This window comes from Hypanus sabinus, chromosome 14, assembly GCF_030144855.1.
Source record: "Hypanus sabinus isolate sHypSab1 chromosome 14, sHypSab1.hap1, whole genome shotgun sequence".
Lineage (NCBI taxonomy): Eukaryota > Metazoa > Chordata > Chondrichthyes > Myliobatiformes > Dasyatidae > Hypanus > Hypanus sabinus.
In genome coordinates, this window is record NC_082719.1 from 71,168,178 (window position 1) to 71,240,266 (window position 72,089).

The window sequence follows — 72,089 nt, forward strand, 5'->3', positions numbered from 1 at the left end:
TGCCAGCAGGATAGTCGGGAGTAAGGGTCTAAGGCCTCTGCGTTTCAATTGTACCTTCCCCACTTTCAATTTCTTAAAAGGGAATTGCACTTGTGACATGGGTCTGCCATCCAGAATCCCTTGATCTTGATGACCGATAGAGTTTTTAAAAGTCTTAAAATTATGTAGCTTACCAAAGTACCAAAGGTTTTGATTGTGGATTTCAGCTGTAGTAGTCCTAACAGGGATATTTGATGATTCCAATTGGAGCTGCACGCAAAGAGTCACCACTTACCGCCACCATTTTTGAAGATGACACCAAAAAGAGGCATCTTATAGCAGCTAACACTTACATAATAAGTGGCTTCTAATCTCAACTATATTACTTTATATGTTGTTGATAATTCAACATAATTAAAATGACAATTGTTTAAGATGTGATTTTTTTTTAAATTAGCAACACTTACCCTAACCAGCCCCCATCTATAAAGGTTACATTGTGTAAACTGTTTCTTTTGAGATTGCTAACCAGAATTTCAAAGGGAATGTTATTTGTGCTGCACTATTGGCATTCACTCTTTATGTGAGCAGTGCTCTGTCATTAACCTTGTGGTAGGATTGTTGTAAATTTAAGACTATTTAGTGCATTGTCTTATTTGTGCTGTTCTTTACCCTCTTTGTATAATTGCATTCTCCACACCTTCAGAAGATGGTAAGTTATTAACTTACTGAAGCAATTTCCTTGAGACCTAGACTTACAATCTAGACATTATAAATTCTATCATAGGAGTTCAATTTTACCAAAGTGAAAAAGAATCTTGTTCCAGTAAGATGCCAATGAACTGGATTGCTAATAAAATGCAAAATGTTTTATTAGTGTATTTCAGGGAAGATAATCTGTCATCCTTACCCAGTTGTGAGTTCAAAACCTCTGCAGAATTTTGACCATTATCTTTCTTTCCTTTCCTAATGGAAAAAAAATACCTTAACGCTGACATGGAGAAAATGTGAAGCATTGAGAATTCATCATTCTAATTGTTCTTCCAGTGCAAAGAGCTAATTCTTCACTACAATTAACAATACACTGTGTAAAGTGCTTTGAGAAAAGTACAATGTAAAATACTAGAAACAGTAAGTACCTTGGCAGAAAATGGACAAGGTTTCCATTTATTTATTTTATTTAGAGATACAGCACGGTAACAAGCCCTTCTGGCTTAATGAGCCTGCGTCATCCAACTGCACCCATGTTACCAATGAACCTACTAACCCATACAGTCTTTGGGATGCAGGAGGAAGCTGGAGCTCCCGGAGGAAACCCACACAATCATGGGGTTTGCTTTCCCAAGCCTAGCCACCATCAATAACGATCATTTCGAAAACAAATTAATGAACTGTTCTAACAATTGGAGTGTATCCAGCTTCTACGTGCCAATGAATGATCATGGAGAAAATTATACTTTTAAATAAATAGTCAGAGATGTCAACTAGAGCACAATTCTCAGAAATATATTGAAAGAATCTATTTTTTCAGCTTTGCAGATCATTCACAAGCTTATATCTATACACATGTGCATAGTGTTAATATTTCAATACCACTTTGGTATTAGGTTATGCATTAACTTGACATTCAATAGCCCTCTATATATTTATAGAACAGCTCTGACATCACAAGGAGCTGCTAAAGCAATAAACATTTCTCTTATACTTGTTACACCATTACCATTCAGTAAAAACATTGCTGATAAATTGAGATTATCCACATTTTCAAAGTATAGAGCAATCATTCCATCTAAATGCTTATAGCTGTACATGAATATCTCCCTAAACTTTGAAATGAGATGTGCTCGAGATTCATTCTCCAAAATACTGTTTATGATAACATAACCTTAATATAACAAATTATGTTGCAAATTACCTTTTTATTGTTTTTAATCATTATCAGTCGCTCTCTAAATGAGGCTACATAATTTGTCACAATATCTTATTATTACAATAGTATACTTACTAAACTTTTAAAATCTTATAAAATATATGAAATAATTGAACATGAACAACTTCCAAAACATTATAATCCTTCAGAAACTAAGATTTTGTTTCTACTACCAAAATGCCATCGTGACATAACATAGCAGAAAGATCTTTTGACTGCACACCATCGGGTAGCAGATACTGCCTTGTAAAACCCCTTGAAATAAAGCCATGTTCATCCATTCTTCGTCCATGCTGGGCCCTGATGATAAGCCACCCTTCAAACACTTGAATGATGATATCTTCAGGACGGAACTGAACGACATCCAACATGATTTGAAATATTCGTGCAGCCTCCGTGGATTCCGACTTCGGCTTTTCTTTGACAGAAAGTTCATTCTCTCTCCCAGTTCTTCTTGCTGGACCTGGTAGGGCAAATAGCCAGTGATCTAGTCTGCATTCTGTGAGATCTCGTCCTGTCAACTTGTGCTGGTAGCGAACAGGCGTAGCAGTCCAGTGCCTTACAATTCCCTCTTCCATTGTTCTAAATGTTACAAGAAAACTTTTAATTTTAGACTTTACCTTTTATTAAAACGCAAAGCGTGAGCTGAGCCAGCCTTTATGCAGCTGCTTCTATGCTCCAGCTTCTCATTTGAAGTAGTCAATCTTCCTTTTATAGAAAGGGTATTTTGGGCACTATCTCCAGACAAAATATTTCTGTACTTGAGACTCAAATTTCCTTTTAATACTCTGGAAAGAATGTAGGCCATTTCAAACATTTGGCTCCTATGGTCACTGGATTAGTAACTAATCTACAAATATGATTTGTCCTTCCTAAGCAAATAAATAACTCCTGCTGCAAACAAGTTGGAGGAGAAACTGTTCAGTGACTCCTTTAGTTACTGCTACAGTATTACTAATCTCTACCTATTGAAGTCTTCTTCATGCTGTGCCTCTGCCATACTTCATATCAACAGCTATTTTAACAAAATGAAGTGACCAATCCAGTTTCTCTAACCTTGAGGATCTGGAATCCGGCATTCTTCCTGAAAACATTTACAAATATGCTATTAACCTGTACTAGCTTCTCATTGGCCTCAGGATGCATTTACTTAGATCACATCCTATGGGAATTACATATGCAAATTTCTTAAATGATTGATGAAGTTAAACAGAAGTATTAACTTAGACCTGTAGATTATAGCTCCGATATTTATTGATGGGCTTGGAGTGGGGGAGAGGAGATGATGGCCTTGATATGTTTTTGTTATGCCATATTATTAGGATGCTATACACTTAGGGAATCTCTTTATCAACATGTATTTCTGGATCGAGTTTATTATAAATAAATAGTTATAATAAAACTCTTGATGCTCCTTCATGTCTATTGGTGGAAGCCTTCCTTGAAGAGGCAATCGGGTATCAGCAGTGGGTAGTGCAACTACAACCCAATGTACCTCTGTAGTTCTCGTTCCGATCAAGTTAAATATTTAGATTTACTGGACATATTATATTATATTATATTATATTATATGAAATTCTCTTAATAATTTGATAGCTCTCACAGTCTTTTCATTTTACTGTAGAAATAAAGGTAATGTGTTGAAATCTCCATATTCTAATACACATTGTATATTCTACAAGTTGTGGTTCTGGTATTTCAATCAAGCAAACATTATCTGAAGTTACTTCAAGCATTATAGCTGATGTTTTGAAAGAAGTCTAGATATTTCAGTAAAATTATTTTCCTCTTTCATCTTGGGCAATCTCTTATGATTGAGGTTGACCGATTTGTGTCATTTCTGTGGTTACAAGGTGAGTGATGTGGGACCATCAGGTGCATGTGACCACAAGGCGGTATGTAAGGAGCCTGAGAAGGCGCTCTCCTCCCTTTGTTCATGCTGTGCTTTTGTGTGTCCCTGATGCATGGGCTCAAAGTCTGCAATGCCATCCCACCTCCATTTTGAATAGTCATGGCCCAAGGATTCACACACACACTGCTTTTTGCTAGAAGGCCTTCAGAACATTGGTGAATCTTCCCACTCAGTGATTCTTTGTTTCGTCAGAGCTTGGAATAAAGTGTTTGGGATATCTGGTATTGGTCATGCATATTACTTAGCCTACCCATCAGGGGCAACAATTAATTCTGGGCTGGGAGAGGATGCTGATATTGACCTGCTTATTTTGCTAGTGCACTTGGAGAATTTTGCAGAGGCAATGGTAGACAACCCATGTCTCAAAAGCATCAAGGAGAGCAAGAGGCAAGTAAAATAAGCACTGACCTTATTTATGTAAGCAAAAGAGTATTTAAAGATTAAGACCTCAAACAAATAAAATTACAGTAATGATCTCATGGAACAAGGACTGTATTGCCAGGTAGCACACAGCTGAGCACCAATCTTTGCCCCTGGCTGAGCTATGAAGTTCTGTTGATGGAGAATGCCCCTTCCCTACTGATCTTCGATATGACAAAGAAATTGTACACTTTCAAACACTTCACTTACACTTAGATGTTATGGTCAGCCACTGGAAAATATCTCAAGAATATAACCCTCCATGCCACAGTATTGAGTGAGAAACTGACATGAGAACATAGCAGTCACCACATTGTTGCCTCTTGAATATTAGATTTCCTAATTGTTATGAATGTACCACAGCTCTGAGGGGCCGAAGGGTGTGGGGTAGCCCCCTCCTTTGTGAGAATCGCCAGATCACTATTGAGTCAGTTCAGTGGACCCAGGAAATGAGAGAAAGACATGCAGAATCCACAAAGTGTTGGAATGTGTCCTGGCCTCCGAAAGGCGGACCCATTGATACCGGCTATTGTCTCTTGGAGCCGGACTTGTGTATTGCATCCTGTACGATGCATCGAAGCCCCCTGGCAATGAACCGACGGGGAGGTTGGTGGAGGGATTTCATCATCTCGACCTGATTGACATCTGAGACCCTGTGAGTCAGGATAAAAGAGGGTCTGTGGGAACAGCCCCTCAAACACATCAGAAGAAACGCTAGCGATCCTGTAATAGCAAAAGCCGGTGGGAAGGCCACGTGTGTCTGTTTCCATTTGCCCCGGAATTGGTGTGCCTTGACCATGGAAGAATGGTTTTTAGCTAACAACAGGGAAATCAACTCCCAACGACTCTCGAAGGATTGACATCATAAAAAAACTGGGCAAGTTTTAACCCGTCTTTCTCTCCAACCAAAACGCTGCAGCTTTAATGAACTAAAGTGATTTTTATATTTCCATCTGACAATACATTATCCCCTAGAGAACGATAGAGCTATTTCTTATTGATTATTATTAGACCCGTGCTTTTAGATTTAGTATTGACGACGTATATCATCTGTATGTTTGCATTGATATTATTTTGTGTATTTTTATCAATAAATACTGTTAAAAATAGTACCATCAGACTTCAATGGACCTCTCCATCTTTGCTGGTAAGTGACCCAGTTACGGGGTATGTAACAACTTGGGGTTCTCGTCTCAGGATTTGACACCAAATTGGAGGGGGGCCAGTGAATCGGGCTTGTAAGTCCAAACTTTGATCTGGTTACGCGGGTAGCCAGACAGGAAACCAGCAAAGATAGACGTGGGTGAATTTATAGAAAACCCGACTCTGGAGGCGCTAGAAGCGGACACCAAATCGGACTTGATAAATATGGCAAAGGAACTAAACCTCGCAGAGGTGAGGTTGTCAATGAAAAAGCAGGAGGTGCGAAGGGCCATAACTCAGTATTATATTGGGAAGAATGTGTTTACAGCTGAGGTATTGGAAAATATCCCTGAAAAGGTACCAGCTAGTGGGACGGCTCAGTTAGAGTTGGAGAAATTAAGGTTGGAACATGCAATTAAGGTAAAGCAGTTGGAAGCAGCTGAGAAGGAGAATGAAAGAGCTGAGAAACAAAGAGAGCATGAAATTCAGTTAAAACAGCTGGAAGCAGCTGAGAAAGAGAGAGAGAGAGCCGAGAAGGAGAGTGAGTATGGGGAGGCAGAAAAACAAAGGAAACATGACTTGGAGATGGAGAAGTTAAGACAAGGGCAAAGAGATCAAGGGTCAGACCGAGAGGAGCGGTTTAATGTTAGTCGGGAGTTGAGGTTAGTACCTCCGTTCGAGGAGACGGATGTTGATAGTTATTTCTTGCTTTTTGAAAAGGTGGCAGTGAATCAGAAGTGGCCCAGAGATCAGTGGGTGGTGTTGTTACAAAGTGTGTTAAAAGGGAAGGCACAGCGGGCATATATGGCATTGTCCGTGGAGGAGGAAGAGGAGGAGAGTTATGACAAAGTAAAGGCAGCCATTCTCCAGAGTTATGAGTTAGTACCTGAAGTGTATAGACAAAAGTTCAGAAATTTAAAGAAAGGGTGGAATCAGACGTGTACCGAGTTTGCCTATGAGAAGGGTGTGCTCTTGGACCGTTGGTGCACAGCAGAGATAGTGGAAGAGGATTATTGGCGTCTCAGGGAGTTAATTCTGATTGAGGAATTTAAAGGTTGTGTTTCAGAGGATATCCGGATGTATTTGAATGAGAAGCTGATTAAGTCCATCTCAGAATTTGCTAGGTTCGCAGATGAATATGCCCTAACCCACAAGACAAAGTTTTCCTCAAATAAAAGTTCCCAGAGAGACCATGGGAATGATCGAGAAAGCCCGCCGGCTGAGGCAGAGGTCCCGCCGGGAGCTAGTGGTAAGGTTGAGGGGGAAAGGCAAGACAGCCAGAGATTTCCGGGCTTAATTGTGGAAAGGAGGGGCATATTGCATCTAGGCACTTTGCTCCGAGGAAAGAGACAGGAAAAAGGTAAGCAGCAATCCCTATCGGATGTGCCGTGGTAATCAGTAAATCGACAAGAGAGCCCCGGGTAGACAGAGTACGAGAAGGGTCTGAGACTTGTACGTCAAACAGAACCGTGTCTGTGAGGGAGGGAGACCCACCAGTTCCAGTACGGATCTGGAGAGACACGGGGGCTGAGCTGTCGTTGATCAGCAGTAAGGTACTAGATTTTGGTCGCAAGACGGGAATGGTAGCTGTGAAAGGAATAGGAAAAGGGATGGAAATGGTGCCCTTACATAAGGTCATTATGGATTGTGAGCTAGTCTCTGGACCAGTTGAAATAGGGGTGCGATCAGAATTCCCGAGAACTGATGTGGACGTCCTTCTGGGTAACGATTTAGCCGGTGGTAAGGTTTGGGCAGCAATGATGCTGACGAGCCGGCCGGTGAGTGTTGCGGCCCCGCCCCTAGAGTCCCAGATCTATCCCGCATGCGCGATCACTCGCAGCATGTCGAGAAAGGCAGCTGAGAAAGGGAGCAGTTTAAATCCGGCCAGTTTTGATTTGGCTGAGACTTTTTTACCAATCCTGTACCACGAGGGTTTAGAGGGTGGTAAAACGAAGAGTAGTAAAGTGAAAGAGGGTAAGGGAGAGGAGGTAGCGAGGAGAAAAGTTCTAGAGGCAGAAAATAAAGATGAGAAACAGATAGAGCGGTTAAAAGGTCCAGAGTTGGACATGGATGATCTGTCTGGTTTGGCAGAACTGTTTGAAGAAGTTGAAAATTCTAAAGGTGTTTCCGATAATGAAATGAGGGCAGTCTTAGATGAAAAGGGTGCCCTTACCTGGAAGAAGTCTGCTGGGTTGGCAGATGAGGTTGTTTCAGCCCGCGGGGTTGAGTTTACTCCAGAAGGGAGTTGCCCAGAGAGTAGCTGGGAGGATCAGGGGAATTTAGAATTTGGACCGGGTACGGGTATTGAAAGCCTGGAAGAGGCAAATGTCCTGCTTGAGTGTGTCCAAGATGTGGATGCACGTGGTACTGAACCTAGTAATGGAGCTCAGAAAAAGTCTGAGGTATTTGATTCAGTTGAAAAGGAAGGCAGTCCTTGTGGGTCTGATAGACTTGGTTCAATGGAAAAAGGGTTAACCTTGGTAATAGTGGGAAGTGAGAGTTCCCAGGTGTTTGTGCTCGAAGGTGTGTTAAAAGTTAATGCAGAGATCAAAAGTGGGGAGTTGAATATTATTATTGTAGGAAACGGGAAATATGTAGTTTCCAAAGCGAATGAAGAAAATTTAAAGGCTGGATTAATATCAAAGGCAGCAACCAGGCTCCAGTCATTTCAATGGCGTGGTACCACAAAGCCTGGGGACCACTTACAGGTTGAGCCGGAAAATGACGGGGGGCCCCCATGCTATTGTTATTCCAGAGTGTGGTGTGAAAAGGCAGAATTTGAAATGCGGCTTGAACAAAGAGTTCGAACTGAAAACTAATAGCCTGAAGGGTCCTGAAGAGAAAACTAACAACTTGCGTAAAATTAAAGAATTGGGTGGAAATTCAGAAGATGGTCTAAGTTTGGGACGCAGTGTTGATAAAATAACTCCAATGGAAGAAGCGGGCGAACGCCTATTTCGCCAGGGTACCTAAGCTCCCCACGTGGGAATTAACTGGAAAAGAGGTGAGGGTTAATGGGGACGCCATTTTAAAATAGCAAAAGCCAGTTTTACGGGATTTCGACAAAGCATGTGAATAATAAAGGCCACCCCATGGAAGCCTGCCTGTTAAGTTTGAAAGCAACAGAAAGATTAGTATTTGCATGAACTTTTGTAGTATACACGTAAGCTAAGATCACAACTCTTTAGCTTTTGTTTGATGAAAGAAATAAAAATAGATGGTTATTAAATTGAAGTCTGATGCTACAAGACTTTAGTAAGGTACAAGATGTTAAAATACTAAAGGAAGTGACACTGTAATCATTAACTGTTTAGATGCTGAATTGAATGTATAACTGTATTACTCTGTAAAAAAAACTTTTGTATTGTGTTAGATTCTAAAATCCTGTAAGACTCTGTATTACTTCATTTTCACTGCTGGTGAAAACGCTTTGAAGAAAGGGGGTGTTATGAATGTACCACAGCTCTGAGGAGCCAAAGGGTGTGGGGTAGCCCCCTCCTTTGTGAGAATCGCAAGATCACTATTGAGTCAGTTCAGGAGACCCAGGAAATGAGAGAAAGACATGCAGAATCCACAAAGCATTGGAATGTGTCCTGGCCTCCGAAAGGCGGACCCATTGATACCGGCTATTGTCTCTTGGAGACGGACTTGTGTATTGCATCCTGTACGATGCATCGAAGCCCCCTGGCAATGAACCGACGGGGAGGTTGGTGGAGGGATTTCATCATCTCGACCTGATTGACATCTGAGACCCTGTGAGTCAGGATAAAAGAGGGTCTGTGGGAACAGCCCCTCAGACGCACCAGAAGAAACGCTAGCGATCCTGTAATAGCAAAAGCCGGTGGGAAGGCCACGTGTGTCTGTTTCCATTTGCCCCGGAATTGGTGTGCCTTGACCACAGAAGAACGGTTTTTAGCTAACAACGGGGAAATCAACTCCCAACGACTCTCGAAGGATTGACATCATAAAAGAACTGGGCAAGTTTTAACCCATCTTTCTCTCAAACCAAAACGCTGCAGCTTGAATGAACTAAAGTGACTTTCATATTTCCATCGGACAATACGTTATCCCCTAGACAATGATAGAGCTATTTCTTATTGATTATTATTAGACCCTCGCTTTTAGATTTAGTATTGACGACGTAGATTATCTGTATGTTTGCATTGATATTATTTTGTGTATTTTTATCAATAAATATTGTTAAAAATAGTACCACCAGACTTCAACGGACCTCTCTATCTTTGCTGGTAAGTGACCCAGTTACGGGGTACGTAACACTAATACATTTAATTCATTCTGAGAATTGAAAAGGAAGGCTGGAAGCACTCTGGCCTTTTACTTAATACTCCAGACAACCTTGCTAAATGATGACCCACAGTTGCTTCTGAGACAAATGATCTGCAGTCACAAGATTGGACTGTTCTATGAGCTTCCCCAACTGGAATTGTTTGACAGTGATCAGTTTTTCGTAGGTCACATGCAGAAATACAGGCACTAGCCTCCAGTAGGTAAGCTCTTCACATCTGTCTGTCAATACAGTCGGCCCTCCTTATCTGAGGGGGATTGGTCCCGGGTCCTCCCATGGATATCAAAAAACCCAGATGCTCAAGTCCCTTATTTAACTGTGTCCAATATGGTGGTCTTTAGGACCCAGCGGAACCCCGAACCTTATTTAACCTGTCTCAGTGTGGTGGACTTTAGGGCCCGGTGCAGCTCTGGATCTGCAGTGTTTCAGTTGACTTAAATAATCACGATCACGATTGAAAATAAAGTGGAAGTAATAAAGTGATTGGAAAGAGGTGAAATGCCACCGATCATTGGAAAAGCATCAGGCTACAGTCGGTCAACAATCGGAACAATTTTAATAGAGCACGTGAATGGTTCTGCCCCAATGAAAGCTGCAATTATTACTAAGCAACACAGTGGTTTAATTATTGAAATACACATATTTCTTAAATATTTTATATGCATAGAAAGGCAAAATATATTCTATGTACTAAGACAATCGTTTGACTAACTGACGCTAAATAATACGGATGTACTTGTTCCGATTGCAAATCTGACTTAAAGACGGACTCAGGAACTGAACTTGTTCAGAACCCGTAGACTGCCTGTACTTCTAAATCATCTCTAGATTACTTATAGTACCTAATACAATGTAAATGTTATGTAAATAGTTGTTACTGCTGTAGTGTTTAGGGAATAATGACAAGAAAAAAAGTCTGTACATGATCAAACAATGAATGCTGGAGAGTGAACTTCCGGGTTTTCCCAATCCGCAATTGGTTGCATCCGTGCATGCGGAACCCGCGGATAAGGAGGGCCGACTGTACTATCTTTTCCAATTTTTTATAGAATATGAACATTTAATTTCCAATTTCAGATAACCTATGCCCCTATGTTCTTTTCCCACTCCTACCAATCCTTGAAGATTCTCTCTTCCATGGGTCAACATTCCCATTTCTATCTGCCCACCACCCACACAACTATCTACCTGGATTCCTTCTCCTTTGGCTCAACATTACTAGCACTTCCACCACTGCCATTAAACCTCCCTTATCTGGTTCTACATCTTCATTTAGTCTCTGTCTCTATTTTACCTTTCCATTCCCTTACCCTCCCTCTGCTAACCTGGTACCATCTCTCACCTTATTGTCCGATTTCACCTATCAAACAGCAGCCCCTTTTTCTAAATTCGCTTCAAACCTTTCCACAAGTGGTTCTATCATTCCCCGTCTCCAGATTCCAGCATTAATAGTCTCGGGTCTCCATATTTAAAGAAAACCTATATCATCTCAGCAGTGCTCTCTCAAATATAGATGGATTGTTTAGTAGTTTCAATGGTCGATGATGCATTTAAACAATCACTGTGCTCCATTCATTAATATATATGGTCCAATCTTTCACAAACATCTGACTAAAGCTCCTTCTCAAGTTGCACATACTGCTTATGCCCTTAAAGTATTCATCACTGTCCATCCTGCCTCACCGTGGCTCCATCCAAAGGTACATCAATTTAAAGTTACCTCTGTCTTAAGGTTATAATATCTAAGAACTTGTGTGTTACTCAAGATGGTGCTAATCAGTGGCTCAGACTTTGTTATGTTTTTTTAGGTTCGTAGGGATAGCTTTTGGGGCAGTGGAAGGAGATATGGGTCAGGTTAATATTTAGGGACAGGAATGAAGTGGAGTTAGAGGTCAATGACAATTAATGAAGAGTCAGGGCAGAAGTCAATGATCAGAGTTGGTGGTCGAAGGCCAGCGATCCCCATGGATGGAAGACAGATCAGGAAGCACTGAGGATGAAGACTAACGATTCTTCATTGTCAATGAGCAAAGTCGGTGGGTCTTGAAAACGACTGTTGGTGAGCCCCCCTCCCCCCATCAGGTTGGTGAGTACTGGGTTTGAGGTCAATGCGGGCATGACACACAAGGGTCAGTAACTGCACACCCCCACCACACCAGTAAGTCCCAGGGTCAGATGTCTATACAAGTCCAAAGGTTGAGGCCCAGATGTCAAAGTCCCATGATTGGTGAGCCCTGGGGTTGATACCTAGAGGTCACTGAAGTCCGGAAACCATAAGACATTAAGACATAGGAGTAGAATTAGGCCATTCGGCCCATTGAGTCTGCTCTGCCATTTAATCATGCCTGATCCTTTTTTTCTGGTCAAGGCCAGAAGTTTAAGTCAAAGAACTGATGAGTCCAGAGGTCAGGGCCTGAGCTATGTCAAAAGGTTGGAGGTCTGTATTTCTGCAAGCCCTGGCCAGGGACTGGAAGTTGGAGCACAACGTCTGCGAATCTGAGAGGTCAGAAGCTAGGAGGTGGCTTATCCAAGGCTTGGAGGCCTATCTGTGTATGAGTGGGTGGGTGCATAGGAGGAAAGGAAAGGGCCTTGTTTTGCTGTTGTTGATTTGTTTGATTGTTGTGTTGTTATTTTTGTTGTTACTTGTGTTGTTCTGCTGCCCACTGTGGGTATGCTATGTTGGCAATGGAATGAGGGGCGACACTTGCAGCTGCCCCCCAGCACATCCTTAGGCTGTGTTGGTTGTTAACACAAACGCAGCATTTCCCCATATGTTTTGATATACTGTACATGTGATAAAAATAAACAAACAAACATGAACCTGAATCTGACACCACTTAAGCATTTTAAACATTATCTCTTGGGACTCTTCCCAAAACCATTATGCCATCCCTTGTTTAATCTGAGCAGCTTGGTCACATTTAATATATGAGGGAAAAACATCAAGATATTGGACATGTCCCAACAAACTCCGGACTTCTGCAGTTTCTTTCAGTTCAAGCATTTATAAGACTTCTTGAACTTTGGCTGGAGTCTTCACAAATTCCATGGTTGTAAACTGTCTAATCAAACTAAATTTGTTGTGTATTTAATATTCCAGTAACATTTGAGTAAAATTGTAAATATACAGCATTGATTGATCAAACATTGTTTATTGGTTTACATAAATCATTACGGGCTATACATAACAGCATACGTCATACTCTATGTGCATGCCTTACTACAGTAAAAACAAAGCAGGCAGTTTCATCACATGTTTTCCTTTCAATTAGTTTTAGATTAGATTAGATTAGATTTTATTGTCATTGTACAGATACAAAGACAATCAAATGCAATTAGCATCTAACCAGAAGCGCAAAAGAATAGTGTTATTTACAAAATAACTGCAAATAAAAAGTGTTACAGCATACAAATATAAAAGTACTGAGACAGTCCAATATGGATGCAATACTGTACTTAGCGCTGTGATGTGAGATTCAGCAGGGTCACAGCCTCAGGGAAGAAGCTCTTCCTGAGCCAGCTGGTGTGGAAATGGAGGCTTCTGTAGCCCCTACTGGATGGGTGGAGAGTAAAAAGTCCATGGTTAGCGTAGAATGCTTCCTTGATAATGCTTTTCACCCTGCCCAGGCAGCTTTTATGGTAGATGTTCTCAATGGTGGGCAATTGGGTGCCGATAATCTGCTGGGCAGTTTTCGCCACACGCTAGGGAGCTTTGCGATCCGACACGGGACAATTGCCATACCACATTGAGATGCAGTTTGGTGAGTATGTTCTCAATGGTACAGCGGTAAAAGTCCATCAGTATCCTGGGACAGAGGTAAGCTTTCTTGATGCTCCTCAGGAAATAAAGGAGCTGTTGCGCCTTTTTGATCAGGATGGAGGAGCTTAGGGACCAGGTGAGATCCTCAGAAATGTGGACACCAAGGAATTTGAAGCTTGATACACGCTCCACTACAGCTCCGTTGATGTAGATGGGGATGTGAGTGTGGCTCCTAGCATGCCTGAAGTCCACAGTGATCTCCTTGGTCTTCTGGGCGTTAAGTGCCAGGTTGTTGTCGGCACACCATGTGGCCAGGTGCTGGACCTTGACCCTGTAGGCCGTCTCGTCTTGCCCTCTGATCAGGCCAACCACTGTGGTGTCGTCTGCGAACTTCATTATGGAATTAGAACCATGTACAGGAACACAGTCATAGGTGAAAACAGGGTACAGAAGAGGGCTCAGTACACAGCTTTGAGGCACGCTGGTGTTCAGGGTGAGAATGGAGGAGGAGAGGTTGTCTACCTTAACAGATTGGGGTCTGTTAGTCAGAAAGTCCAAGGTCCAATTACAGAGGGATGAGCTGATACCAAACTGGTGAAGTTTGGCGATCAGCTTGAAGTGGATCACAGTATTGAATGCTGAACTAAAATCAGTGAACAGCATTCTGACGTAAGAGTTGAGGCTGTCCAGGTGGGTCAGGGCAGAATGAAGTGCCGTGGAGTTGACCTGTTGATGTGATAGGCAAATTGATGTGAGTCCAGGGTAGTGGACAGACAGGATTTCAGATGTGATAGAACCAGTCTCTCAGAGCACTTTGCAATGGTGGGGGTGAGTGCAACTGGGCGGAAGTCATTCAGCCTGTGGCAGTGGGATGCTTTGGCACAGGCATGATGGTGACAATCTAGAGTTATAAAACATAACAGTGGTGATGAGTAAGTTTTAAATGAACCCAAAATGACTACCTACCTGCAAAAAAAAGCTCAACATAGTTTTTTTTCACAAAAAGACAGTTGAGTTAAAAAGACAGAAAATAGACAAACTTCATAGATTTATAAACAGTGGGCATTATGTAATAATAATATATTTTTAAAAGAACAGAAATTGCTGGCCTCTTCAGAAAGATAGATGCTTTTGATTGCACGAGAGATAACTGGATATTGAATACGGAGCAAATTGAGCAGCTGAAGATGGCAGAAGTTGCAGAGAATGAAGTGTTGGATGTAGGGGAAGTCTTCTTCCATGCCTGGCTTCCCTGTAAATTATAGGCATAGTTGAGTTTGATGCAATAAGTTGACTTTCAGATAAAGCAAAGTAAAGTAACTACATTAAAATAGCAAGATGTGCATTTCTGCATTTTCTTTTATATTTTGCTGCTATACACACTTAAGTCAGAAGAAATAATTCTCTGGAACAATCTAAATAAACAATCTACTCAAGTGATCTCACTCACTGACCACAGCAACAAATTAGTGTTCATGATGTGGGTCTTTTTCACAAAGTTTGTCGCTGTTGTCTGTCCCTCTCCATGTTCCCCAACACACTTTTCCAGTTACTGCTATGTTCCCCAAGATCTCTCAGCAGGATGAATTTGCCACCCAGTAGTTCCACAGTGACTTGGGGTGCAGCCTTAGATCATTACCATGCACCCTAGGTTAATGTGGAACCAGAGCTTGTTTTCATTAGTGCTGCATGATATAGGTGCAGATGACTGTGACATGTCATGGGGAATGTGGTAGGGGGACTTGGTATTTTGTGAATTGTTCATTTGAGAGAGAGGCTCTGACTCACGATAACCTATGCTGTCAAAAACCTACCTAACTCTTACTTGCAGACTCAATAACACTTGGCTGAAGGCAGTTGGGATTGGCGTCAGCTCCCGACTCTGAACATTATGGATTGATTCATGCTGACTTTGAGGCTGTAATCACCAGCTATATTCCGTGCCTGCACTTGGCAACAGGCAGGTAGGGAAGAAACTAGGATTAGACAGGTGTGTGCAGACCAAGGGCAAAGCAGAAACATCCTGAGCAGAGGAGCTGGCTGTTCTCTACATCTGTTTCTCAGCTGGCTGGGTTAGATTGAAAAATTATCTTTTTTAAGTCACTTAATGTTTTTTCTTAATTTTTAACACTTAAGTAACAACATTCTTTAAGTAACTTCTCAATTTTTAGTTTCTTTTAATTAAATGAAAATCTTTTGAATTATGTTTAAGTATCCTGACTTTTATAAGTAGGTCAAAGGCCTTTTGAAAGTGGTGAGCTCTTGAAAGATCATCGTGGGAGTCTGGGAACGAGACTTCTGGGTGAGCTGGCTTACTTGCTACTTGTGATCTTGCCTCTGAACTCTTCTGCTTCCTTTTCCAATCCTACAAACATTCTGCCATCTTACATCTCTCTCTTTTGGGTCTTCAGATTTTGAACAGAAATATCCTTGAACTTAATACTGAGAACATCAAAGCCATTATTTTTATTTGCCAACCAGTCTGTTCCCTGGGGAAATCATTTCTCTCCAAATGTGATGACTCCAGTACCCTCCTGCCCAGTCTTTCAGCTTTCCCTTTCCATAAACCCAATCTCTTCCAAAACTTCTCTGCCTACGTGCTACCTATCACTCAGTTCTGTTTACTCATGAGCCTGGTGCTTACCAGCCAGTATTTGCTCCTGATTAACAACACCTCAGCCTTTAAATTATCTTTGTTTTTGCACATTGATTGTTTGCTGGCCTTTGTGCCGGTTCTACCGTGTTTCTTTGTTCTACTGTGAATTACTTAAAAAATGAATTTCAGGTAGTGTATGGTGACACATGCATACTTTGATAATAAATTTACTTTGAACTTGATAAGCTCTCAGGCTCTGGAACTCCTCTAAACTTCCATGCCTCTCTTTTCTCTGCTAAGATCCTGCTTAAATCATTCCTCATTAATTAGAGATTTCCATATATGTCTTAATATGTTCTGATGTGGCTCAGCTCAGTGTCAAATACACCTCTACTCCTGTGCAAAGTCCTGGCACATTTTTACTGTATTAAAATGTCAGATTTTGATTTGATAACTACAATATCTATTCTGCCTGTAGAGGGCACTGTGCCCATGGATTGCAAACATATATGGCCAAATAGCATTAGGACAAAAAGTACCCATATTCTATGTTAACATTTTTACTTGGTTTTTACAGAGTCTTCAGCACGCACAATATCCCTCTCCAACTGCATGAGTTTTCTGGCACATTTCTCACTAATCCCACCTAGGTGTGAATTGCTGTACAGAAGTTCTTAAGTTTGGTTGAAAATGTATTTCAGTTAGGCAATTTTATCATAGTTCCAATCTGTTTCATCCTGTTCAGATAACAGTTGGAATCCTATGCAGAAAATGAGCAGCAGATTCAAATCCAATCATCAAAATGAAAAACCTGATTATTGCAGATGTCACGGCTTTCAGTTAAAGAAAGGAATATGATAGAAAGGTGTTCTTCAGTTCACTATGAATACATCAGTTTATTGCTTCTGAACAGGTTCTCTAGGAAAAGACAAACAGTAGGCCCCTGTATAAAGTGAACCATTTTTGATAAGAGCAGCTGACAATGACACAATCACACAAAAGCCAGTGCATGAGCCATTTTAAATGTTCATCATCAGCAGAGCCGCCAGAGTACAGGAGCGGTATTTTCACTGCAGTGACTGTAGCCAAAATAAAAAAAAGGAAATAAGGAAATAAAATAATAAATTCGTTGGACTCTGAACTAGTTCATTCTTGTGCAATTATAGTTAAAACAATAACTCAAAATCAAACTATAGATTCTTAAATTCTAAAAGTAAATCGAAAATTTGACATTTACTCAGCAGTTAAACAGTGACGTCTCTACCGCCTGACAGAACTCAGTTTTTATTAGTCCTGACTGCATCACCCCATTGATTCCGTTTGTAAAAAGTGAATCAAACCCAGTCGATCCTCAGTCTCAGACTGCAAGATACTGATTTTGTCACACCAAGTCACTTATTGCTTTGACTAGACATTACACTTTTATAAAAAATTTTATTTTCCACAATTTTGGTTATCAATTAAAATTTAAATTTCCCTTTCACATTTGTCAGCAAGAAAGCAAAAATAATTAAACAGTTAAAAAAAAGAAAATTTTTTTATAACAAAATTGTAAAAGTTAAAATAAAAAGAGAAAAAAGAAAAAGTAATTTCAGGGTGGAAGTGTTAGAAGTGAAGCAACCCGAAGAGCCTTCATATCCCGGTTAGTTCAAGCAATCAGTACTTGGAAATGGTCTAACAACAGAGAAGAGCACAGAAATACTCTTCATCAAATGAAACAAGTAATTTAAAGTAAGGAACTGAATTGACTTATTGTTTATGCTTTCATGGGGTGTGGCTGTTGATGGCAAGGTTGGCAGTTATTATTGTTCCAAGTTGTTCTCAAAAATGAATAATTTGCTAAGTTATTTCAGAGGACAGGCAGGTGTGTCTGGAGTCACAGATAGGCCAGACCAGGCCATGGTGGCAGATTGCTTCATTTGATGATATTAGTGAAGCAGATTGGCTTTTTGAATATCATAGTTGTATCATCTCAGTGTATTAATTCTGAATGTTTGTAATAATTTGAAATAACTTCTCCACCTGCTGTGGTGGGATTTCAATTGCACAGCTCTTTATCCTCCATTCCACCATACCGTGCCGCCTATATTGCAGAGAGCATTGGGCACTTGTATCCTGGGTTGCAGGTGAACAATTTGTTTTGAAAAACATCACAGGATGCCAAACCGAATAAAGGAAAAAGCATGAAGATTTTTTTTCTCTCGTACAGCATTCAAAAGCTCTATGTAAGTTGACTCACTTCAGCAATGGTCTCGATATTATAAGAAATTCAGGAAAGAACTAGAGAAGATGAAAAAGAGATTTATAAGATGGTACACAAACTGAAAGATTAGAAAATATTAGAGTAGACAAGGCTCTTTAGATGAAAGGCTCAAAGGTCAGCTGACACAAACAAGAGAAAACCTGCAGATGCTGGAAATCCAAGCAACACACTCAAAAAGCTGGAGGACTCAGCAGGCCAGGCAGCATCTGTGGAAAAAAGTACAGTCGGTGTTTTGGACTGAAGAGAAAAGGATGAGGAGTACATTTTAAAGTTGGGGGATGCAAGAGAGAAATGAGGATGAGGAGTACATTTTAAAGTTGGGGGATGCAAGAGAGAAATACGACGTGTTAGGTGAAACCAGCAGGGGGAGGGATGAGTAAAGAGTTGGGAAGTTGATTGGTGAAAGATGTACAGGGCTTAGAGAAGGGGAGGTCTGATAGGAGAAGACAGAAGACCATGGAAGAAAGAAAAGAGGGGTGGAGCACCAGAGGGAGGCAATGGGCAGGCAAGGAGACAAGGTGAGACAAAGAAAATGGGATGGGGAATGGTGAAGAGCGGAGGGTGGTATTACCGGAAATTCGAGAAATCAATGTTCATGCCATCAGGTTGGAGGCTACCCAGTCAGAATATAAGGTGTTGTTCCCCCAACCTCAGTGTAGCCACATTTGCAACAGTAGAGGAGGCCATGGATTGACATATCAGACTGGAAATGGGAGTGGAATTAAAATGGTCAGCCACTGGGAGATCCTGCTTCTTCTGGCAGATGGAGTGTCGGTGCTCGACGAAGTTGTCTCCCAGTTTACATCAAGTCTCACCAAGGAGACCACGGAGGAGATGTAGGGGCAGATGTAGCACTTGTTCCGTTTGCAAGGATAAGTGCCAGGAGGGAGATCAGTGGGGAGGGATGAATAGATAAGGGAGTTATGTAGGGAGTGATCCTGCAGAAAGCAGAAATTGGGGGGCAAGATGTGCTTGGGGGGTGGGATCCCATTGGAGTTGGCAGCAGTTCCGGGAAATTACATGCCAGACACGGAGGCTGATGGTGGTAGGTGAGGCCAAGAGGAACCCTATCCCTGGTAGGGTGGCGGGAGTATGGGGTAAAGAGCAAATGTGTGTGAAATGGAAGAGATGCCGTTGAGGACAGTGTTGATGGTAGAGGAAGGGAAGCCTCTTCCTTTGACAAAAGAGGACATCTCCTTCATTATGGAAAGAAAATCCTCATCCTGAGAACAGATACGGTGGAGCCGGAGGAATTGAGAGAAAGCGATAGCATTTTTACCAAGTAACTGGGCGGGAAGAGTATAGTCCACGTGTTGCAGCACCAATGCAGTTGTCAATGTTGTGTGGAAAAGTGGGGGGGCCGCCGCCAATGTAGGCTTGGAACATAGACTGTTCCACATAGCTGACAAAAAGGCAGGTACAGCTAAAACTCATGTGAGTGCCCATGGCTACACCTTCTGTTTGAAGGAAGAGCCAAAAGAAAAATTATTAAGAGTGAGGACAAGTTCTGGCAGATGGAGGAGAGCGGTGGTGGAGGGTAAATGGTTGGGGCTGGAGTCCAGAAAGAATCAAAGAGCTTTGAGGCCTTCCTGATGGGATATGGAGGTGTATATGGACTGGACATCCATACTGAAAGTACGATGATGGGGCCAGGGAACTTGAAATCATTGAAAAGATCCAGAGCGTGTGAAGTGTCATGGATGTAGATCGGAAGGGACTGAACCGGGGGCATAAAACAGAGCCAAGGTATGCGGATATGAGTTCAGTGGGGCAGGAACAAGCTGAAACAATGGATCTACCTGGACAAGTGGACTTGTGGATCTTGGGTAAGAGATAGAAACGAGAGGTGTGGGATGCAGGAATTATGAGGTTGGTGCCAGTGGAGGGAGATCCCCAGAGCTGATAAGGTCAGTGATGGTGTGGGAGACAACAGCCTGGTGCTCCTTAGTGGGATGCTATTCGAGGGGTAAGTAAGAGGAGATGTCTGACAGAAATTTTAAAATTATGAATGACCTGGCAACATTGGCAATGTGGGAAATCAAAACCAAGGCCTATAAATCCCAGGTGACAAGGAAGGAATATCTTTTTTCAAAGAATACTTAAAAAGTGTAACAAGCTCTCCATCAGCTTTGCTCTCCTTATTTGAAAAGGTATACACCTAGACTGGACAGTTTAGAGAAGGTTCACAAAGTTGATTCTGAGATGAAGAGGAGCTGACATGAAGAGAGGCTAAGCAGGTTTGGTTCTTTTCTCATTATAATTCTGAAGAAATGAGATGCAGTCTTGTTGATACATAAGATTTTGACCCACCTTGCATTTCTGCCTGTGAAGGAAATACAAGACAGAGATGAAGATTTTCTTGTTGGAATTCTCTATTCTATTAGGCTTCAGGATGGAGACATTGAACATATTCATGGTTAAGTTAGAGAGTTTAGAAGTCAGGGGTAATGGGAACAAGCAGAAAGTGGAACTGAAATCAAAATCAGATTAACCACAATGTTAATAAATGCTGGAATAGGTTTGAAAGGCAACATGGCCGACTCCATTTATTTGTTGATGATTTAGCACTAAAGTTGCTCATTTCACACACAGTGCCTTTGTGACATTTTTGGAAGGATTTTCTCATAATTCATTTAAAATTAAGGATTCATTTAAAACATCCTTTAAAAAACTGCAGGTAAATTAAATAGTGGTTATGACAGTGAGTGGAAGACAAGGTTCAAAATTCAAAGTAAATTTATTTTTGAAGTACATGTACATCACCACAGAAAACCTTGAGATTCATTTTCTTGTGGGCATACATAATGTCCATAATAGAAAAAATAACCATAACAGAATCAATGAAAGACTGCACCAACTTGGGTGTTCAATTAATGTGCAAAAGAAAATAAACTGTGCAAATACCAAAAAAAAAGAAATAATAATAAATAACTAAATAACCAATAAATATCAAGAACATGAGATGAAGAGTCTTTGAAAGTGGGTCCATAGGTTATGGAAACATTTAAATGATGGGGCAAGTGAAGTTGAGTGAAGATATCCCCATTGATTCAAGAGCCTGATGGCTGAAGGATGATAACTGTTCCTGGACCTGGTGGTGTGAGCCCTGAGGCTCCTGTACCTTCTTCCTGATGACAGCAGTGAGAAGAGAGCATGGCCTGGGTGGTGGGGGTCCCTGATGATGGAAGCTGCTTTCCTGTGACAACACTCCATGTCACTGTGCTCAGTGTGGTGGGGGCTTTACCCATGATGGACTGGGCCATATCCACTACTTTTTGTATTTTCCTGCTCAAGGGCATTGGTGTTTCCATACCAGGCACTACACCGCATAGAAGTTTGTCAAAGTTTTAGATGTCATGCTGAATCTTTGCAAAGTCCAAAAGAAGTAGAGGCGCTGCCATGCCTTCTTCATAATTGTATTTGTGTGCTGGGCCCACGACAAATCCTCCAAAATAATAACAACAAGGAATTCAAAGTTGCTGACTGTCTCCAGCTGATCCTCCAATGAGGACTGGCTCATGAACGTCTGATCCGTAGCAAGTGGAAGAAGAGGAAAAATCAAAAGCTAAGTTGTGTACCAGGATGAAGGCAGGTTTAAACAGACGGTGAAGAAAGTGCTTGTACAAAGTCAGAGGGTGTGGTGTTGGAATGCAAGTAAACTGAAAGATGTTTTGAAAAAGATGAAAGCAGGAGCTGCAAAATTGTTAGTGGAAATTGTTTTCAATGTTGAGTGCACAAAGCTACCAACTATTTTGTCAAATGGAGAGGGGGCTAGAATGGAGAATTCACGCTGCTGGATTAGACATGAGGTGTTCCACTAAGTCAGGGGTCGGCAACCCGTGGCTCCGGAGCCGCATGTGGCTCTTTCATCTCTGTGCTACGGCTCCCTGTGGCTTTGGAAAATAAATGATGAGTATTTAATTAAAATGTATTTTATGTTAGTTTGTTAGTTTTTGAAATGTAATTCTAAATTTGAAGATTATGGTGATCATGTACAATCTAAATAAAACATTGTGGAGACCCCATTTCCTGGCACATCCGAACCGGCTCACAATTAGCCAGTGTTCCGGCTAAGGGAGATAACCTACGGGGGTTTGTGAGTACGTGTCTTTTGGAGCATCCGCGCCCACGGGGGGCAGGTTGAGGGAGGCTTAAAAGCAAGGCTGTTTAGTTTGAATAAAGTTATCTTTGCAGTTTACCGACTCCGTGTTGTTATTTTAGCACTGCGTGTAGCACACCATTACAACATGTTTTTTTTTTATCGCTATTAATATACGTCACCACTGCCAATGCCTGACACCAGCCAGTTTGCGATTTCTTTTAATTTTTCGATCCAAGGTAGGCTAACTATGGAGTAACCTTCAACCCAACGTCTTTTTTTTGGAGTTCAAAATGTTTTTGTTGCATGCAGAAATGTAATTTCATTTTCTCTGCAGGAGTTCATCGATTTCATAAATGCAACACATTATAGTTTGTTTATACATAGCATAAAGGCAATAAAAAACATTGTATGCAGTGTTATTTCATTTTAAATGTCAAACGGGTTTTGTGGCTCCCAGTGTTTTCTTTTCTGTGGGAAATGGGTCCATATGGCTCTTTCAGTGGTAAACGTTGCCGACCCCTGCACTAAGTAGTCATTCAGTCTGCAGTGAAGTGTCCAGTGCAAAGTTCACATTGCGATTAGCAAATGATGCTCCGAAACTTGTAACAAGGTAAATTGCTATTCTGCTGATTGTCGTGAACAACAGTATGGTGCAGATGCCAGAAATATCAAAGAATACTGAAGTTAAATCTTCATCCTCTGGTTAATTTACTACCAATTCAAAAACGTACCCCTTCAAATGTTTTAACACATCGGTCAAATCTTCCTATTATCTTCCCAGCCCTAGGAAAAATCCCAAGTGGATTTAGCATTTTCAACATACTGAAGTTTTACATGGTTCATGACATTCAAATAAATGCTTTCTCTCTAGGGGCTCAAAATTTCTTTTACAGTCTGATGTCTACAATTGGACAAAAAACTCTATTGTTCTATAAGTGTATTACATTACTTCCGTTCTTTTATTCTTCATGTCTCTATTTACAAAGCTCAGGATTTCCACATAACACTTACTGTTTTCTCGATTTGACCTGCTGCCTTTATGCAGAACACCTCCTTGATTTTGAAACACTTTGTTCATTACTGTCAATTGAGAAGTTGCCTTCTTGAACTATACAGTCTGTGTGCTGTTGGTCAGATATTGGTCAAATATTTGAAACCGGCAATGTAAAGGCATAGTAATATAGTCAGGAAAGTGGCTCAGAAGGGAATTTGCAGGTGGAGGTGTTAATGTACGCCTGATTTAGAACTGAAGTGATTTTTGAACTAGGGGATGTGGTAACACTAATGAAAGGTTAGCACTTAAGGTCAAAATGAACAATTTATTCCATCAGCAGATTGTGAACACTGGAGTTCTCTAGCCCAGGGAAATGGTGTTACATAAACACCAGAGATAAAAATTTGTCCCAAAGGGGAGTTAAGGGCTATGGAAAACAGAGTGACGACAAAAGACCAGATCGGCCACAATCTTAAAGTATGCTAGAGCAGGCTTTAGGGGATTCTTGCCACTATTTTTTCATGTTTCTACATTGTCCCTGTCCTATAAGATGTTAGATAAAACAAATTTGGGAGGCTGAAGAAGCCTTGATGACTTCCAGTAGATGCACAATCTGCTAGTACATTGCACCGGCACTGGAGGGAACAATTGTTTGTTGCAGGTTTCTTTGCTGCCATCCTCAACGTTAATATCTTCAGCTTATATTCATTCTCCTCACTCTCCAAAGACGATGATTATTTATCAATGTATTAAATTATTTTACCTTGTTTGTCCATTTTACTCATTAGCACTTCCCACTGTCACTGCAGTTCCATGCTTTTTGTCAACCACAAAATCTGAATTTAAGCCTGTTCATCAAACCTCAGAAAAACAAAATCCCCACTGTACTGAATCACTGCAGAAGCACAGTATAAGTTCCCCAATTCTGAATGAAGGGTTCCACTTCTTCACCCTTCTTCCCTGCTTCCTTTCCCTTATTGGAGTATAAAAGTTGCATTGTGTAACCAAAACTATGTAGTCAGCTTTGAGCTTGTTATTTGCTATGCATGTATCCAATTTAGTAGGAGAATGAAATCTTAAGAATGTAGAAGATAATGGGGTGTTAATGAGAGGCTAGCTAAGAGATGTAGATTATAATGGTGTATTAACGAGAGGTAGCTGAGAGATGTAGATTAGAACATGATTAAGTCAATGGGTAGAAACAATAGAGGCGGATGTACATCTGATACGCAACTGTAGATCGATTGGATATGCTAATGCAACTGGACCAGGAGATTGCTATAAAACATGCTCTGTCCACGGATCGGTGGGCAATCAGCAACTAGCTCAATGATTGTCTCAGCTTTGATTTGCAAATTAAAGCTTAACCCTTCCTGAAGAATCTTCTGCGTCTCCTGGTCGTTTGTGGGGCACGAGAAACCACAACAAAATTGGCGACTGTGACAGGACCAGAAAGAGACCCGCGGAAAGGAAACGGCAGATTGGGGATGCTTCCCAGTCCTCTAGGGACCCCCACAAGGCTAACAGAATTAAGAGTGCATCCAAACAAAAGGTAAGTGCTTTTTGCGACAATTTGGACTAAGAACTCTGTTGGTTTTGGGGAGGGCTTGGAGTCTCAGAAGTGTGGAACCACTGCCGAAGGGTCTCTCCGGTCCAAAGAATCTGGCAGAATTGGAGGTTAACAGGAGGCTCAGAGGATTGATCAAGAACACTGCAGTGAGGGTAAGTACAAATAAGCTAATAAGAAGCCAAGTGAAGAAAAATTCCAAGTGGTGTTGGTAAGTCCCTGTGGACACCACTTCGTATAAAACGAAGGTCTGAATGGGCAGGGAAAAGGAAAATAGAGAAAATCCTTGTGGATACCGCCTTAAGAGATTAGGGTCTGAATAGACGAGGTGCAAAGAGAAAATCCCAGTGGATACCGCTTCGTATGAAACGAAGGTCTGAACGGGCAGGGAAAGGAAAATAGAGAAAATCCTCGTGGATACCGCCTTAAGAGATAAGGGTCTCAATAGACGAGGTGCAAAGAGAAAGTTCCATGGATACCGCTCTGAGTAGAGGTCTGTACGGGCAGAACAGAATAGGAAACAAGGACAGTCCAATATATAGTTTAAAGCGCTGGTAGATAGACAATAGACTAGGCATAGAATTAGAGTAAATAATATTATCCTGTAAACGAACTGTGAATCTCTGAAATACCTTAAAAAGAGAGTACAACATGACAGGTAAAGGAACGGCAGTAGAGATTCTGAGCAAAAAAAAATCCCGGTAAATAAATATGAGATCACAAAAACTTCAGAAAAATGGGAAAAGAGAACCAAAAACTGGTCACAAAATGGCCAAGAGAAGGAACGTTTGATGTAAGCTTGTGCGAAGAAATGGAGGCACTAATTAAAAATTACAAACCAAAAGATAAATCTAAGAAAAGAGGGCAAAAAAGAGAACGAGAAATGGAAGTGCTAAAACTCTTCAGAATGGAGGGAGAAAGGCTGAGGAGGACAGGTAGAATATTGATTACAAGCGAGGAAGACACTAAGGTGCTGGAGAAACAGCCTGTTAGAGAGAGAGGAGGGTACAGTGAGAAGCTGGCTTCAGCTCCGTACCGGATGTGAAAGAAACAGAAAAGCCCCCTCCCTACAATGAGGAAGGAACCCCTAAGCAGTGCCCCCTGCTGACAGGACAGTAAACGTGCAGGGAGAGGTACAAGTTTGGGATCATGAGGAGGAAAAAAGACAATACGAGAAGGAAAAAGCGGTGATATGGAAGGAGATACAGGCAGAAAGGATAAAGGTGGAACAGGCAAAGAGAGAAATGAGAAGAGATTGAACGGATGAAAAACTTGAGAGAGGTAAAGGAGTATGAGGAGTATTTCTATGGTTATACCATAGAAATGAAAGGATTAAATTCAAACAGCCCAGACAGGATTGGAAGTCCCAAGGAGGGGGACAGAGGAGCTATGGGCAGAGGGGACCAGTGAGGAAACAGGGGGAAAGAGAGGTAGAGAGTCTGTGCTGGGGATGTAATCAGCCAAGTCACATGAGAAGAGATTGTCCGTTTACACCATGGCCTGTCACACACCAGCAGGAACTGATAAGAAGGGAACTAAAGTTTAGCCAAGGACCAGCCCCCACAGGCCCAAGCGGACCTGTGAACCCCTATGCGAGGTATTAGGGGTGCCCCGAGAACTCGAGTGGGAAGGGACATTACCCAATGATAACAGGGGAGGCAGACGAGGAACCCATTGTTCAGGTTATGTTAGAAGGGCAACTGACACCAATGATGATAGATACTGGAGCCACATACACTTGTGTACAGCCACAGGATGCCCTTCACCTTCCCATGTCAGGGAAGTTTATTAAGACGGTAGGGTTCTCGGGGAAAACACAGTTGACACAGTGCACCCAGTGCGGTTGAGAATGGGAAATAAAGGAATTGTTTTGCCAGTGCTAGTATTTAAAGGAACTCCGATTAATTTGTTAGGCAGAGATGCCTTATTGAAACTGGAATTAAAATTAGAATGCACCAGAAAAGGACTGAGAGTGGAAAGAGTAGGGGCTCAATTGATAGTGCGAGAAGACAAGAAGGCTAATGTCTTTTGGATAGGAGACATCGCAGAGCAGATTCAGGGAACCTGGGAAAAATGGAAAAAGGGCGTGCAGGCTATATTACCCAGGGCTGTAATGCCCAAATCTGAGCTACATTGTACAGTGATTTTTGATGAGACTCAGAACAGGGAGTTAGAGGAGAGTTGGCACCTGGAGGCATGTACCCAACAGCAACTGGAAGGGGAGGCTGGGATAATTGGAAAGCAAGGGGCAGCTTTACAAGTTAAGTGGAACACCTTTTTAGAAAAATGGTACAGGATACTGGAGGCTGTGCCCCAAGTAACGTTGTTGGTAAACAAGGGATATCAGTCTAAAGACTTAGGCCCCTTAGTTAAGAGTGCTGAAACCTTAACAGTGTGGAGGAAAATCACGCCAGAGGTGTGGATATCAGAAGACAACAATTGCATTAAAATAATGGTAAGTGTAGATATGGTAGGGACAGTGAGAGAGGTCGAAATAACTCCCCAACCATACATGCCATTGCTGGGAAAGGAAAGAGGCCAGCAGAAAGATAGAAGGTTAGATGAGTTGCCATCTATTCTGTGGTCACAGCATGACACGGACGTAGGGAAAATAAACACAGCTAGTCCGGTGGTAATAAGGCTGAAAAAAGGAGCAATTCCATCCAGGAGACCACAATACCCTCTAAGACCAGAAGCAGAAGAGGGAATAGCATCGACAGTGCAGGGGTTGCTTGAAATAGGAGTGCTTAAAAGAACAAACAGTCCATGCAATACCCTGTTGCTGCCGGTCTTAAAAGCAGATAAATCTAAGTGGAGATTGGTGCATGATTTGCGAGCGGTAAATGATGTGGTAGAGGACTGGCCAGCGGTAGTCCCCAACCCACACACGCTTTTGACTAATGTTCCACCAGAAGCGAGTTACTTTTCAGTGATTGATTTGTGTTCGGCTTTCTTCAGCATTCCTCTGGCCGACCAGTGTCAGTATCTGTTTGCATTTACTTACAGAGGTGCTCAGTATACCTATACCAGAATGCCACAAGGGTTTAAACATTCACCACATGTTTTTAATCAGGTGTTGAAGGCAGACCTAGAGGGCATACCATTGGAAAGTACATTGTTACAGTATGTGGATGACCTGCTGATTTGCTCCCACAGTAAGGAACAGTGTGAGCAGGACACTTAGAGAAGCTGGCGCACGGAGGACATAAAGTATCCAAAAAGAAACTGCAATTTTGCACGCAACAAGTGGAATACTAGGCAGGGTAATATCCAAGGGAATGAAGGTGATAGCACCAGTTCAGATTGAGGCAATAACTAAGGCCCCAAAACCCCAGACTGTAGGGCAGATGATGACGTTTTTGGGAATGGCAGGGTACAGCTCAGATTGAATAGGAGAATATGCTGAGATTGTGGCACCTTTGAAAAAGATAATGAAAGAAGCAGGACATACAAAATTGAAGAATGGCTTACAGTGGAATGAAGAGGCGGAGATAGCTTTCAATACTATTAAGCAGGGATTGCAGTAAGCACCAGCATTAGCTTTGCCTGACTACGAGAAGGTTTTTCATTTGTATGTATCCAACCAACAGGAGGGTTATGTCACAGCGGTTCTAACACAAGAGACAGGCACAGGAAAAGCAAAGCAGCCGATAGCATACTACAGTACGAGACTAGATGAGGTGGCTCGGGGTATCCACCCTGTTACCAGGGATTGGCGGCGCTGTACTATGCATATGAAAAGGCATCATCTGTAACCCTGGGCTATCCTGTGACTGTACACACACACACCACAAAGTAGCAAAATTGCTGGAAAGAGGGAAATTTGTGCTGACGCCAGCCAGGATAGCAGCGTATCAGATGCTATTGACATTTCCAGACATAACTATACAGAGATGCACTACCAGTAATATAGCCGATTTTGTCCCTTTGGGCTATGAAGGAGAACCCCATGATTGTGTAGGGAAGACGATGGCATTTGCCAAATTGAGAGCAGATTTACGGTCAGAACCACTGGAGGATGCAGATAAAAAGGTTCTGTTCGTAGATGGCTCTTGTTATAGGGATTATGATGGAAATCATGTAGGGTTCTCAGTCGTGCAGCAGGATCAGTCGAGCTATAAGATTATTAGGATGGAGTCCTGTCCCGAACCGTGTTCCGCCCAACTAGCGGAAATCAAAGCCCTGACAGCTGCGTGTGAAATGATGGAAGGTGAGAAAGTAGACATCTATACTGATTCGGCATATGCTCTTGGAATATGCCATTTGTTCGGGGCAGTGTGGAAGCAGAGAGGTTTTTAAAAGAAGCAGTGGAGATCCCACACAACATTGTCAGCAAATTCTAGACTTAATAAAAGCCATAATGAAACTATAACTATAGCATTGGCTATAGTAAAATGCCAGGCACATAAAAAGGGAAATGATGTAATAACAAAGGGAAATCAAGCTGCAGACGAGGCAGCCAGAAAAGCGTCTGGATGTACATCAGCTGTCATTGCCCCCCAGGTAAGCCTAGCTCCAGAACCTGACGTAAAGGACCTACTTGAAATACAAGGTAAGGCAACTTTGGCAGAACAGACAATGTGGAGATGAAGGGGGTCCAAGCAGAACCCGGAAGGATTGTGGAGCACGGAAGACGGTTTGTTGGTAGCGCCCACCCCTCTACTGATGATTCTGATTTCAGAAGCGCATGGGATTGACCATTGTGCAAGGGGGGAAGTGATAAAGAAAATAAAGAAGGATGGTTTTTGGTTACCTTATTTACAGGCTTCAGTGGACTTTGTCTTGTCACAGTGCGAGGTATGCACACAGAATACAGGGTACAGACATCAGTTATTTGACTGGTTAGAAAGTAGACTCAGAGGATGGGGACCATGGCTGACTAAAATGGCAATAACTGTCAGTATTGTATTGTTGAGTTGTGCTGTGCTGTTTTCTTCCTTGTCTCAAATCTCTTGTAGTGCGTGCTGCAACCAAACAATTTCTGATGCTCGAGGCAATTACTGAAGCAAACTTAGTGGAGAAAGAAACACCGAAAATGTATCGTTACATCCTACAACACCTGCAGGATGAACAAGAGTAAAACAACAGTGTGGGAGTAGATTGTAAGGGCTTCTGAGTCTTTTTCCCTGTCTCAGGTACAAAGGGACAGGTTTTTGGCTCAGCGGCCCAGGGTAACAGGGAGAGAATACTTTGAGGTCTTGGCGCAGAAAATTATAGTTTAACCCGAGATTTGTGAATAAGTGCTTGAGTTTATTGGGGCTTTTGTGTGCGGACCCTTACTTCTTTCTCTGTGTCTTCTTTATTTTAGTCTTGTTTCTATGCTCAAACGGGGCATATATTGGAGTACAAAAGTTGCAATGTTTGCTGTGTAACCAAAACTATGTAGTCAGCTTTGAGCTTGCTATTTGCTATGCATGTATCCAATTTAGTAGGAGAATGAAATCTTAAGAATGCATAAGACAATGGTGTGTTAATGAGAGGTAGCTAAGAGATGTAGATTAGAACATGATTAAGTCAATGGGTAGAAATGGGTAGATTGGATATGCTAATGCAACTAAACCAGGAGATTGCTATAAAAAAATGCTATGTACAAGGATCGGTGGGCAATCAGCGACTAGCTCAGGGGTCGGCAACCTTTAACACTGAAAGAGTCATTTGGACCTGTTTCCCACAGAAAACACTCGGAGCCACAAAACCCGTTTGACATTTAAAATGAAATAACACTGCATACAACGTTTTTTTGCCTTTATGCTATGTATAAACAAACTATAATGTATTGCATTTATGAAATCGATGAACTCCTGCAGAGAAAACGAAATTACATTTCTGCATGCAACAAAAACATTTTGAACTCCGAAAAAAAGACGTTGGGTTGAAGGTTACTTTTAAGTAAAATACTCAACGTCTATTTGAGTCCTTCTTGTATTTATGAAAAATGCCGAACTTAAATCGTCCGCCAGCAGCAAACCAAAAATAACGTCAGCCAGCTGTCAACCTGAAAAATAAAAGGACTATTTCACTGAACAATGAAAAAATATGAATATACGTAAAATAATAGGCAATTAAAATATTTATCATACTTGGTTAATGGGATTTCTGCTCCTGGACCTCAGCGCACAGCGTCTGCACATCAGGGCTGTATGACGTCACCTTTATCTTTACACAGGATCGCAAGCCGTCATCTGTGAGGCGTACGCGATGTTTGTTTTTAATAAAGTTCATGTTGGAGAACACCTGCTCACATACATATGTGGATCCAAAGATCGACAGGACTCCAAGCGCATACTTTTTAATGTTTACATAAATTTCGGGGATAGCATTCCATGTTTCGAACACAAGTTTGTCCGGTTAGGGGAGGTTTTCAATATCACTCCATTTGTGATTCGGAGCAAGAACGGCCTTCTGACGGGCAACATCTTCAAGGTCTGCTGTCAAGCGTCTAAACTTGGACACCCATATGTCTTTGTCGGCTATGTCGGCCAGTTCCATCTCAAGATAAGGTTGACTCACACCTGCCAATGCAGTCGTATTCAGTAGGGATGGATCGATGCTTGGGGGAGTGACCGGGAAGGATAATGTGCTTTTTTCCTCTCTGAACTCACAGAAGCGTTTCCCAAACAATGTTTGCATTGCAATGATTGCAGAATGTAAATACTCCGAATTTATCATGTCGTGAGCTTGTTTGAACTCTCTCAAATTTGGGAAGTGAGTCAATGTGCCTTTCTGTAAATCTCTGGCAAGCACTGTCAACTTGCGCTCGAATGCCAAAACATCCTCCAACGTGTGCACGGCTGTGCGTCCTTTCCCCTGAAGAGCTGTGTTCAGCGTGTTCAGGTGCGCTGTCATGTCTACCATGAAGTGTAGCTTTTCCAGCCACTCTGGCTGTTCCAGCTCAGGAAAGGTGAGCCCTTTGCTGCCCAGGAAAGTTTTCACTTCTTCCAGACACGTGACAAAGCGTTTCAGCACCTCCCCTCTGGACAGCCACCGGACTTTGTTGTGCAGCAGGAGATCAGAATATGCACTTTCCAGCTCGTCCAGTAACAAACGGAATTGACGGTGATTTAAACTTTTTGCCATTATTTTATTGACAATCTGAATGACAACATCCATTACTTCTGTGCATTCTGGAGGAAATGTTTGAGCGCACAGTGCCTCTTGGTGCAAGATGCAGTGAAATGTCAGCCGCTTTCTGTCCAGCGACTTCTGCAGTAAAGCCACAAATCCCTTGTGCGCTCCTGTTGTACTTGGTGCCCCATCAGTAGCTACTGACACCAGGTGGGTGGTCTTTATTCCTTTGTTCTTAAACAATTCAAGGCAGCCTCACAGATGTCCTCCCCCCGTGTTTGGTCTTTTAGAGGTATCAACTCAATCATTTCTTCCTGTGGCCCGGCAGAGTTTACATACCGGCAGAACAGCGCTATTTGTTCAATATCACTTTTGTCTTTAGACTCGTCACAGGCAATCGAGTAGGCCACAGCTGAATTGATGTCTTTAATTTGCTGTCTTGTGATGTCTTCTGCCATTTTTATGGTTCTGTCTTTGACAGTCTTTGCAGAGAGGGGCATATCCCTGATTTTCTGCACAATTTCACTTTTGTTTTTCAAGTCCGTGAATAGATGTTCTGAAATCTTAATGAAAGATTCTTTTATATATTCACCATCTGTAAACTGCTTCCCGTGCCTGACTATTTCCTGAGCGGCAACAAAACTAGTATATGTAGTTGATTTTCCAGACTTCATCCACTTCTTGAAATGATTTTTGCATCAGTTCCGAAACAGCTTTTTTTTCTCTCATCTCCATCCGGATATTTTTGAGCAAAGGCTGCGTGTTTATTCTGGAAATGTCTTGCAACTTTTGACTTTTTGTTGTTTGCTAGTTTCTCATTGCATATTAAGCATACCAGTAAACCAGTCTCGTCAGCAGTGAAAGCAAATGAATCTGCCCACGTATCATTAAGCGTTCTGTTTTCTTCAGTCACTTTTCTTTTTTTTGAATTCTCCACAGTTAGCCTACCTTGGATCGAAAAATTAAAGAAATCGCGCACTGGCGGGAGTCAGGCATTGGCAGTGGTGACGTATATTAATAGCGACAAAAAACACTTTTTATTTAGATTGTACAAGATCATCATAATCTTCAAATTTAGAATTACATTTCAAAAACTAACAAACTAACATAAAATACATTTTAATTAAATACTGATCATTTATTTTCCAAAGCCACAGGGAGCCGCAGCACAGAGATGAAAGAGCCGCATGCGGCTCCAGAGCCATGGGTTGCCGACCTCTGGACTAGCTCAATGACTGTCTCAGCTTGATTTGCAAATTAAAGTTTAATACTTCTTGAAGAATCTTCTGCGTCTCCTGGTCGTTTGTGGGGCACGAGAAACCACGACACCCTTAGCCAAGTACATAATCACATTTCCATCGCCATTTTCAAAGATTCAGAGCACTTCATTATCAAAGAATGTACAAATAATATACCTTGAAATTTGCTTGTAGGCAGCCACAAAGTGAGGAACTTTAATAACCTAATTTTTAAAAAGACCAAAAACCACCGCAAAGAGAAAGTGAGAGAAAAAAAAGACAATATTTTATGTTATTGGCTAGCTTACCTTCATATTTCATCTTTTCTCTCCTTTTTTTTAATTTAAAAGGGACTCGAGAGCAACTTGTTCACACAGAGGGTGGTGTGCCTATGTAATGAGCAGCCAGAAAAAATGTAGTTGAGGCAGCTATGATAGCAACATTTATAAGTCACTTAGACAAATACATGCTTAGAAAAGGTTTACAGAACAAATGAGAACAGCTCAGGTTGGCAACTTGGTTGGCAAGGACGCTTTGTGTTTCTGTTCTGTACAACTCAATGACTCCATGCCACACAAGAAAATCTTCTGAGGAAATTTACCAGGATGAGAAACAGTCTTTCCAAATTTGGATAACACTAAGACAACCCTATGATTTTTATTGGCTGTAAAATGTTTCAGGGCATCTTGAAACGAAGGAATATGTGCAATTTAAATCACTTCTCACTTGCTTATGAGTTGGAAGACTTTATCAATCAGTGACCAATTGTATCAATACAATAATAACAATATCCTAACGTTTGGTTGAGTTACCATTTAACAAATTGCTGAAGTGGTGATTTAACTCACTGTTGATAATTATTTACCATCCTGTTAAGTTTGAGTAAGAGCAAGCACAGTGACTTTAAACTTTAACCTAATTTAAGTTAGCTAAAGATCAATGCATACTCCACAGTGAAGAAAATGCTTTTGCCTGTTTAAATGCAAATAACAGCAAGATCATTCTCATGCATTTAAAGAATATCATTCTCAGTGAGTGAATGACAATTAAACTTTCAGAGGTATTTGTGGATAATGGCATGAATAGAAATTTGGTTAACAGGAAAAACAAAGTGAGCATAAATTGGTCTTTTTTCTGGTTCACATCATAATGATGATGTGTTACATGAGGCAGTGCTATATTTGTTACTATTTATATAACTGAATTACAATTTATATGCAGTAAATGACTAGGATGAAAGGCTCCAAGGGCTGGTTATTAAATGTGCAGATAGGTTAAGGTTAATCAAGGTTATGGGGTGGTGCGGCTCAAAGGTCCGGAAGGGCCAACTTTGGGCTGTATCGCTAAATAAATAAACAGTGAGAGATGACTGAGCCCAGAGATGCTAAAGGATCTGGGTTTCCTAACACATGATTTGCAAATCTACAGTATGCAGGCACTATGCAGCAAGTAATTAAGCTTACAAATTTCTACCTTATACTGAAAGGGGAACTTAATTCAAAAACATGGAAGATATCCCTCCTTTGTACAGGCATTGTTGAGATCTCATATTCAGTATTGTGTACAGTTTTATCCTTCCTACTGAAGGAAATAAGCTGAAAGGATTGGACGCAACTCAGAGAAGTCTTACTACACCAATACCTGGAGTGGGTAGATGGTAAAGTTCAAACAGACTATGCATGCATCTGCTAGAATTTGGGAGGGTGATCCGAGAGGGGATTTTACTGAGGTGCTGCCTCAAGGTGAAAACATTTGCCATCAATGATCCCCACCATACAAGCCAAGTCATTTCTTTTCACAGCTACCATCAAGCAGAAGCCTGAAGACCCACACCACCAGGTCGAAGAGCAGCTACTTCCCTTCAACCATTTGCTTCTTGAACCAACTGCGGCAACCCTAATCACTACAGAATAGCAACACAATCGCCACTTTAATCACTTTGCACTAAAATGGACTGTTTTTGTTCTAATTGTGTTCTTTCTTGTAAAAAATGTGTATAATTTATGTTTAATTTATGTTTTATATTGAATGCTACTTATATGATGTGTCAATTAACCTACCAACTGGTGTATCTTTGGACCATAGGAGGAAACCAGAGCACCCAGAGGAAACCTACATGGTCATAGGGAGAACATACAAACTCTTCACAGGCAGTGACGGGAATTGAACCCGGGTCATCTGTACTGTAAAGTGTTGTGCTAACCACTACGCTACCATATTCAAATTTCAAAGTAAATTTATTATCTAAGCACATATATGTTACAACATACTACCTTGAGATTATTTTCTTGAAAGTGAGTCAGTAGGTCATACAATCAATTCAGGGCTGTGGTGAGTGAAATTATCCATGCAAGTTCAGATCAGATTAAAAATTAAAGATTAGCTTTGCCACATGTACAATGGAAACATAGAGTGAAATGTGTCGTTGCAGCAATAACCTCATGGTTCTAGGGCAATATCTTCCTGAACCTGGTTATGTGTGACCTAAGGCTTCTCTACCTCCTGCCCAATGGTAGTAGTGGGAAGAGTACATGGTCTGGTTGGGGGGAAGTGGTCTTTGATGATGGTTGCTGTGACAGTGCTCCACGTAGATATATTCAATTGAGGGGAGGGCTTTGCCTGTGATGGACTGAGCTGTATCCACCACTTTCTGTAGTCTCCATTCCTGGGTATTGGTGTTTTCATACCACACTGTGATGCAACCAGTTAGAATACTCCCCAATGAGCATCTATGGAAGTTTGTCAAAGATTTTGGCAACGTTCCATATCTACACAAACTTCTAAGAAAGTGCAGGCACTGTCATGCCTTCTTTGTGATGCCACTTATGTAATGATACCAGGATAGAACCTTTGAGAGGTTAACACCAGGATTCTCCTCAGGCAGAGTGTTATATGTTAAAAGACCAAACTCTCAAAGCAATTCATCACAGCGTAAGTAAGTGCTACTGGACGATTGTCATTGAGGCACTTTAACTTGCTTTTTTGGGTACCAGTATGATTGAAGCTTACTAGAAGCAGGTGGGTACCTTAGATTTCCAAAATGAGAGATTTAAGATGTCCTTAGACACTCCAGGCATTTGACTGGGATAGGTGTTCAGACTCAGCCACGTTCACAATCTAGGCCAGATGCTTTCAGGCTCAGCCAGGTATGCAATCTAGACCAAATGCTTTCCTTAGTTCACCATCCTGAAGGAAGCTCTCACATCACCTTCAGAGACTGAAATCACAGGGCAGTCAAGGGCTGTGGGGGTTTGTGAAGGTGACTTTATATTCCGTCAGTCTAAAAGAGCTTAAAAGGCATTGAGCTACTCTGGGAGTGAAACATTTCTGTCATTTACGGTGTTTGGTTTTGCTTTGTAGGAGGTGATGGTATTCAAGCCCTGCAAAAGTTGCTGAGCATCCCTCTGTGACTCAGTCTTAGTCAGTCAGGAATTGCCACTTTTCATGTGAGAAGGATTTTTGTACTTTATTGGATTGCCAGTCGTGAATGTCACTAATCTGTACATCAGCAGATTTCAAATATCTTGGTTCACCCAGGGCTTCTGATTGGGGAAGGCTCTGAATGATTTAATGGGGACACACTTGTCCACGATTCTCTTTGTAAAGTCTATGACAACCGTGACATATCCATTGATGTCCTTTGATGAGTGCTTGAATAAGGCCCATTTTCTTAGCTGCTCCTCTACCTCCAGTGAGCACCTCTGTAGCCTTTTTGTTGTCTTTAAAAGAGCAGAAGGGTTCCTGATAGGTTGGATGTAGAAAGGATGAACCTACAGTTCACCCTGGAAGAACTGACAGTTAGGGGTCACTGTTTAAAAAATATTGTGGTCATAAATTTAATTCCTAGGTGTTATGCAATTTCTTCCCTCAAAGGCTCATGGCTCGTCGGATCTCACTCCATTAAAAGCTCAAGAAGATGCAGAATGTTTAAACATTTTTAAAGCAGTGGAGGATAGATAAAAAATAAGGAGAAAGGTTACTGGGAGTAGATGGGAATGTGGGGTTGAAATTACCATCTGACCTGACCTGGAGGTTCATTACCCTATTTCCAATTTGATATTTGTTTGTTCATGCTAAGCCCGTAGCCCATATGCACAGAGGAGAAGAGCAGACTGCAGATATTAGGAGCACTGAGAACCAGGAAACATTGTAATCTTAAAGTCAATAAGCTGGGACAGTGAAAGGCAATAGAACGTGGTTTAACAGAATGATGAAGAGGGAAAACAGTGCCTGTTCCAACTTCAAGAAGATTAACGAAATTGTGAGCTTTGAGTAATCTAGTTCCATCTGACTACATAATAAGCTTGACAAAATAGTCAATCCACCCACTAACACCACCTGTCCTCTGTCCAGGCACGCTGGTAGTAAATGGAACCACCAGCAGGCTCTGCAACCAGTGGAGTTCGGGTGCAATATTAATATGCAGAATGACCTTATCTAATTTATATAGTTAATTATTTACAAATTAGAGATCATTGCTTAAATAGAACTTCACTCAACTAAACTTTCTACTGGATTAAGCCAAAGAGATTTAGAGTTCTCATTAATCATATTCTGGGAACTGATAGTCAAGGTCAAGTGGTTTGTACTACGAAGGAAGTCACATCATCTTGGACTTCATGTACGAACAGTTAAACATGTTGCAAGAATTACTAAAACTGTACTTGAGTATGGCTTGCAGTTTGATCGATAAAGGCTCATAAGGGGCTAGCCAAAGTAATTTTCAAATCTCAGGAAGATTCAAGATTCAAAAACTTTATTGTCATTCTAACCGTACATCAGCTCTGCAGGGCAGAATGAGACAGCGTTTTCCAGGAGCAGTGCAATCATAACATAAGAAACGCAACACTAGATAATAAACATAACAATAAATAGTAAAACAAAACACAACAACCATGCCAGTTAAAAACAAGTTATGTGTCCAGTGCAAGTTAAAAGCATCCAAGGCAGAGGAAAGATAAGAAATGCACAAGGTGCTGATAATTTTGTCATAAATCTAATCTAATAAATTATTAAGCAATGAAGGTCTGGGTGGAAAAAGTTCAAAATTCACTGATGACATAGGTAATCTGAAACCAAAACAAAGTGCTGCAAGTAGTCAATGGTTCAAGCTGCACCTATTTATTTATTTAAATGATACAGCACATTAACAGGTCAATACGGAGCAATGAGTCGCCTCATTCCCCACCTTTTTAACCCTAGCTTAGTCACAGGACAATTGACAATGACCAATTAACCTACTAACTGGTACATCTTTGGACTGTGGGAGGAAACTGAAGCACCCAGAGGAAATCCAGTCGGTCACAGGGAGAACGTACAAACTTCTTACTGACGGTGTTGGAATTGAACTCTGAAACCTGATGCCCCGAGCTGCAATAGAGTACATCTACCACTACACCACCGTGGTGCCTCGGGTTTTTTGATTTTTCCAAGTCATTCTGATGAAAAATCATCAGCCCAAAACATTAATTATTTTTCTCTTAACATAGATGACCTGTTGAATATTTCCAATATTTTTTATGCATAGGCCAAAAAATTCATAATAATTCCAATAAAATCCATGGACCCACCAATATTTCATTCTCTGAAAGCAAATCTCTGGTAGGGCTCTTGACATTCAGGGTTATTTGTAATACTATCTGAAAACACTATCCAAGATAGTTTTTCAATCCAATTATAATAAAATTCTGGAAAACTTCAGAATAATCATACAACACTCCAATGAAGAGTTCAAACAACGTATTAGATGATATAAGTCATAGAATCATAGGCACAGAAACAGGCCCTTTCACCCACTATATCCATGCTGACCATCAACCACGTATTTTCATTAGTCCTATATAAATTCCATTTTATTTAATATATTCCACCCGTTCTCATGAATCTCCTCCAGATTCTACTTCTTACACTTCACACGAAGGACAATATACAGCAGCCAATGGATCTACCAATCAACATCGTCACTATGTTGAATGAAATGGGAACAGATGAAGAAAATCCACAAAGTCATAGAAAAAATATGCAAGCTCCACAGAGACACAACTGAAGATCAGGAATGAACCTGGCTCCAAAGTAGTCAGTAGCTCTACTAGCTGTACAACGAATCACCCAACAGATCTAAGAGTCTTGCAATGTTGCTGATTAAATTTCAAAATTCATGACACTAGCAAAATCTGTTATATAAAAATGTTTTAAAGGACCATGTTGAGAGGCAGAAAACTATTTTGGAATATAATCCATTGGCAAATGGAAATGGTCATTATGCATATTCAGGAGACATTCTTACTCTTTTGACATGCTCATTATATTAGATTTTGGAAGCTTCCACACACTTGTTTCATATAGTGTCTTAAACCTTTGAATCGCCCATTCCTATACTTTTGCGAGGGATGTCATGTCTTATAAAATTGATTGGGTTTTTACAGAATTGACCAAGATAATTCTTAAGTGTTGGGCAGTGGATGTTATGTACATTGACTAGAGTAAATCTTTCGACAACTTTCGAAGTTCAAAGTAAACTTATTATCAAAGTACATATATGCCACCTTACAACCCTGAGATACATTTTCTTGTAAGCATATTTATTAAATCTATAGAATCATAACCATAACAGAATCAATGAAAGACCACACCAACTTGGATGTTCAATCAGCATGCAAAAGACAACAAACTGTGCAAATACAAAAAGAAAGAAATAATAATAATAATAAATAAATAAGCAATAAATATTGAGAATATAAGGTGAAGAATCCCTGAATGTGAGTCCATTGGTTGTGGGAGCATTTCAATGCTGGGTGAGTAGAGTGAAGTTATCACCTTAGGTTCAAGAGCCTGATGGTTGAGGGGTAGTAAATATCCCTGAACCTGGTGATGAGTCCTGAGGCTCCTGTACCTTCTGATAGCAGCAGCAAGAACAGAGCCTGTCCAGGGTGGTGCAGTCCTTGATGATGGACAGTGTTTCAATGGCAGGGAACGATTTACCCGTGATGATCTGGATCATATTCACTAGCCTTCTTTGTATTTTCCATACAAGGGCATTGATGTTTCCATACCAGGCAGTGATGCAGCCTGTCAATATACTGTCCACCAGCCACCTATAGAAGTTTGTCAAAGTTTTCGATGTCATGCTGAATCCGCAAACTCCTAAGGAAGTAGAGGTGCTGCTGTGCTTTCCTCATAACTGCACTCGCGTGCAGGGCCCAGGACAGGTCATCTAAAATAATAGCACTGAAGAATTTAAAGTTGCTCACCCTACTCTCTAATCCTCTGAAGAGGACTGGCACATTGACTTCTGGTTTCCTTCTTCTGATGTCAGTAATCAGCTTGCTGGTCTGGCTGGCATTGTATAAGAAGTTGTGGCGCCACACAGCCAGATTTTCAATCTCCCTCCTACATGCTGATTCATCACCACCTTTGATTTAGCCTACGAGAGTGGTGTCATCAGCAAATTTGAATATGCCATTGGAGCTGTGCTAACCCTCACAGTCATGTGTAAAACAATTAGAACAGGAAGCTAAGCACACAGCCTTTTGTTGCAACTGTGCTGATGGAGATACTGTTGCCAATCCAAACTGAGTAGGTTCTGAAAGGGAGAAGATCACGGATCCAATTGCACAAGGTAATATTGAGGCCAAGGCCCAGGTGGTCAAAGTCCACCATGGTAGGCTGGTATATACAAATTATTTTAGATGGAAATGCAGGCAGAGTCATTAGTAAGTTTGCAGATGATACAATGTTTGGTGGAGTTGTCAATGGAGTGAAGAAGATTGTCAATGGATTCAGTAGGTTTTAGACCAATAGAGATGTGGGAAGGAAAATAGCTGCTAGTGCTTAATCTGGACAGATGTGAGGTGTTGTATTTCGGAAGGTCAAATGCAAGAGAAAAGTGCACAGTAAATGGTAGGTCTTTTGATATATGAGTATGTTGGGGTGCAAGCCCATAGCTTCTTAGGCATAGCAACACAAATAGATAGGGTGGTAATGAAGGCATACAACATGCTTGCTCTCACCAATCACAGGGTTGAGAATAAAAGTTGGGAAGTCATACTGCAGATCTATAAAATCACAAACAAGAGAAAATCTGCAGATGCTGGAAATCCAAGCAACACACACAAAATACTGGAGGAACTCAGCAGGCCAGGCAGCAACTGTGGGGAAAAAAGTACAGTTGACATTTCACATTTTGGGCCTTTACCCCTCAGCAGGACAGAAAAAGATGAGTAGATTTAAAAGATGAGGGGAGGGAAGAGAGAAACACAAGGTAATTGGTGAAATCAGGACAGGGGTAGGGATGAAGTAAGGAGTTGGGAGGTTGATTGGTGAAAGAGACTCTGGCTGGAGAAGGGGGAATCTAATAGGAGAAGACAGTAGACCATGGAAGAAAGGAGGGAATAGCAGCAGAGGGAGGCGATGGGCAGGCGAGGAGATGAGAGAGGGAAAAAGGGGACGGGGAATAGTGAAGGGGGCATTACCGGAACATCAAGAAATCTTTGTTCATGCCATCAGGTTGAATGAAGGCTACCCAGATGGAATATAAGGTATTGTTCCTCCAACCTGACAGTGGCTTCATCGCGCCAGTAGAGGAGGCCATGGATTGACATATCAGAATGGGAAGTGGAATTTCTCTATATTGGTGAGATCAGCATAGATTGGGAGACTGCTTCGCTGATCACCTACTTGCTGTCTGTCAGAAGAAGTGGGATCTCCCAGTGGACACCATTTTAAATCTACTTCCAATTTCTTATATTCTATCCAAGTAGCCTCCAAACTGATGACATGAACATCGATTCTCGAACCTCTGATAATGCCCCCCTCACCATTCTCCATCCCCTTTTCCCTCTCTCACCTTATCTCCTTGCCTGCCCATCACCTCCCTCTGATGCTCCTCCCCACCTTTTTTTTCTTCCATGGACCTGTCGTCTCCCATCAGGCTACCCTTTCTCCAGCCCTGTATCTCTTTCACCAATCAACTTCCCAGCTCCTTACTTCATACCTACCCCTCCCAGTTTCACCTATCAGCTTGTGTTTCTCTCTCCCCTCACCCACCTTTTAAATCTACTCAACTTTTTTTCTCCAGTCCTGCCAAAGGGCCTCAGCCCAAAAAGTCCACTGTACTTTTTCCAGCCTGACCTGCTGAGTTCCTCCAGCAATTTGTGTGTTGTGCAGATGTATAAAACTTTGGTTGAATTGGAGTATTATGTGCAGTACTGCTGACTGCTTTACAGGAAGGATGTGGAGGGTTAGGGGAGAGAGTGCAGGAGAGGTTCATCAGGATGTTGCCCTCATTAGAGAGTATTAGTGACAAGGATGATAAAATTGGATTGTTTTCTTTGGAGTATCAGGAACTGAGGTGCAACCCGATAGAACTATATAAAATTATGAAATGTGTAGGTAATCTTTTCTCAAGTGTAGAAATGCAAAATAATTGAGGGCATAGTGATAAAGGTGAGAGGGGGAAAGTTTAAAGATTTCTGAGGCAATTTACTTTCCTACAGAGAGAGGGTAGTCATCTCCATGGATCCATTGTGCCTGTATCATCCAGATTAGCCTACCATAATGTCAGATGTTTTACTGAAGTCCATCTATACAACATCCATTGTCTGCCCTGAAGAATCTTCTTGGTCACTTCTGTAAAAACTCAAGTTTAAAACATGCTGCTGGGGGGTGGTGGAAACATATGACTGCAGTGTTTAGAGGCACTGATAGGCACATGAACAGGAAGGAATTGTGGGAATTTGGACCATATGCAAGCAGATGTTTAGTTTACATTAGCAATATTATCGGCCCAAACATTTAGCTGTTTGCCTTGTTGTATTGTTTTATTTTTAAGTGACATAATCATGAAAAAATGTTTATTTACCTCTCAAGCCAGTTCTGAAGTTTTTGCTGCATTGTCTTTTTCCTTGAAAACAGCTCATGATGCATAACCTCTATCTGGTGCAGCATCTAAGAACCACCCAAATGAAGTAACATAATTACATGCTTACAAAAACAGAAAATGCCAGCAATACTCGGCAAGTTATGTAACTATTTTGGAGATAAATCAGCTATAATGTTTCAAGTGTAGGACTGCTTAAAAATATCAACGTCTTTGGGATACAGTAATAATCATACCGATACACTTTTCATAGAAGTTCTGTCCAATGAATTAAATCAAACACAATGGATTCTGGTAAACTGGCCCATCAGTTAATTTGGGGCAACTGCTTATTTGGGACAACTTTTACAGAACAAAAAACTAATCAAGAAAATAACCGGGATTCACTTTGTTTATTTGGGACATTTTGCCACTTAATTGGGACAGGTGACTGCTACCAAACAGGTTCTAACCAGCATCAGTTGCACACAATGATGTGTCTTTTAGATGCTACATCCATTCTCAAGAGTGATCAGTCTTTTTTTAAAAAAAAATAGCTTCAGCTGCATGTGCTTGTGCTCAAAAAGCAGTGATTTTTGTCTGATAGTTGGCAAGGAATAAGTAGTAAGAGAATTCATAACTTTTGTTCACCGTGCAATTAAGCGTCTAGGCTTGGAGATGCCAGAAACAGCCAGGAGTGAAAATGGAATGATTTCACTACTTCAACAAGTTAGGAACTATGAAGAATTTTAAGATATCAGCAATCATTTTGGACATTACAAAGAAAATGAAGATTTGGAGGATGCCATTGTTTTAGCATTATATGAAGGCAATCCATTATCTGCTCCAGCTGTCCATGCTGATTTTGTACTTTGTGTATACCATTGTAGTACTATTGTTTATGTTCTAAGTTGTTCTGTATTTCATTTAAATACATAATTTGTTACATGGTTTGGCTCTTTTTATACCTTTTTAAAACTATTTCCATGAAACCTTAACTAATTGGGCCAGCTGCTTTATCAGGCCAAAATGTATGGGTCCCAATGTGCCACAACTGACTGGAATCTACTGCACTACAGCATCAAAAACATGTAACACTGTCTTTAGTAACTGCAAGGCATAATTTAGTCAGAGGGTCTTTAATCACAATCAGGTCTTTCCACCCAACACCTTCACACCAACCAAAATACCCATCTGTGTGAGTCCCATTTGGCCCTTTTAGCCCATAAACCTTTCCAATCAATGTAACATCCCAAGTCTTTTAAAATAGTTATTGTCCCCTCCCCCATCAATCACTTCCACTGTTCAGATAAACTCTGCTTCCCTTTCCACAGATGCAGCCTGACCTACGGAGTGCTTCCAACATTTTAAGTTTTAAATTTCACATTTCCAGCGTCTGCAGTACCTTTTTTCAAACAGAATTTTTAAACATCTCTAATGCAACTCCCACAGACATTTTAAAATATCCCCGGTTCCAGTCGATGTAAAGAGCATCGCAAAACCAGTTCCTCGCCGCTCCCAGAGCATGTGGTTTCACTAACTTGCAGGGTTCGCTCCAGACTTACGGCGTTGTTGAAGAAAACAGGCTTACGGCTGAGATCAGATGACCACTTTACGTAACAAGGGCGTGGCTTTTGGAGCCACTAGGGAATAAAGTACAGTCGAGGAAATCTGTGGTGTCTGTGCGCAGGCGGGGGGAACGAGATCGCTGCAGCAGCTGTCGGCTCCACCTTTGGGTAGCTGTGAGCAGAACTTTGCGTACATCATAATTCATATATCGAATACACACAAAAAAGGAAGACAGCAGTAGTTCGGACTTTGAAGTCGAGAGCCCAGATGGATTTTCTGGTATGTTTCTTTGCTTCCAGTTTGTTCAGTCAGTCATCAGTCTCCGCAGTTGAAAGCTGCAGCTAATCTTTTGGTACAAGTTGTCTGGCTGTTGTAGCCAGCAGTAAGTGGTGTGAATGAATGAGAATTCACTTGTGACAAATTGATGTTTGGTCAGTTAACGAATCATTAGTGTTTGAATTGCGGCGGCGCTTTGCTGGTTTCATTATAACGAGCTTTCTAACGATTTAGAGCGGACCTAAGCCGAGGTTTGATCAGAAATGCGGTGTTCGTATACTAACATATGTTATTGCTAGAAATGATCCCAATCGCTGTTTGAGAAGTGAACGATTGAGGATGGTAAACGTATCACTTGAACATCAAACTGCATTTCATTTTACAATTAATTATGCGCTGACACCTTAAAAGTGTCTGGATAAAAAATAAAATCGGATCAGCACCGCATTGTTTTGTTCGTCGTTCTGATTCTCTTTAAAACTTACTGTACGTATGAATGAGACAGATTCGGTGGAAGATGAATCGCGATGGTGCTGTGCATATTTATTTAGGCACCAAGTCATTGGCAGCCTGACCTCCAGGTTTTCGCTGGGCTCGTCGGTTGCCATTCGCAATAAGTAGTAGGAAATACTGTACCTAGAACGAGCAAAGCAGGCGAGTCCTTAAGCGCTACGAAAATAAAACATTTGTTAATGCACTTGGCATAGTGTTGTGCGCAGTTTTTGATTTATGGCTATCTTGAATAAAAAACATATGCACAAAAACAAAACAAACAGGATCTTGACACAATATGCCTTTTTAAATGATTGCTTTGAAATAAATGTGAAAATGAACTGAAAAAAGGATCTTATTTTTCTCTCCAGCAACTTTTTTTTCAGGATTAGAACATGTTTTTTCAAATATTCACTGGCAATCGTAAGACTATGATATCATATTAATAAAAGTTGAAACTAATTAAAACCAAGATACCATTTAAAAATACAAACACGCAGACAGAAAGAATGCTGCCAGAGCTTATGGGAAAAAAAAATTGCCTTTGCTCTGAAAACTCAGATAAACCATCTTCCGCATTTGCTTGTTTTGGAAGATTTTGTAGGCTATCTGTTCTGCAATGTATTGAAGGAGACCAAAAGCAGAAATCTGTCTTCGAAATATGCCCTAACGTGCCTGTGTTTTAATCTGCATAGTAGAAGAGATTAAAGGAATAATTTTTCTAATTTGAGAAAATGTGCTAGATAAGTCTTCCTTGACATTTAGAGTATCATCATAAATGGTATAATCTGTGCAAGATCCTATATTATGTCAGTACCAAATTTAATCTGGATAATCCCAATTCATGATAGCTGAGTAAAACAATCAAGCTAATAGCAATATTTTCCTGAATGGGTAGCATTAGGAGTGACCTGAATTGCCAGTATAGTTTTGAAATGAAAATTCCAGCTGCTCTGCTTTAAAAGCTCCAAGACTGACCTACACGTGGAGTAAAGGGAATTGCAGAGGCACGAGAGAGAGGAGTTAGCCAGAATTGATTGGAGAAGAACACTGGCAGGGATGACGGCAGTGCAGCAATGGCTGGAATTTCTGGAAGCAATCTGGAAGGCACAGGATATGTGCGTTCTAAAGAGGAAGTATGACTTTGGCTAACGAGAAGTCAAAGCGAAAGAGAGGGCATATAGTAGAGCAAAGATTAGCGACAAGTGAGGATTGGGAAGCTTTTAAAAACCAACAGAAAACAACTAAAAATTCATTAAGAAGGTAAAGATGGAATCCGAAAGTAAGCCAGCCAATAATATTAAAGAGTTTCTTCAGATACGTAAATGTAAACAAGAGGCAAGAGTGGGCATTGGACTACTGCAAGACAATGCTGGAGGGGGCCAATGAAATGGCAAATGAACTGAATAAGTATTGTGCATCTGTCTTTACTGTGGAAGACATTAGCAGTGTGGTGGAAGTTTCAGCGGTCATGAAGTGTGTGAAGTTACCATAACTTGAGAGAAGGTTCTTGGGAAAACTGAAAGATTTGAAGGTAGATAAGTCACCTGGACCAGATGGTGTACACTTCAGTGTTGTGAAAAAGGAGGCTGAAGAGATTGTGGAGGCATTAGTAATGATCTTTCAAGAATCACTAGATTCTGGCATGATTCTGGATGACTGGAAGATTGCAAATGTCACTCTACTCTTCAAGAAGAGAGAGAGGCAGAAGAAAGGAAATGATAGGCCAGTTAGTCTGACCTCAGTGGTTGGGAAGAGTTTTGAGCCCTTTATTAAGGATGAGGTCTCGGGGTACTTGGATGCACATGATAAAATAAGCCTTAGTCAGCATGGTTTCCACAAGGGAAAATCTTGCCTGACAAATCTGTTGGGTTCATTGAAGATATAACAAGCAAGATAGACAAAGGAGATTAATAGTGGCTGATTGGCAAGTGGCAAGGAGTGGGAATAGAGGGGGCAGTTTCTGTCTGGTTGCCAGTGACTAGCGGTGTTCCACAGGGGTCTGTATTGAGACTGATTCTTTTTATCTTGTATGTCAATGATTTTGATAATGGAGCTGATAGCTTTGCTGCAGAGTTTGCAGATGATATGAAGGTAGGTGACGGGGGGGCAGGTAATTTTAAGGAAGTAGAGAGGCTACAGAAGGACTTAGACTAGGAGAGGGGACAAAGAAATGGCAAATGGAATAGTGTTGGGAAGTGCATGATCATGAACTTTGGTATAAGAAATGAAAGGGTTAACTTTTCTAACTGGACAGAAAATACAAAAAAACTGAGATTTAAAAGGTGACTTGTGAGTCCTTGTGCAGGATTCCCTAAAGGTCAATTTGCAGGTAGTGCCTGTGGTGAGGAAGGCAAATGCAATGTTAGCATTCATTTCAAGAGGACCAGAATATAAAAGCAAGGATGTTATGTTGAGACTTTATAAAGTACTGGTGAGGACTCACTTGGAGTATTGTGATCAGATTTATCTTTGAAAGGATGTACTGAAACTGGAAAAGGTTCCGAGGAGGTTCACGAAAATGAATCCAAGATTGAATGACTTAGCATATGAAGAGTTTGATATGCCTGGGCTTTCTTCACTGGAATTCATAAGAATGATGGGTTATCTCATTGAAACCTATCAAATGGTGAAAGGCCTTGATAGTGGATATGGAAAGGATGTTTCCTACGATGGGAGAGTCTAAGACCACAGGACACAGCCTCAGAATAGAGGGGTGATCTTGTAGAATGATGATGTGGAATCTCTTTGGGCAGAGAGTGGTGAATTTGTGGAATTCTTTATCACAGGCAGCTGAGGAGGCCAAGTCATTATGTATGTTTAAGGCAGAGTGTGATAGATTCTTGTTTGGTCAGGGCATAAGGGGATATGGGGGGAAAAGCAGGAGATTAGGGCTGGCTGATTTGTTTTTCCAGTCAGCCATGATGAAATGGTAGAGCAGACTCAACGGGCTAAGTGGCCTAATTCTGCTCCTATACCTTATGGTCTTATGATCACACACTAAGTTTTGCGGGAACTCAGCAAGTCAGGCAGCATCAATAGAGCAAATTAAACAGTCGATGTTTCAGGTCTAGGCCCTTCATTAGGACTGGAAGGAAGTGGGGAAGAAACCAGAACAAGAAGGTTGGGAGAAGAGGAAGGAGTACAAACTGGCAGGTAATAGGTTAGACCTGGTGGGGGTGGGTGTTGGGGAATGAAGTAAAAGGGTGCACGCAAGAGTCGCCGCTTATCAGTGACATTTTGTCATCAATTCCTGAATGGACAGTGAACCCCCATATACTACGTCACTTCTTTCTGATAATTTTGTACTACTATTTTTTTCTTGTAGTAATGCATAGTTTGTGTATTGCACTGTACTGCTACTGCAAAACACCATGTTTCATGACATATGCCAGCGATATAAAACTTTATTCTGAAGTTGGGAAGCGATAAGTGGAGGAAGTAAAGGGCTGAAGAAGGAATTGAATGTGTGATGCACCATCAATAACTCTCGGAGATGGGAGGTGAATGATAGGCTTTTATTAGCAGCAAAAGGGAGCACGGCATCTTGGAGACTGAGAAGAACAGTGCCTCCAATCGCCTTTATACAGGGGTCTGTGGGAGGAGGCACAGGAGCAGTCAGCAGAGGGGCGTGTCCAGACAGGTATATGTAGTTTACCACAATGGGAAAGGACAGTGAATCATGGGGGGGAAGGCAAAGAGGAGGGGAACTAGAGGGAGATAATAGGCTGGTGAGAAGAGAAACTGTAACAGCATAACCAGAGAGAAACTGTGAGAGCATAACCAGAACAAGGAATGAGAAAAGAGAAGGATGGTGGAGGAGAAATTACCAGAGGTTAGAAAAATTGATGTTCATGCCAACAGGTTGAAAGCTACTCAGAAGGAATATGAGGTGTTGCTTCTCCAACTTGAGCTTGGCGTCCTCATGGTATTGTAAATGTTTCTTGGATACCATCCTCATCCCTTTCAAGATTACTATTGTTGTTCCTTGGCATCCACATCACCGATGACCTCACGTGGTCTGTGCACACTAGCTGTGTGGTGAAAAAGGCACAACAACACCCCCGTCACCTCAGATGGTTGAGGAAGTTTGGTATGGGGCCCCCAAATCCTAAAAACTTTCTACAGGGGCACAACTGAGAGCATCCTGACTGGCTACATCACTGCCTGGTATGGGAACTGTAATCGCAGGACTCTGCAGAGAGTGGTGTGGACATCCCAGTGCAGTATAGTTGTGAACTTCCCATGATTCAGGACATTTACAAGGACAAGTGTGTAAAAAGGGCCTGTAGGATCATTGGGGACCCAAATCATACTAACCACAATCTATTCTAGCTGCTACCATCCGGGAAACATTACCGCAGTATAAAAGCCAGGACCAATAATCTCAGGGACAGCTTCTTCCACCAGGCCATTGGACTGATGAACTCCTGCTGATTTGAGTATACTCTATATTACGTTGACTATTCTATTTATTATAAATTACTATGATTGCACATTCAGACGGTGATGTAGCGTAAAAAAAATTAATCATGTATGTGAAAGTTGCAAGAAGTAATGTCAGTTCAATTAAAATTCAATTCATGATCTCTGTAATTGCAAGCTAAAAGTCTGTCTTTAAACACAATGCCATTTGAAAGCATCAGTACTTATCTTTCTAGAAATTGTAGGCTGGAATACCACGAGAGAAATCCTGTTGTGAAAAAGCTTAGTAACTAAGCAAAAATTTGCAGCTGAAGTATATAATGTAACAAAATGTGAGGTATCTGCCTGGATAGGAAAAGCAGAATATTGTTTAAATGCTGACTGATAACAGAATTTTTTGATACAAAGGAAATGCTCAATCTGCATGTTGTCTGCAAGCTGCTCGCACAGAAAATGAGAATATCGTTTATTGGAAAGGAGATAAACTTGTGTTGCAAATATATGACATTGCTAAGAATGCACATGGAAAACTACATAGTTCTGGAATATTTTTAACAATGAATGTATCTGCATTAGAGGCAGTTTGCAATACGTTCAGTATGTTGATTCTTCAGATTAGGATGTTTACTTGTTAGGAAAGATTGGAGCTTTACTCAATGAATCTTAGAAGAATAAGATCATTGAATTAAAATATTTTCTGTCCCCCATGGAGTTTGTTCTGGCCCACAGAACAATTCAAATCCTCCTCCTACATGTGCTCATTAGTTTCCTGCCCTCTAATATCTTTATTTTTGCACTCACTACCTGCACCAGGGATAATTCACAGTCATAACTAACCTGACAATTAGCATGACTTTGAATGTGGGAGGAAACCAGAACACCTAGAATTGTCATGTAAGATTATGAGAAGGCTTGATGTTTGCAGTTTGTTTGGGGGGGGGGGGGGGTGAGAGTTGGGAGCAGACATCCTGAACAGGGGATCACCCATCCAAATTGGAAATGAGGAATTTATGGAAGTCGAGTCCTTAGAATGTTATACTTCATTTCAGCAGAGGCCAAGTCACTTGTGTTCTGGGCTAAGGTAAAGTAAATTTTTGGTCTGTAGTGGAACTGAGGCTAAATCTGTACCTTCCACTTTTTAAGTTGTGGAGCAGATGAAGGGTTATAAGGCCACCTGCTTTTTTTTTCTGAATTAAAATGAAATCTCTTATGTTGTCCATCCCTGCACGCAATTGGAAAGGTCATAAATGAGTTAACAGTTGGCCTGGTTAGTGAATTATGTTCACAGTCATAGTCTCATCAAACAAATTCAATAGACTAAAAGGCAGGCTGTTGTTTCAATGTTGACATCTTAAAGTTTTACAAGTTCAAGTACACAACCCCTCAACACATGATGTTAAAATTTAATTGTAGGGCAATGATACACTGTTCAGACATTTTGCTCCTCATTTATTCTGTACTCTGTTTCTTTGGAGTTTAATTCCAAAAGTTGCAGTTTTTCAGTCAAATTTTATCATTGCTGTAATCTCTCTGCTCAATTGATTCTCCACTGATTCTGATGTCCATTTGCCAGTGGTTTGTTCTATGTCAGTTTTTCTAATACGCCTATCAATGTCTTGATGTTGTATTGTTTTAGAAATTTAATAAACAGCAAAACCCTCTTACCTGGCATGTATTGGAATGGAGAAATGCCACTTCATTATTTTGAAAGATAAGGTGTCAGCCTGGATTGTCCCTCAGAGGATGTAATATTGCTTCTGCAGTGCCTGGTTCCTGGGAGCACTGGGTGAGGTTTTAGTTAGCTGGGCTTGCTTTTTAAGCGCAAGCTGCCATTGTGGATTCCTCTGTAATTTTGAGCTGAATTGCAGATGCTAAATGGAATTGTGTATAGGAGATGCTCAACAGGTCTGGTTAGTATCTGTAGAGAGGTTACTTACATTGAGTGGATGACCTATTGTCTGTTGATAATGTTTAGTATTTGTAGGTGTAGTATGTATAATTGGCAAATTGGAAATTGTACACATCATGAACTGGATAAATCATGTAATGTAATTCTGGTACCTTGACATACCTGACATTGCTGTTTAGTCAATAGTTACTGCCCTCAGTAATGCACTGTATGCTCTCTTTAGAGCTCTCCTAACCTCTTTATTTGCTTATGTAAGCAGCAGTAGCAAAGGAGATGACATATTATTTTAGGTTCATTCATCCCTAAGTCTTTCATTACTTAGTATGATTTCTGCTCAGAATTGATCTGATCACTGGCAGCAGAAATGCTTGTTAGGGTAGATGGCAGATTCTCGTTGCCCAGCTTTGGATCTGATTGTAGAGACTTGGCTATTACTCAGTACAGAGGTTGCAAGTTACAACCTTTTGGACATTCACTCAGTTCACTTCCTTTTCCATGTTTCTGTAGGATTCACTGAGTGAGTAACTTATTTACTGTCTTGAGAAAGCTGAGTAATGTAACTCCACTCTGATCCATCTAAAAGTGAAAATGTCCTGGGTATTTATAGTCATAGAACACCACAGCAAAGAAACAGGCGCTTTGGCTCATCGAGTCCGTGCTGAACTGTTAATCTGCCTAGTCCCATCAACCTGCACCTGGACCATGTCCCTCCCATCCATGAACCTATCCACATTTCTCTTAAATGCTGAAATCAAACCTGCATTCCCACTTCCACTGGCAGCTTGTTCCACACTCTCAGCACCTTCTGAGTGAAGAGGTTCCCCCTCAGTTTCCCCTTAAACATTTTACCTTTCACCCTTAACCCTTTTAGTTCTAGTCACACCAACTCTCAGTGGAAAATGCCCGCTTGCATTTACCCAATCAATACTTCTCATAACTGTGTATAACTCCATCAAATCTTTCCTCATTCCCCTATGCTGCAGGAAACAATCTTAACCTATTTAACCTTTCCCTATAATTCAGGTCCTTAAGTTCTGACAATATCTTTGTAAATATTCTCTGCACTCTTTCAATCCTGTTTACATCTTTCCTGTAGATGGGTGACCAGAACTGCACACAATACTCCAAATTAGGCTATGCCAGTACCTCATACAATTTCAACATAACATTCCAAGTCCTGTACTCAATACTTTCATTTGTCGTTGAAGGCCACCCACTTACCAATCACACCTTTGCCTATTCAATCAAAATTGTTTTTTTTTCCAATTTGGAATCTTGACCCAAGTACCAGACCTATCCTTCTCCATAGTAATCTCGAAACTAATGGCATTATGACCACTAGATGAAAAGTGTTCCCTGATACAAATTCTGTCACTATATTGAAACCTGCTTCAGAAAAATAGATTAAACAAAACTATAATCGCTGTTCTGTTTCTTTTTCATCTGGGATTAATTAAAAATGTGCCCCATGAAAAGGCACATTTCATATTTAGTGAATATGATTTGGTAGGTGTGATATTGCAGAGAAATGACAAGGGCCTCACTGCAACCAGCTGTCCTGTGTGTAGGATGCAGCAAACCTTTACTGGATTTGTGAGGCGTGTTGTGATATTGGAGTCCATGAGATTTGGCAGACCAGTATTGGAAACTGTGTGCAGAATATTGAGAGCAGATCTGACTAAAAAGTCTAAAATTACCAGGATTTAGAGCTGGGGTTGGGGAGAAGCAAAATGAAGTAGAAAGGGTCATGAAAGAGGAATTGCTACCTGATATTATTTAATTCAGTACTAAGTCCAGAGAGCTGTAGTCACCAGACAGAAGACATTCCTCCATCTTGTGTTGTACGTTAGTAGATCAATGTTGGAGGTGTACCCAGACTCTGAACTTGCAGCAGTTCACTCACTTAGGATTGAGGGTAGTACTGTTGTGGTGAATTGACAACCAGACCTCCCAGACACCACCTTGTACTCTCACTGGACAATATCCCTATGAGCAGAAATCAGGTCACTTTTCATCTGTGGTCACTGACTTTTCATTGATCTGCTCTCTGCAGGGCTTGGCATGGTGGAGCAGCAGTTAACGCTGCTGTCTGATAGTTGATGTAGGTTTGATACTGACCTTTGGGTGCTGTTGGTGTGGAGTTTGCATGTTATAACTGCATAGGTTTCCTCCAGGGGATGGGTTAAGTAATGATCTTGATTATAATACCACCAATTCCCACACCAATGTGCCATCCAGCTGCTTTCAGAAAGGGCTCCATTCTGTCCTCCAGATTTCTATATCTGTACTGCATCTGTTCAGCTGTCAAGTTATTCCACATCAGTGTCTTTGAGATTGTCTTTTTCTTTAACCCTGGCTTTCCCTTTACAACAGCTGCTGTTTCCAAACTTTGACTCCTATGTTATAGTTGTATTCTCAATGTTAATTTTCTCAGCCACTGCAAAGGCTGGGTTACTCATGAGCTTGCACTCTGACATACCAGTTTTCATGTTCAATAGACCATATTCTAAAATGCTATCAGCAACAAGATTCTACCGCCAGGAACAGTTTTCAGCATTTCAATTGAACTGTTCCCTCTCAGCTTTTCTAATCTGTTCTTCCAACTCTCCCTGTTACACTGCTTCTCATAGCATGCAGTGTTCACCCTTGTTAACTCTTCCCCACCCCTCTCTTCCATGATCCAAGGCCTCAGACTTCTTCCAAGTGAAACAGCAAATTACTTGCACTTCTACCAATCTGCATTCAGAGCTCAGGATCTGCTTTCCTGTGCTCTGGAAAAACCAAATGCAAATTAGTTGACTACTTTGCAGGGTACTTCTAGTCAATCTGCAAAAGTGACTTGAACTTGTGGTCACCAGTTATTTTATTTCATCATCCTGCTTCCATTCTCTACAGACACCAATGCAACCTTGAGGAATAGCACCTCATCAGCTGCTTGAATGCATGGCATCCCTAGGGCTGCAACATGGAATTAAACAATTTAATGTAACCACACCCTATTTTTTTCTCTTCCTTGATTGTAACTATCCCGTTCCTTTCACACCGCTTTTCTATTACCATCTCGAGTTTTTACCCTAATTGTTATCTTGACCACTTTAGTCGGTACTCTATCACTTAGTTTTTCCCATCTTTGACAATACAGTGAATTATTTACTTAGGACACATGCAGACGAAGGGTCTCTGTCTGAAATGTCGACAGTGCTTCTTCCTATAGATGCTGCCTGGCCTGCTGCGTTCCACCAGCATTTTGTGTGTGTTGCTTGAATTTCCTGTGTCTGCAGATTTCCTTGTGACATGGAGACCAGTACATTTTGGCCCAATTTAAGCGGCTGCCAAAGTTTCATGGGAATAGCTAGAAAGGTATAAGAAAGGTACAGTTTAACTGAATAACAAATTGTTTATTTATATGCAGAACAAACTAGAACACTATCAATGCTACTACGTTAATACAAAACTGTATTAGTTCATCCAGCATACACTGCCATGTTCTTTTGGCTGTAAATGAACAAAATCAGCAGAGACACCTAGTGTAGGTAATGGACTGCCTTCATACAATGCTATCAATGATTGCATCATCAAAATCTTCATTATATTGTAATATTCAATGCGATTGCTGATGCCTTCAGTTTCTTTATTGTTCCTAAATTGTTGAAGTAGTGTAATTGTTTTATTTTCACTCATGGCTGTTTCCAGAATCGCCAAGTCAGAAATGGTAGTAAGCAAAACAGTCGTGAATTCTCTCTATCCAGCAGTGTCCAAAGTTGCAAGTTTTTGAACATAACCACATGCAACATGCACTATTTTTTAAAAAAAAATGTTTGCTGTAAGCGTGGTGTGGTGTCTAAAGGTCGCACAAGTGCACGCAACTGACTATATTTAGAAACTGGCAGTAGTCTCCTGCACCAACTAAGTGGTAGTGTCCCAATTAAGCAAATGGAATCCTGGCTATTTTCTTGATTTAGATTTTGTTCTTTGAGTTGTGCCAAATAAATGGCTGTCCTGAGTAACTGATGGCTAAATGAACCAAATTCACTGTACGTTGTCTATAATCGCCACAAGCCTCTCTGTAAAAAGAAAGCACAACCAACTGTGATAGCAGCTTAAAGTTCAACCATTACACCAGTGATTATTGGTTGCGTTTATGTACAGGTATCATCAAATACAGGCAACACTAGACACATGTATGAGGTTATCTAGAAGATATTGGGACTAACTTGGTGCAAGGTTTTTTCCTCAAAATCAGTCCACAGTGGAAAGTGAACTGCATAGACAAAGCAAATGAAGCTGTAGGTAGATTATTGCTCAGAGTTGTACTCCAAAGAGACCCATCCCTGACCTGACTATATTGCCACAAGGTGTATTAGTCTTGTGAAAGCATGACAGTATACAGTCAACACTCAGCAAAGCTGAGCCAAATGGCCAAATTCTGCTGCTATATCTTATGGTCTAAGCCATTCAATGGCTGAGCAAATGGAAAATCCTATGGAAAAGATGGAATTCCACCTCAAGCCACTAAATGTATGAATCCCTCTTCCAATAAGATACATTAGCTGCTTTCCTTGTGCTGAAAGAAAGGTGCATTCCCATAAGTTAATGTAACAATAATGAAGTCCCTCGTGAGAAGCAGTATTGACTGGAGTAACTGTGGTATCTTTGCTCTGCATCACTAGCAAGCTTCTTCCAAGTTGACTCCACATCCTTGATGAGAATTACTTTGAATTTTAGCTTCTGATCAGATCTACTAACTGTCAAAAGTAATCTTGAGGGAACTGCTGGGAAAATGCAGGGAACATGGACAGAAACTGCGTATTGCCTTGGATCCCAGATTTGAAGAAGGAGAGATACTCTTACTGAAGCACAAAATTCTTAGGAAGATTGATAGAGTGGGTGCTGAAAGGTTACTTCCTGGGCGAGGACTTCTAGAACTTGGGAGCATAGTATCAGAGCAAAGAGGTCATCCATAGTAGATGGAAATTGGAAGAATTCTGAGGACTGTGCCTGTTGGGAACTCTCTACTTTGGAAAAACTGTGAAGATAAAGTTATTGAATATATTCAAAGATGAGATTGAACTATAAATGAAATAGTTCACTATATATTACAGGTGTTTCCCGTTTTTCGAACATTTGCTTTACGACACCTCGCTGTTACGAAAGACCTACATCAGCTACCTGTTTTTGCTAACAGAAGGTGTTTTCACTGTTACGAAAAAAGTAGCATGCGAAAAAAGGCAGTGCACGCGCTGAGCAGCCAGTTCCTCCCCCGGAACTGCATTCTAGCCGGCATTGCTTAATCACGTGCCTGTGAGCATCTGTGCTTTATGTCGATTTATTTTGTGCATCCGTTAGCAAGGTGAGTTCTAAGGTATCGGAAAAGCCTAAAAGAATGTGTAAGAGCGTTACCCTTAGCGTAAAACTAGACTTAATAAAGCATTTCGATCGTGGTGAACGAAGTAAAGACCAAGTGAGTTTGGCTAAGGGTTTGTGGAAGTTGACAAAGATGATGTTGAAGAGGTTTTGGCATCCCGTAACCAAGAACTGACAGATGAAGAGCTGATGAAGAGGAAAGGATAACAATTGAAACTGAACTCTGTAGTGAACGGCCCAAAAGTGAAGTCGTCCAGCAACTGAACATAAAGCAATTGCATGAGATTTTCACTGTGATTGACAATGCTGCAATGATTGCAGAAAAGTATGACTTTAATTTTGAAAGGGTATGTAGGTTTAGGGCTTATTTGTAAGCACTCAAACCATCCTGCAAAGAACTGTAAGATAGAAAAATGCACAAGGCTAAGCAGTCAAGCATACTGTCGTTTTCAAGCCTTCCACATCAGCCACAGCAGACGATGAACCTCAACCTTCGACATCAAGACAGGCAGACATAGAAGAAGGTGACCTGCCTGCCCTGATGGAAACAGATGACGATGAGATGACACCCCGGTGTCCCACCACCCCAACCTCCAATGACTCAGCCTAACACACCGTCGTCAGTGTGCTCACTGTCTTCCTGATTCCAGTAAGTGAAACTACACCGTACATACATTATTTCTACTTCATATATGCTGTGTATTTTTATGTGTTTTTTATTATTTGGTATGATTTGCAGCTTCATAGCTTAAAGGTTACTGGAAAGAGTGCTTGCGCTGTGTGTTTATGCCGAGAGCGCTTGCGTGAGATTTTTGCTATGTTGGACAGTCCTGCAATAATTGCAGAAAAGTATTCCTACTTTATATAGGCTGTGTATTTATCAGATCATTCCTGCTTTTACTATATGTTACTGGTATTTTAGGTTTTATGTGTTATTTGGAATGATTTGGTAGGTTATTTTTTGGGTCTGCGAACGCTCACAAATTTTTCCCATATAAATGGTAATTGCTTCACTTTATGACATTCCAGCTTATGAACCATTTCATAGGAATGCTCTACCTTCGAATAGCTGGGGAAACCTGTATTAACATTGCTGTGCATTTACAGGTGGTTGCTTCAAAGTAAGTGAAAACGTTCCTTGCTTTGACCTTGTCATCTTGGAAAGACAAGTCCCCTTTTTATAGACGCTTGTATTTTTTTAAATCATAAAAGACAGTGACTTTGTGTAGAATTAAATTTGGAATAACATGGACATCTATGGAAGCAGGTGTATGCCATTTGATTTTTTTAGCCTACTGTGCCACTCAATAATGATCAAGGTTTAAAAAAAAAATAGAAATATTGAAAACCTACAGCACAATACAGGTCCTTCGACCCACAAAGTTGTGCTGAACATGTCCCTACCTCAGAAATTACTAGGCTGACCTAGAGCCCTCCATTTTACTAAGCTCCATGTATCTATCTAAAAGCCTCTTAAAAGACTATCGTATTCGCCTCCATCACCGTTGCCAGCAGCCCATTCCATGCGCTCACCACTCTCTGACTAAAAAAACTTACCCCTGACATCTCGTCTGAACCTACTCCCCAGCACCTCAAACCTGTGTCCTCTTGTGGCAACCATTTCAGCCCTGGGGAAAAAGCCTCTGACTATTCGGTTGATCATGCCTTTAACCATTTGGTACTAGCAAATTCCACTGCTTGTGGATTAAAAATAACTTTTTTTTACAGATAAGAGTAAATAAGTTGGGAATCTTACATAAGTTAAGCTGAAGTAACCATTCCAAAGCATCTTCCATTGATCATGTCAATCTTCCTCAGAAGTACACTGCACCATGGTCGCAGACGTATCTATTGAAACTGGATGATGAAGGGAAAGATTGTTTCTTCAGCCAGACACTCCCAGTTCCTGACCACTAATGGTGGGGATTGGTCTTTACAACTTAATCATTTGCCTGGTGTCACATGCAGTAAAATCAAAATTCCACAGTCATTCTGTGACCTGACTCGTGCACTATCAAGATGACTGCCATAGTCTGCAGCATTCTATTGACGTTGACTCATAGTTTGTAGTGTTGAACACAGTGATTGATTGTAGTTTTTTTTGTCTTTATTGTTGAGTGATTCACCAAATTGGGGAGTCCTAATGTCTGTGGTATTATGTATGTTTGCTTGTCCTTCGCATAATTAATTTTGCAGTTTCTAAACTGGTTTCTAAACTGGTTAGTTATTTACAGTTTGATTTATTAACATGAAAAAAATCACTAGTATGTGGGTTCTTGCTGAATCTGGATTGGTGGTGGTGTTATTAATTCCAGTATGAATCCACAATACTACATAGATATTTTGCATCTAATTTCTGAGGGATAGAGCATAGGAATTTACCTTGTTTATATTCTGTAGATGGACACTTCCCACTTTGTTTCCTTTAATAACCATGTTAATCTAGCTGTGAGACACATTTTGCACAATGGTCATTTTCAATCCAATTACTTGCCTTATAATCTTTATGCAATAGCTATTATTTTGCATGGTATTATAAAATGAAACTCTGTTGCCTTTACTTGAATAGTGCCTGCAAGCATACATGGTTCTACATAGTAGCAGTGTACACAATCATAAATTATGATTTAGTGTATTTATGGTGAGTGTTAAGTGTTTTAAATAAACTATGCTATTGGCTATTTACGTAAAGTATAATGTATTTCTTTGCTTAACCTATTCTGTATACTTAACATAGCATTTTGGTCCAACAAATTTGATGTTTCTAAATAATGTGAGTTTTCTCTCCTCGACTTCATCTAATTTCAACTTCTTTATTTCCTGGCACAATGTTGTACCAAAAAGTTTAGTGAGCCATTTTAAAGAGGATTTGCAAACTTTTTATTATGTCACACAACAATAACATAATGTTTGTTGCAACCTTGTGCTGAATTTGAAGTAATAAACTCATATAATTTACGAAGAATCATGTATCTGTCATTGGTATAGTGTTAAAATATTTTGCCCCTTCCCTTATAAAGAAACTCCTGTTGTAAAGGGAAGGGAAGCTGAAAGTCTGAAAATATGCCTAAAGCATTAGTCTGGTATGTGTAGTACAAAGACTGCTGCTGGGTGTGCCTAAGGTTACAGGAATTGCAATTTTGATGAATTAAAGTTTACAATCAATGTACTAAAATACTGATGTGATTACTGCTTTTTTGATTATTACAGTATATGAGTCACAGCACCAAAAAAATTTCCCTTTTGTCCTAACCAGTTAAACCTGCTTCCATAAGAATATAAAACATAGGAGCAGAATTAGGTTATTTGGCCAGTCAGAGCCTGTTCTGCCATTCAGTCATGGCTGACTCCATTCTCCTGCCTTCTTCCTATAACGTTACTAATCAAGAACTTATCAACCTTTGTCTTAAATGTACCCAATGACTTTGCCTCCACGGTTGCTGTGGCAATGAATTCCACAGATTCACCACCCTCTGGCTAAATTTCATTTATTTTTTATTTGAACTTCCTCCATGTTTTGCATATTAGCATAATCTGTATTCTCCTCTTCCTCATATTTGTTCACCTCCATTTTTTTAATGTATTTATCTTATTTGGTTCTGTGAGTTGTACTCCCTCATTACAGTGAACTGTACAATTCAGGAGTAGGTCCTTCAGTCTACGATGTCTGCGCTGAACGCAATGCCAATTTAAACTAAATCTCTGCTGCTTGATGGAGGGATCCATGACCCTTCCATTTCCTGCATAGTCACATATCTACCAAAACACCTTTTTAAATGCCACTATTGTATGTGTTTCCAACTCTAGCCTGTCTTGAGCACCTACCAATCTCCGCATTTTTTTTTAAAAAAACAACATGCCTTGTGCAATATCTCATTTTTAAACTTTTGCCCCTTCTCAACACCCTTTCGGTATTGAATTCTCTTCTGAAATCCCTGTTGAAATTGGTGACTGTTTTGGAACAATCTCCTCTGATCGTGCACTCCACCCGCAAGTGGAAATGTTCTTTGTGCATCCACATTATTAAAAAAAACCCCTTTGAAATGTTGTTAACTTTGTTGCATTTCTCCAGAGAAAGAAAACCTTGTATGACAAGGTGGCTGTACTTGGATTTAGATGTATTGCTTGTAACTTATCTAATATAGGATAGTTTTTGGAATTTTGGCTTTGTGGCTCTGGTTTACTGGGGCCCTATTTGCCTTTGTGTTTTAAGAAAGATAATTTTGTATTCATTCCATGAATGCCGGCAAGGGCAATGTACAGTATATTGCTGTCGCCCAGGTAGCGTGCCAGTGTGTTGACTTTAAATAATTAGAAAACAGCAGGTTTTATTCCCTAAATCTTGACTTTTAAGATCCAACAACTTCATTGTCACATTGTTTTTGTACTACTGTCAAAGTGTCTTTCATTTGCAGAATTTTCAAAATTAAACTGCAATTGTCCAACTCCCTTAAGATGGCATTCAATTCAATTCTGAAGCAAGCAGAACGAAAGATGCCCTAGGATTGATAGACTGCCTTTTGTGTCCGTTTTTAGGACATTGCAATGAACTTTACAGCCACAAATGTTTTTAAACATGTTTGTCACATTCCCTACATTGTAACAGTGACTACAGCTATCTTGCACACAAACCTCCCACAGATTGTGATTGTGACTGAATTATAGCATTTTTGAAAGACAAGTATTGGGCAAGAGAACAGGATTAGCTTCCATGCTTCTTGCGATAGAATGGTTATGAGATCTTTTGCATTCATCTGAGAAAAGAGGATAGGTCCATAATATAGCATCTGGAAAATATAAACACTGGTGATGTTATATATTCTGTCTTGATTTTAAAAAAAATATACAGTCGACCATCTTTATCCGCGGGTTCCACATGCGTGGATTCAACCAACCACGGACCAGGAAAACCCGGAAGTTCTCTCTCCAGCACTCGCTGTTTGAGCATGTACAGACTTTTTTTCTTGTCATTATTCCCTAAACAATATAACAACTATTTACATAGCATTTACATTGTACTAGGTATTATAAGTAATCTGGAGATGATTTAAAAGTACAGGTAGTCCCCGGGTTATAAATGAGTTCTGTTCCTGAGTCCGTCTTTAAGTCAGATTTGAAGTCGGAACAGGTACATCCGGTATTATTTAGCGTCAGTTAGTCAAATGTTTTTCTTAATATATAGTATATATTTTACCTTTCTATGCATATAAAACACTAAAGAAACATACGTATTTAAATAATTAAACCACTGCGTTGCTTAGTAATAATTGTAGCTTTCATCAGGGCAGGGCCATTTACATGCTCCATTAAAATTGCTCCGATCGTTGACCGGCTGTAGCCTAACACTTTTCTAATGACTGATAGCATTTCACCTCTTTCCGATGGCTTTATTGCTTCCACCTTATTTTCAATCGTGATTATTTTCATGAAGAGAAACACTGTGGATTCAGAGCTCTACCGGGTCCTAAAGACCACCGCACTCAAGACAGTTTAAATAAAGTCTGGGGTTCCTCTGGGTCCTAAAGACCATCGCACAGAGACAGGTTAAATAAGGAACTTGAGCATCTGCATATTTTGGTATCCACGGGGAGTCCCGGAACCAATCCCCCGCAGGAGGACCGACTGTATGGTGCAAACAATAAAAGTAATCTTCAGAACTGAAGTATTACGCAAATGTTAAGCCTCATGTCACTGCAACTGGAGCAGACCCCAATCTCAGTTCCTGAAAAAGACGAGTAAACATTGCGAGGCCACTTGGTTCAATGCCAGACGTCACTGCACCCGAAACAGGCATGTCCTCAGTTTGGTGTGCAGCTCCGCAAACATTGTGGAACAGTAAGCATACCTACCCTTGCCTCACCTCCTGTTCTGACACCCAACCTTTTTAATCTGGCCTGGCCTTTTTCATCCAGACATCCTTGCTCTTGGACCACTCTGGGGCCTGAACCCCACCACCACGATTTGGCACATACCCAACTTTTCTAGTTTGGCCCAGCACTTAAATTAAGTCAAGTTTACTGTCATTTAACTATAGAGATATGACAAATAACCATCTAATGTACAGTAGGCCCTCCTTATCCATGGATTCCGCATGCGTGGATTCAACCAACCACGGACTGGGAAAACGGAAGTTCTCTCTCCAGCACTCGCTGTTTGAACATGTACGGACTATTTTTTCTTGTCATTATTCCCTAAACAATATAGTATAACAACTATTTATATAGCATTTACATTGTACTAGGTATTATAAGTAATCTGGAGATGATTTAAAAGTACAGGTAGTCCCCGGGTTATGAATGAGTTCTGTTCCTGAGTCCGTCTTTAAGTCGGATTTGAAGTCGGAACAGGTACATCCAGTATTATTTAGCAGCGTTTGTCTTACTATACAGTATATATTTTACTTTTCTATGCATATAAAACATACGTATTTAAATAATTAAACCACTGCGTTGCTTAGTAATAATTGTAGCTTTCATCAGGGCAGGGCCTTTTACATGCTTCATTAAAATTGTTCCGATTGTTGACCGACGTTGCCTAACGCTTTTCCAATGACCGATGGCGTTGCACCTTTTTCCAATCGCTTTATTACTTCCACTTTATTTTCCATCGTGATCGTGATTAATTTTGTGAACAGAAACACTGCGGATTCAAAGCTCTGCTGCCGAGACCTAATGTCCACCGCACTGAGACGGGTTAAATAAGGTCTGGTGTTCTGCTGGGTCCTAAGGTCCACCGCACTGAGACAGGTTAAATAAGGGACTTGAGCATCCACATTTTTTGGTATCCGCAGGGGGTCCCGGAACCAATCCCCTGCAGATAAGGAGGGCCGACCGTATATAGAAATGAGAGAAGGTTTCTCTAATCCAGGATATAAAGTGCAGTACTACACATAATACTGAATAACTTGTGAAGGTGTTGATAAAATCTACAGATGAATCACACATTAATAACAAAATAAAGTGCATTAATTTTGAATATGATGCAACAGGGAGTTCAGAAGTCTGGGGGATGAAACTTCCTCATCCTGAATCTTCTTGTTTTTATGCATCATAGTCTCCTGCTTGATGGTAGAAAGTCAAAGGGGATGTTGAATGGATGGTTGGGATCCTTAATAATACTAAGGGCCTTGCATGTGCAGCGCTTCTGATAAATGTCCCCGATGGCTGGCCCAATGATCCTCTCAACAGTCCTCACAGTCCTTTTGTAGTGACTTATAGCGTGATGCTCAATTGCTCCATTCCAGACCGAGATGCAACTTTTCAGGACATTCTCAGTGGTGCTCCTATAAAATGCAGTTAAGGTTGGGGGGTGTGGGGGAGAAAGAGGCTTGCTTGCTTGCTTCAATCTTCTTCAGAAGTGGGGGTGCTGTTGTGCCTCCTTGTACAGGGAGGAGATATTAAGGGATTAGGTGAGGTGATTTGTGATGTGAACTCCCAGGAACTTTGTGCACTTAACTCAGACTTCGGGACTTTCCTCATGCTCAGGAACACCACGACTCTGCTTCGACCCTACAAATGCCCCCGCTTGCGTCTGCTTTCCTTGTCTGCACCTCCATTTCTGCCTCTGCCTCCACCATCACCACCACTTTCCTCTCCATTGTTGGTGTTGATCGTCATTAATGAAGTGTTATTAATAAAGTATTTAGTAGTTTTGTTTTATTTTTGCCACCAATAAGTAGTTGCTGGGCATCCCCAGCACCATCTTGTACTGGAAACTATTGAATGTAAATTGAACTCTGTTAATAAAAATGCTATGAGGAATGCTAACTTCTGTAAAGTTTGAGATGACTTGTTATTTGGTTACATGGAATGATTTTGAATTGTATATCCTGGTACTCTTCAGTTTAATAAATGCTGTGGAAAAAGTTACTATAACAAAAAAAATTAGAACTCTGTTTCTGTGTTATTCTAGGAAATTTTCAAATATCCATGAAAAATTATCAATTTATCAAAATATGTGATAATATGTGAAAATATCAAAAATACAAAATATGTGAATGATGAATGCATTTTATTTTTGATGAATTTGTATTCTCTAACTTGTATATATTTTTGAATCTTGTCTTCAAAAAAAAAATGAAAATGAGTCATTTTAAGTAAATGGTAATTGTAATTTAAGATACAGATGTATCCATAATGAAAAAGTATTAGATACACAAGTGTATTTTCTCCACTGTGAGATCTATAAGATTGTGATAAGCTTTCTTCAGCAGAAATATTTGATTCTGATTTAGAAACAGAGACGAGCAAGACCAGCCCTTTCTGCTGTGATTCAATACAACTGGAGCTGATCCTCCAGTTTAATACAATATACTTGCTTTCTTCCCATATCCTTCTATAAATTTATATATCTATTCAAATATATTCAATAGTAGTGGCTGCTACTCCTTCCTTCTAGAGAAAGCAAAACTGGGGAATTCTCTATCTTTGGAGTGAAGAAATTCCATCCAATTTTACTCCATATCTTGAAACCATGATGCTTTATCACGGGATAAACACCCTCATCACATCCAGTCTATCTAGCTGGTGTTACCAGCATCAAATGTGGCATCTGGTTGATGATGTGGGAAATTTCTCTGGCTCTTCCCACTGAGAAGCAGGGTGAATGCAAGTAGCTGTGCTTTGGTCAATTAAATCTGTGCAGGATTTGCTCAGTAAATGGTAGGGTCTTGGAAAGTGTTGCAGAACAGAGACCCAGGACTGCAGGTACATAATTCCTTGGAAGTGGAGACAATACTCAGTTTTGGATAGGGCAATGAGTATATGAGTTGGGCAATCATGTTACAACTGTATGAGTCATTTAGACCACACTTGTAGGACCATGTACAGTTCTGGTTGCCCATTTGCAGGATAGAGATAATTGAACTGGAGAGGCTGCAGAAAAGATTCACAGGGATGTTGATGGTATGGAAGACTTGAATTATAAGGAGAGGCTGAATAGACTGGGACATATATACCCTCCCTTCAAAAAGGAGAGGGCAACTTTTTCCATGTGGAGAGTGGTAACATGGAATGAGCTGCCAGAAGAAGCTCAGGTAAAATTAAAAAATATTTAGATATGTGCAAAGGTAGGAAAGATTGGAGTGATATGGACCAAATGCAAGCAAATGGGGATATAATTCGTATAGATAGCTTGGTCAGCATGGATGAGTTGGGCTAAAGGAGATTTGTAGTCTGCTGAGTGCTAGATCTGTGGCGTTCAGGTCTGGTGATGCAGGCCTATAAAGAATGCCAGGTATGACATACAGAGGGCTATCTCAAGAATAAAAGAACAATTCAGATTGTGATTAGAGGCAGAATCTGATGCATGTCAACTCTGACAGGGTTTGCAGGCCATTACTTCCTACAAAGCAAAACCTAATGTCATGAATGGCAGTGATGCTTCACTGTCAGATGAGTTCATCACCTTTTATGCACGCTTTGAAAGGGAGAATGAAACTACAGCTATGAGGATTCCTGCAACATCCAGTGACCTGGTGATCTCTGCCTCAGACGCTGACAGCAGAATGTATTTCAGAAAGCGAACCCTCGCAATGTGACCTGCCCCGATGGTGTACCTGGTAGGGACTTGAAAACCTGTGTCAACCACCTAGTGTGTTTGTGTGTGTCCGAAGGCATTTTCAATCTCTTTGCTAAGGTCAGAAGTTCTGACCTAATTCAAAGAGCAGCAATCATATCAGTGCCAAAGAAGAGCAGAGTGACCTGCCTTAAAGTCTGTTGTCCAGCAGCATTCATGTCTATGGTGATGAAGTGCTTTGAGAGGTTGGTTATGGCTAGAATCAACTCCTGCCTCAGCAAGGACCAGACCCACTGCAATCTGCCTGACTCCACAACATGTCCTCAGTAGATGTGATCTCATTGGCTCTTCATATGGCTGTGAATCACCTCGTTAATACTAATGCTTATGTCAGGGTGCTATTCACTGACTAAAACAGTAAACAGCATTTAACACAGTAATTCATACAGTTCTGATCAAAGAGCTCCAAAAGTTGGGCCTCTGAGCCTCTGTTTGCAACAGGATCCTCAACTTCACTGGAAGAGCACAGTCTATGTGGATCAGAAATGATATTGCCACCTCGCTGATAATTAATGTGGTGCACCTCAATGTTCTGTGCTTAGCTCACTCTGTGAGGTTAGGCACAGCTCAAATGCCATCTATAAATTTGCCAATGGCACAACTTTTGTTGGCAGAGTTTCAGATGGTGACAAGAAGACGGGCAGGAACAAGCTAGGTCAGCTGGTTGAGTGGTGCCGTAGCAACACCCTTACACTCAACATCAGTAAGACCAAAGAATTGATTGTGCGCTTAAGAAAGGGTAAGACGAGGGCACATATACCACTCCTGATTGAGGGATCAGAAGTGGAAAGGGTGAGTAGTTTCAAGTTTCAAGTTGCTGGGTGTCGACATTTCTGTGAATCTGTCCTGGGCCTAACATATCAATGCAGTTACAAAGGAGGCATGACGGCGGCTAAAGTTCATTAGGAGTTTGAGGAGATTTATATTCTGTAATCAACAAACCAATTGTTGGTAATTAAATGTCCTTGCCTGGTGTCTTCAGGCTGGTGTGTCTGTATCTGAGCCACCCCCTGCCCCGGCACTCCTTTTCTGCCACCTGTCCTACACCCCTCTTGCGGCACTCCACCCTCATCATTCCCAACATCTTTTGCTCCCACAAGAAATACAAACTTGCTCTCTACTCCACATTGACAATACCCTACATGTCACCATATGATACCCTGAGATTAGTTACCTTGCAGGTACTCACAGTGGAACAAAGAAGTGCAATAAAATCAATGAAAAACTACACACAAATCCTGATGTTGCCATTTACTAACTTGAGGTTAATTTTCATGTGGGCATTTATGGGGGGGGGGGAGGTTGAATTTTACAAAAACTTGTACATAAAGGGGCAAATACCTCCAACTAATGGTTACACTCATACTAGATACAAAGGAGAATGATTATGCTGTTTGGAAGTCAGTCATCTCTGTGACAAAGCGTCTGCTGCACGAGTTCCTCGGGGTAGTGTCCCAGGCCCAGCCAATTTCAGATGCTTCATTGATGACCCTTCAATTGGAGTTCCAGATATAGGGATGTTCGCTGATTGCAGCACGTTAACACCTTTCCATAGGAGTGTGATGGGAAATCTCCACTTGCCTGGATAGGTTCAACTTCAACAAGTTCAACAGATTGGCCCACTTGATAGGTACCTAATCCGTAACAATAACTTTCTCCACAATTGACTCATGGTAGCAGCAGTTTGTACAATCTACAGAATGTTCTGCAGCAACTGACCAAGACTCCCTGAACAGCATCTTCCAAACCCACCCTCTCCACCAACTATGAAGATAAGGCAGCAAAAGCACGGGAACACTAGCTCCTATAAGAACGTAAGAAAACAGAACAGGAGATGATCATGGGCTTGCACACCATCTCCAAACTTTTTGGCCTTATGGAGGCCACTCAGCTCCTGGCACCCTCTCAGGGATAGCAAAGAGCCAGATCACTCATTTGGCCTAAAAACACACCATCAATCTGTATATCACAGGATTCAAAAGGATCAGAACCACATTTGAAAGAAGCAGTTTCATGGACCATCTTGAGGATGCCTGTGGTAGCCTTGTTTGCAGGCACCATCTTCTTTGCATCTTCTTCAATACAAATGAGCAAAATTGGACAAACACCACAGACTGTCAAAAGTGTAGTACTTTATTTTGATTACATTCTAATCATTTTGTTACCCTGTTCGAAATCTTGACTTTCTGAACTACTACTTCATGTATATTGAATGCTGACCTCTTGCCATTCGTCACCTGCTACTGTCTGTCCAACTAGCTCTTGGGACATACGGTAACCCCCACATTTAATGTTTTGGGTGGCAGTTACATGTAAGGTACAGTAAAATGGTTAGTTAACTACAAATAATAATGAATGTAAGTCACTCTTTGCAAGCACTTGTTTTTACAAGAAGTGGATTGTTAATTGTTAAACACTGAGTAATGTAATCAGACTGATGATATGAAAATCTAAACTAGGTTGTAAAAATAAAAAAAACAGCAGATGCAGAAAATCTGAAAAACAAAAAGCAGGAAGTACTTGAAATATGCACCACCCTCTGTGGAAAGAAAAACAGGATTAGTATTGCAGATTGACAATTCTTTCTTAGTTAGTTTTCAGTGCCATAGAAAATGGAGTAACGGAAGAAAGATCGAAGGGAATATTGGTGATAGGGTAAAAGCAAATGTTCTTATAATTAACTATAAGAAAGAGAAGCAGGAGTAGGCCATCTGGCCCATTGAGCCTGCTCCGCCATTCAATAAGATCATGGCTGATCTGGCCATGGACTCAACTCCACCTACCTGCCTTTTCCCCATAACCCTTAATTCCCCTACTATGCAAAACTCTATCCAACCTTATCTTAAGTATATTTACCAAGGTAGCCTCCACTGTTTTGTTGGGCAGAGAATTCTACAGATTCACCACTTTCTGTGAAAAGCAGTGCCTCCTCATCTCCATCCTAAATTTACTCCTCTGAATCTTGAGGCTATGTCCCTTAGTTCTAATCTCACCTACCCATGGAAACAACTTTCACGCCTCTATCTTTTCTATCCCTTTCATAGTTTTGCATGTTTCTATAAGATCTCCCCTCATTCTTCTGAATTCTAGCAAATACAGTTACAGGTGACTCAATCTCTCCTCATAGTCTAACCCCCTCAGCTCTGGAATTAACATTGTAAACCTCCTCTGCACTGCCTCCAAAACCAATATATCCTTCCTCGAGTAAGGAGACCAGAACTGCATGCAGTACTGCAGATGTGGTCTCACCAGTACCCTGTGTAGTTGCAGCATAACCTCCCTGCTCTTAAATTCAATCCCTCTAGCAATGAAAGCCAACATCCCATTTGCCTTCTTGATAGCCTGCTGCACCTGCAAACCAACCATTTGTGATTCATGCACAAGCACTCCTAAGTCTCTCTGCACAGCAGCATGCTGCAGTCTTTTACTATTTAAATAATCATGTGATCTGGCAGTTACCTTCCAAAGTGGATGACCTTGCATTTGCCAACATTGTACTCTACCTGTCGGACCTTTGCCCACTCACTTAACCTATCTATAACCTCTCTGCAGACTCTCCATATCCCCTGCAGAATTTGCTTTACCACTCAATTTAGTATCATCAGCAAACTTGGATATACTACAAATGGTCCTCTCTTCCAGATTGTTAATGTCCTCCAAAATGTACACCATAATGACTTGGAAAATCGTATTGTCATGCCTTCACTGTCATTGGAACATAATCCTGGAACTCTTGGATCAAAACATGGATAGCAGAAAAATGGAGGGCAATGTAGGAGGGAACATTGAGATTGATCTTAGAGTAGGTTAAAATGGAGAGTATGCACAATATGGCGTACTATACTTTCCATGCTCATTTTTGAACAGCATGGTGGTATACCCATCTTTCAAAGACTGCAAGTGTTCAAGAAGGTGATTCAACATCACCTCCTCAAAGGACAACCTGGGATGGGAAACTAAAGTCTGGCTCAACTCAGGAAGTCTACATCCCTTGAATGAATAAATATTATTTAAAAAACTCTCAATTTTGTACATTTCAATAAGATTCCATCTTGATTTTCCAAACTTGTAGTTAATGTACTATTTACCCCATATCTAATAGAATAGTCCTGTCATACCAGGAGTTAACATAGGTCCTCTAGGTCCTTCTCCACAAAGCCCTTTAAAGTGGTTGCAGCAAAGTCAGTTCTTCCCTCAGCATGTACTCCTGCACCTTTAAAATTTGCCAGTCAGTGGTATTCACTTGCAGAAATTTCCTTACACTGGGCAAACCAAGTGCATTTTCACTAAGTTAGTCATTCAGCATTGGTTAATGTTTGTCTTAGTACGTGTAAGTGTGACTGCAATAGAGTGGTGTCTTCTGTTACCCATCTGCTTGAGGCATTCCAGACCTTACGGTCCACAAGAAAGTGGATGTATCTGCATGTGGTCAGAACGAGAATTATCTATGAAAGATCTAAGAAAGATGAAAGCATCCCCCTTACTACCAATGTAGCAAGATTTTGGCATTTGTTTGTGAATTCTGGCAGCTGATTGTCTTGCCAAATGACCATGTAGGCCTGGTTGGGAAATCGCCTTGCAGGAACCACAGTTTTGCCTTGGGGCCTTCAGGTCATTCTGTGCAGACCAGTGCCAGCCTGATGGACCTATGGACAAAAGTGTTTCTCTCCAGAAGTTTTTCTATATGGACAAGTAGTGCAGCAAGGTCCAACTGAATAGAACTTTACACAGTGACAAAACCAGGCCTTTCGTTTCCAACACTAGCGATAGTTTTAAAAATGTCAGCACTTAAGTAATTTTTTTATCCGTACTCTGGCTCGATGCAGCCACTAACAAATTGACCAAGTTGAGTTTCTATTTTTCACCCTTTCTCATAGATTATGATGTAATGAACACACTGTTTGGGATCTCCAAATGAAATGGACAATGCCTTGGGTGATTAGCACAGCACCACAATGGGGTATGAACCACCCACAGCAACACCAGGAGGACCTTGCGACTGATGACTAGATTCTTACCTGCTAATGAGAGGGAGTGCAGCTCTCACCTTCCCAATCTCTAACTCACATTTGCTATCCAGCCCATGCCTGTCTCATGCTCTGACTCCTCGAAGTCAGGTTCCCAGCACCTCAGTACGGTAGACCTGATGGTGAATGGAACAAACGCTCAGTCAGGTTGCTTGCTAAAGTACATGGCTTCACGCTGTGATAATTGACTCTAACCCCACATTATCTATGAACCGGCTGTGAGTCTGAGCAGAAGAGAGTAATATTGACCGTATACCCCTTTCGCCACCTTATGTGCTTTCTGTTTTACATGTTTGCTTTCAATGACTGGTGTACAAAGG

General features: G+C 40.9%; 1 protein-coding gene across 8 annotated transcripts; it reads right to left on the bottom strand.

Moving 5' to 3' along the window:
- Nucleotides 1-1,124: 1,124 nt before the first annotated feature.
- On the bottom strand, nt 1,125-59,179 carry hspb3 (heat shock protein, alpha-crystallin-related, b3). 8 transcript variants are annotated; one of them, XM_059989429.1, is made up of 4 exons: nt 44,537-44,975; nt 43,135-43,220; nt 33,584-33,664; nt 1,125-2,491 (listed from the first exon to the last, which is right to left on the bottom strand). In XM_059989429.1, the coding sequence occupies exon 4, from the start codon at nt 2,485-2,487 to the stop codon at nt 2,062-2,064; it is 426 nt and encodes a 141-aa protein (XP_059845412.1). In that variant the 5' UTR covers nt 2,488-2,491; nt 33,584-33,664; nt 43,135-43,220; nt 44,537-44,975; the 3' UTR covers nt 1,125-2,061. The 8 variants fall into 8 exon arrangements, 3 of the variants coding, with proteins under 3 accessions (XP_059845412.1, XP_059845410.1, XP_059845411.1); XR_009515689.1 differs by lacking the exon at nt 1,125-2,491 and adding an exon at nt 10,265-14,351; XR_009515688.1 differs by lacking the exon at nt 1,125-2,491 and adding an exon at nt 10,265-14,702.
- Between the last annotated feature and the right edge of the window lie 12,910 nt (nt 59,180-72,089).

What these genes read in the sequence shown, in the direction of transcription:
- hspb3 (XM_059989427.1), bottom strand. Translation starts at nt 58,955, where the DNA reads ATGCTTTGGAATGGTTACTTCAGCTTAACTTAT. An exon ending in GTTACTTCAGCTTAACTTAT is followed by an intron (nt 43,221 to 58,922) that starts GTAAGATTCCCA and finishes GGTGGTTCTTAG; the next exon opens with ATGCTGCACCAGATAGAGGT. An exon ending in CTTCAGAACTGGCTTGAGAG is followed by an intron (nt 2,492 to 43,134) that starts GTAAATAAACAT and finishes TGTAACATTTAG; the next exon opens with AACAATGGAAGAGGGAATTG.